The 72089-nt window shown below is 39.8% G+C and overlaps 2 long non-coding RNA genes across 2 annotated transcripts; one reads left to right on the top strand and one right to left on the bottom strand.

The window, feature by feature from the left end:
- The first annotated feature begins 22162 nt into the window (after window positions 1–22162).
- LOC112842591 (uncharacterized) lies at window positions 22163–23751 on the top strand. Its single transcript, XR_003214418.1, has 3 exons — window positions 22163–22228; window positions 22329–22391; window positions 22791–23751. It is a non-coding gene; the product is annotated as an uncharacterized LOC112842591 (long non-coding RNA).
- Window positions 23752–50793: 27042 nt separating this feature from the next.
- Window positions 50794–55541, bottom strand: LOC109195137 (uncharacterized). The gene is made up of 3 exons (XR_002056821.2): window positions 55384–55541; window positions 52417–52520; window positions 50794–51797 (listed from the first exon to the last, which is right to left on the bottom strand). It is a non-coding gene; the product is annotated as an uncharacterized LOC109195137 (long non-coding RNA).
- Window positions 55542–72089: the final 16548 nt, after the last annotated feature.

Genomic DNA, 72089 nt, shown 5'->3' with positions numbered 1-72089 from the left:
AGGGAAGGGACATTTATTCCCTAAGGTGTGTCCTTTCAGCAGTGTTGGTCCCCAGACGTGGTGCATTTTTGCGAGGGTGCTTAAGGTGTGTTGCCTGGGAGGAGGTGCTGCCTTAAAGCCAGTAAACAAAACACGGCAGAAAGCAATGTAATCTTCAGCCTTACACAGAAAGATGTGCCCGGATAGCTGTAGCTATTTTCAGGCCTATAATAATTCCCCTTACTCAGCGGTGGATATATGGTATATAACATCCTCCTGAGCTGCCCTATTATTAGTTTTTAATCTTCTTTTGGGGATTTTTACCTTCTGCTTTTTTTCCTTTCGAAGGTATAGAATAATTTATATGACAAATTAGAACAATCTGTAATAAATTTTGACCTTGAATCAAGCTAGACCAGTACAGAAAATTACTCAGAGGCTCGATGAGGCGTGTGTACCTCGTTAGAGGGCCATCACATATTGCTCCTCCTGTGTTGAATTTCCTGCCTTTCACAACTCACCAAACCATGCTGACAGCCCGCCATGCCGAGGGAGGCCCGAGACGCCAGTGCGCCTCTGCGTCTGATCAAAGGGCTCGTTACAAATTTATTCACGCCCCATGGTCACTTTGTTACCAAGCCAATTATATCACAGCTAAATGTTTAGTCAATCAGAGGGGAGGGAAATGGTGCCCTCAACTCATACGAGTGCCTGGCTTCATTTCACTTCACATCAGCCAGTACCATATCACTGCGGAGGAGCGGTGCAATTGCTAAATCATCTGGTCATAATCTCTACCCAACTTGAATTAAGTGCTGTGAGCATATGGTGCTATTTACGATGACAAATGTAATACCAGTAACAATGAAACTAATTGAAATGTGCGCCCGGGGTGCAAAGTCTCCACAGGTCATTTGCATATTTACTAAAGCAATGCTGATCAGTAGTTGGAGGTCTGACTTTATCAGATAAATCTGTACCAGTAGGGGTGACTGACTTCCAGGTGTTTACTAAAAAAAAAACAACAACAACAACAACAAAAAATGCTCATATTCATGGACTGAATTAAAGATGGTGGTCACTGCAAAGTAGGTCATCAGATAGATCCTGACAGACTTTTGAAGTCCCATAAAACACCCCCCTATGCTACATAGCAGGATTTGTGTGGTTACTATAGAAACTACAATTCAGTTTGGTTAACTCGGAGTGTGTAATTGTGGTTATACCTGGCAGTTGTTCAGATGAAAATGTCATACAGGTGCACAAACACCCTCAGAAGTAGAAAGTATTAGCATAATATTTGCAGGGAAATACACTATTCTAAAATTCAGTGTAGAAATGGCTCAAAGAAATGTAAGAAATGGCTCAAATCTGCAACTTTGTTTCCCCTTTTTTAAGCAGTTGCACAGTAGCTGGTTTATATTTTCTTCCAGTCAAATCTCTTTTTATGAAACTTTCTTCACTTACATGGGGAAATCATATTAATGTGGACTAATCCACCCTGGGTGCCATTGCATGTACACTGTCACAAAGGTACTTGTCTTGCTTGTCTTGTCTTGCTAATATTCAGTGAACTTCTCTCAGAAATGAGTGTTGCTGTTGAATCTTGGGCCGCATATAAATAGCCTTGCTTTTACTAATCTAAAATAACAGCTCATGCTTTAAATAATGTACTAACGGCAGAGTAAAAAGGGGAAAACATTCATTTTCCATATGGGTAACATGCCCGACTCCAAATGGAAATCCTACGGAGGCACTTTTGAATTAAAATGTATTTAACAATAACGCTCCTAGTGTGTTTAAGTCTTTATCATGTGAATTCATTTTAATTTGGACTTTTTATGCACCTGTACTTTGTTTTTAACATGTATAATGTTTTGCTTTAGCATGTATGTACCTGCTAAAGGTGATGGTAGATTGGTGCCGACATTTGGTGAAACTGGTTTTCAGAAGCAACAGGCTTTTCAAATCTCCATACAATTTGCATACCATCAGCATACTACCCCGCCCCCATTTCTGTAAATAAGGAAACAGGTTTACCTACAGGTGAAGCGGAGAGAGTGGTGACAATGCTGTAAGAGAGAAGACTGCATCTCTAAGGACCATGTGATCTGTCAGCTTTAGATAAGGAACTGAGAATGACGAAAAAAAAGAATCTCCAACACCCAAGTCATGTAAGTGATGACATCATCAATGATAAAAGTCATTAAAAAAAGATAATGACATATAAGATAAGGGATACTTACTACTTCCCCTTCATTTACTGTAGTATTTTGATTTTTTGCTACACTGTATTTTATTTTATTGTAATTCTGAGCATTTTGTGGTTTATGGAAACAGAAAACTGTAAATAATGACCAAAAGTCAAAAATAAATAAACAGTAGTTGTTACTGTTAATAGTAGTAGCAGCAGTAATAATACTAGTATTCATTCATGGCCTTGTGTTCCTCCTAAAGCAGCTAGGCTGTCATTTGTTTCTTCTGCATGGACAGAGGGACTTATAAAACAGTTACTAAAGTACAAACTAATTCAGATACAATAAATTTGATGAATCACAGTAATTGTGCAAACATTCATGCATATAATTTATGGACATAATTGTTTACACTGTTAATGAGTCCCAGTGAGCATAAAACTTTGTTTTTCTGTTACCATACTGTCAGTCATACTCTGGCACTACGATCACAGACCAAACTTTAGTACAAAGACACTGGCTAATTAAAGCAGACGCCAGGCTGGGTTATCACTGGACACAGAAAAGGTCAGTCGAACCTGCGTCACAAAATTCAGAATGAGATAAAACGCACAGGCTGATGATGCGTGACAGCATATCAGAAAATGATGAAACTCTGCTTGTCTCCCCCACACTCTGAATACAAGTGACATCTATGGTTTATAGTTTGAAATAATTAGTGTAACTGACATTGCAAATAACAGAGCAGTTTTCTCTGCACTGTGAGGAAAGTATTTCTGTGGTCAGGAGTGGGTCATGCATGAAATGATAATAAAAATAATACAATAATAATGCAAATTAAGAGGATATGGACTGCAATGTCTGCCCCAAAAAAGGAAAACCCAGATGCAATTAAATAAACTTATTTATGAAAGGCCCTGTGATAAATTATATCAGAGCATAATCACAATAAATCTGTTAGTATTTTAATATTAATATTTAATATTTTGTTTAATTTTCTTTAATTGAATTATTAAATGGAAACTAATGAGAAGTCAGCTTTCTGTATTAAATTTATTAATAACCTAAAATATCTTAGTAATCTAAGTAACTTCTAAATAAGTTACTTATGAAATGAGAATCCTGGCACGACAAGCTAGTTACAAGATCTGAAAACACTTGACTTACAATAACTTTTTCCAACATTTTTGTCAAACTTACACTTACATAATTTGATTACCTAGGAGGGAGGGTTAACGCTAACTTATTAATACATATACTATCTGTATAAATTTCTCCTTTGCCAATTACATCTGTTATCTCCCCATCTGTCCCCCATCACCCCAATGGGACCCACATTTGCTGCTCTTTTTTTTTTAAACGTTGTTTGGTAGGAGGAGCTAAAACGACTCTTTTGATGTTAAAAGTTCTAGTGTTAAATTTAGGACTGGGGCCATCACTAATGGGTTAAACCTAAATGACTTGAACACAGCACAGACGCGCCTGCAAAAGCAAATAAATAATTTTTTTAAACTAATTTCATAATGTTTCATATACAGAAATAAAATCTAGCATTGCACGAGAGTCACAGAGTTGAAAATAAAACTGTTTTCCATCCTGAAGTGAAATTAAGGGGAATTTAGAAACCTGAAATCAGGCATGCTTACACCTAATCAGTGCCACATATCCAGTGTTATCCAAGGCCACCATGTGTTGAGCTCTGAGCATCTGGCACATAGTGCACAACACACAGCTGTCTGGCTGGCACCAGAGGAAAAGTCCTGAGCATTGAGTGTACTTTGGAGAGAGCCCAATTCCAGCATCAGATTTCAGAAGTGTGCCATTTGACTGATTACATCAGTGAAGAGGATTAAACTGTGATTTTATAGAATGCTTTTCTCATGGCTTAGCATTTCTGAGTAAGACACATTCATTTCTCTGAGAGCAGAGTTAATAACTTGCAATTTATTTCGAGCCTCAGAACTGTGCTGGTGAATAATGGTTTGAAAGGTTGACGTTGGGAGATTACAAACAGCTCCCACAACTCATCATAGCCGGTGTCCCCGCAAGAACCCCGTATCCCAAATTTTTGGCAGTTTATTTTCTTTTTATTGCCGTTGACAGACGACATTATCTTCCACGTGCAGGGAAGGTTTCATAATGTAGAAGCAGAGTTAAACGATTGATAGGGTGAATCAAACTTTTTTTTTCATGAAAAAGTTAACTTTCTCAAGAAAATGAAGGTTTCTGCACAACACCAATGACACATAGTCACTGCGTGGAAAGCAATATAGCTGTGATATTATCCAGCACCAGATGGAAGGATTACATATGCTGATTGCACCTGCCAAACAGGTCACAGCTGGAGGAAACTAGAAGACAACATTCTAGTGAACAGGAAATAAGCTGACAAAAACTAAGGGGTTCAGTCGATAAAGGTATAAAGAAATTACCTTCATCGATTGAATAAAATAATAGAGTCAACTAATTTCAGTTAAAGTCTTATAAGTTTGTTTATGACCTCCCACTCCCAATTGCATTGTTGTTTACTTAAACAACACACATTGATTTAATAGGTTTTTAACTAAAAAAAATAAAATGTTAAGAGTTGGTGTATGAATTTGTTCTGGAGAACAAAGAAACAATTATCTGTGATATACAACCGGTCGATACAAATACTACACTAATGACATAAAAAAATATTTAAAGCATACTATAATAAGGGCAAAATGTATGAGTGTAGTACAGTAGTATACAATACACAAATGTGAATATGACCACAAAATAAAATTCACAGAAGACACAGTAATGAGCTCACTATCATGGGTTATTAAAGTCTAAGTGACAGCAAGTTTGAAAGGCCACCTCTCCCAGTCACTTAGCTCATGCACCTGTCTTCAGCCTGCCAACATTCAATTACACCGCCAGGGACCAGACATGACAAGTGTTCACACCTGTCGCCACCCAGATCCAAGTATCTATTTTTTTTTTAATGACCACACAGCCAGGCTCATGACATCTTTTTTCTTTTCTTTTTTTTGTTATGAGCAGGGGAAGGTCCCAACATTATGAATGATTTTCATTCACTAGCCTTTCTATAAGATAAAATGATCAGACTGCTTCTGTGACATGTCTGTTCTACTGGGTTATGAGGCACAGACACAGATATAATCATCTATGATTCAGAGTGCGTTTGGGCTGTTACGCAAGCTGTGTTTTGTCCTTGAAGTTCTGTGCTTTTGCACATTCAGTAAAATGCATTGGAAACAAGGCTAAAGTCACAGCTTTAATTTGACAAGGTTTACATCAACACAGAAGAAACTGCTGTCATGTTTGTTAGAAAATGTTCTTAAAAGACCTGATATGCAAACAACAGGAGCTGGCAGGTGGGTGGAAGAAACAAGGAATTTTAATTGCTTGCTGTAACATAACAGAAAGGGCAGGAGAATCCAAAACTCCAACAACATCCAAAAGCAAAGAAATACCAAATACAGAAAGACAACAAGGTAGATTCAGGGACATTTGAAAGCAAAGATGAAACTGAGTAAATACACACCCCAGGAGAAAGGTAGCAAGGCACTGGTCAACTCAATAAGGAAAATAAGTATCTGGGAAACTGGATGAAGGACAGGAGTAAAATAACAGAGCCTCAGGAGGAACAAATCTTCACAATAAAGTATGAAGTAAACTGAAAGATGGACAAAGAGTAAACTGACACAGTTAAACAGAAAGAAAAAAGGAGGAACAAAGAGAAAAAGCCACACACTCTCAAATTCCCATCTTTTGCTAGTGTGTAATCCCCAGTAATCCTAACACAAATGAGGACATGTTGAGGAGACCGATGCAGGCGCAGGGAGGGCATGCAAGCTCAACATAGAAAGGCCCTGGCAGGTCATTGCACCACTACACTACACATGAAATAAATAAAAAAATAAATAAATATGTTATGAGCCATAGGGGTGGTTGGTTATTACACTACTAGCAGGTTCTGACTAAAGACTCGTCCACTAACCTACAAACAAAATTAACAGTAGTAACATTTTTCCACTGGTCACTTTAAATGTCATATTATGTAAGACCAGGGTCACGTCAGTGCAATCTAAAACTTTTATATTTAATGAAGCAATCTTTAAGATGTCATATTTACCAATATATTTATAAAGGCATTAAATGTGTTTGAAGGGTTTGTTACACAAATCAAAATGTAGACAGTTTGTACTGTATAACCTAATATATGCTTCACTGACTGTACCTAAAACTGGAATACTTCATTAATTTTCCTAAACCTTCTCCTCAGCTTCAATATAGAATTTCTATGACAAAATCTAATCATTCCAGCCTTGAATATGGAAATTGACTGTTTTTTCTTTTAGTAATTTCAAGGTTTGGGTGGTAGGTTTGGAGAAAAGAGATGTATTGATAGTTCCACTTTGTCATGGAGAGACATTCTGTGGAACTGTCTGAACTGGAGTCCAGTGATCTGCCGACTAATTGCTCCTTCATTTGTACCCATGGTTGAACTTTCACTATAAATAAGTGCATTAAACTTGATCCCTCGACTTTCATCTTGAAACCACCGGATCTACCTCAGCCATGGCACACTGTTAGCTTGGAGAATTGTTTTCCAAACTTTCTTAGTTGGGTACAGAAATATGCTCTCAACCAGGGGGGTAAAATTCCAATTCGGGGTCTGTGAAACTTTTTTTAAAGGTAACTGTCAATGGCAAGAAAAATTTCAAAGTTGCCTGACAGCAGAAAAGAGTCTCTCCATATGGTGAAGTGTTCATTAAGCCTTCGTGAAAACTTGAGATTGAAATAAAATGAAAATGGCTAAACAAAAACACAAGCACTGTGTTGTTTTCATAGATGCTTTGAAATTCAAAGAGTTTTTTTTTTTATTTATATGTTGAAATTGATGAAATCTGTAGAAATATGAGAGGATTTCACAGATACCACAAAGATATGGATATAGAGGCACTGGTGGATCATCTTATTAAACTATTTGCAGGAGAGCGACAGGAAGGAAGGAAAGAGGCATTGTCACACTACTGCTCCACGTGCAATAGTGTGACAGTGTATAGGGATTGGATAGGGAGACAGGATTGATGGATGAGATTTCTCAGTCTTTATATATAAGTCCATTTGTTAGCAATAACATAATAATTATCACTTACTGAACTAGACTTACTGGATATGAGCGCTTTAAAAAAGATGACTGTGAAATAATAACACAATCAGATCAAATAATCTGCTAAATTTGTTTATAATTAGTGCAGTCTGCTGTGATTTATCAATAAGAGATGTAAATTACAGAAGCTGTCACTTTCATTATCCTGGTGAGATCTCTTCCTCATTCGTGTTTCCAGGACTGCATTCAGCCACAACCAAACCCCTTTTTTAATATCCATCCACCCATCCATCCATATTTACTTGGTACAAGTTACAGTGAAGCAGTCTAAGTAGAGATGCATACACCTTCCTTTCCACGTGACCTCCTTCAGCTCTCCTGGTGGGACACCAAGACATTAAAGAGGTATAGTGGTGCACTGTTCACAGCAAGAAGGCCCCGAGTTCGACTCCACTACCTGGCCGGGGCCTTTCTGTGTGGAGTTTGCATGTTCTCCTAATGTTTGTGTGGGTTCTCTCGGGTATTCTGGCTTCCTCCCACAGTCCAAAGACATGCAGTTAGTGGGTAAAGGTTAATTGATGATTCTAAATTGCCCATAGGTGTGAATGTGAGTGTGAATAGTTGTCTGTCTCTCTGTATTAGCCCTGTGACAGACCCTGCCTCTCTCCCCATGACTGCTGGGATAGGCTCCAGCCCTGCTGCGACCCTTATAAAGATAAGCAGAAGAGAATGGATGGCTATTCTGTATTTATCTGAGAGATCATGTACAAAATGCTGCAGACTCAGAGAAAGAAAACATACATCAGATGCAGTAACCCACTGTTACATCCAATTCGTCACAAATTCAATGACACAGCCTGAAAACACTAAACGTTCCCCTTAAAAATACAAAGAGAATGATATTAATCAAATAAGCATGCAGCATAATAATTATTGTAATTGTGGACTTGTGACAAGAGCTATACAAGGAACAATGTTGAAGAAGAATAAAACAATTTGGTTCTTGTAATGGTGCAACTGCAACATCGGGACAAGATGGATCCCACCCTGGGTATTTTCTTCAGGCGCAGCAACTGTATGGTTTGCCCCTCCACCTTTTTTGATAATGAAAACCATAGTGAGCTACACAATTCTTGTTTGTTAAAACTCACAATTTATGGTAAATGGTAAATGGTAAATGGCCTGTATTTGTATAGCGCTTTACTAGTCCCTAAGGACCCCAAAGCGCTTTACACATCCAGTCATCCACCCATTCACACACACATTCACACACTGGTGATGGCAAGCTACATTGTAGCCACAGCCACCCTGGGGTGCACTGACAGAGGCGAGGCTCTGTCAGTGCGGTCAGTAAATATATAAATGACATTCTACTTTGCCTCCACCTTCTAGTGTTTCATCTTATCTCTCCTCTCTTTTCCTTTTTCCTATAGTAGTTATTAAAAGGATACAGTCCAGATATGCGTGAATGAATAAATAAATCCAAACGTCTATTTCTTTATGTAAACATATAATTGTGTGTGCCTTGGATTAATGTTATTCATTATGATTGATACTGGTAATCAGATGTAAAGATTTGCCTTGAAAATAATGCCCAACAATGCAGAAACCTGCATAGGGCGATACAGAAAAGTGATCGATTCTGAAAGAAAAAAGCCCCGTTTGCTCAATTTCTGTAAATGCCAGCAGCCAATTTTTTCCTTAGCGATCTGAAGTGCAATAAAATAATTTTTACAAACATGTATACAACACGCAGCAACCCCAAGGGCCCGACAATGAAGCCAACACAAAAGTCCCATAAACTGCACTTCTGACTCAGTGGACACTTTAGGCTTAATGGGGACATTATGGTGGCCAAACATATCTTCCATTCTGTCTATGTTTCATATAGATAGCACAGTTAAACACAGATGTTCCAACAAAAGCTAGGATCATGTAATGGTGGAACATGAGCAGTGTAGATTCAGACAGAGGTCTTTATAAAACCCAATAACCTGCACTCTGTGATGGAGATGAATGAAAATGAAAGGTGATACGCGCCGACATTTCAGCAGCACTCACAATCATAGTTTATGGCGCTCTCCATTTCAGCCACGTTTTGGAAGTTTTGTCCTGTTTCTAAAGGGCAGCAATGACATCAAACCCACGGGGAGGCAGCCATTTAGCCATCCTGCGACAGATAGGGGGATTAAAATTTGACAGAAGAACTGATTCGAATGACAGATAAGGGGAGGAACAATAGCGTAATGTGTGCTGTCAAGCAGAGGAAATTTGAAAGGGAATCAGACCCTGGCTGTCAAGAAAGGTTTTCCTTTCTCTTTGAAAGCTGTTTTTTTCTCCAGACATCTGAATGGTTGGATTCTTTTTGAAATCTTAGGTATACTGTCTGTGTGCTTTTTTTTCAGCTCAAGATACAACAGTTTGTCTTTTGTCTTTTTTGTGGCAGTACAAAGTATCAGTACATAAACAGACTTACAAAACAAGAAAACAAAAGAAAGAAGTTTTTTGTTATTTTTCTGTTAATTAACTAATTCATCAAAACCTGAATAAGCTGACCTCCAAACAGGCAGTTGTAGGCGACAGACTTAAAAAGGCAAATTGTATATAATATTTGTATTTAAAGACAAATTAAAGAATGGTGGGAATATATTAAACATTAAACTACAGTCATAATTATGAAATCTGTCCCAGCAGACAAGGATCACGTGTGACAAGATACAGCCCGGGCATACTTCCCTTGCCATGCACACCTATAGACAGTGTAGTGTTACTACACTAGACACAGGTACCGTGTATTGTGTGCAGTTAACTTACCTACTTATTCTTTTTATGTACTAAGATAAATCACCAGACTTTACCATCAAGGCAGAGGTACACTTCAGTTCATCCCTCTGGACCAGTTGGAGTTGACATCAAGGTTACATCACTGCAGCTGCATGCTCATTCTGGTGGCAGAAAAATGAAAAAGAAAGTTAAAACAAACCTGGAACAAAATGTCAGAAGAGAAATGAGACCAACTGTGAGAGGGCTGGGTCTGAAACCCAGCATTTCTTATGTTGTATTGAAATATGTAAAGTTCTAGTGTTATTAGTTTGTCTTAGTTGAGTTTTAGTCTACTTTGTTTCTTCTATGTCTCCTGATTTATGAATCTTTTCCTGTCCTCTATGTTGTCTGTCCTCTGTTTTACTTTCAGTTATGCCAGTGCTTTAAGCTACGTTTGCACTAATCCAGATAAATTTGAAAAAGGCGTTTTCGTCTGAAAATGCTCCGCGTCCCCACTATCATTTTCAGTCGTTTTCATCCACACTGAAAACACTGGACCCGGACGCAGGGTTCATACGTCATCACTTAAAGCCCGAATCACAGAATAGTCACGCCCTGCTACCAGTTTTACTCTGCCCACAATACAGTAAATTTGATTTTATTTATATAGCGCCAAATAACAACTGTTCCCTCATGATGCTTTATATTGTAAGGTAAAGACCCAACAAAACAAGTCATCAGACTTTACAAACATTGCAGTGGTCTAATTGTACTCTAGATTGATTCCAGTTTTAACAAGAATTGCTAAAAATGTGTAAACTTTCAAACTGGTTTTGATGCTTTTTGTTTACATTTTTTTAGAATTATGTAATAACCATTTATAAATATATTAGTATTTCAAAACAAATTAACCCTCTTAACAAATACAACATAAACATGTTTAAGGGAATTGGTGATTTGGTCTTAGTTTAACATCTAGTTCTTTTATATAATCATTGCATATCTAACACACCAACATTGAAAAAAGACAAAAGAAATCGAAGGAACAAAAACCATGTGTGTTTTTAAGCATATTTATTTCATAATTGTAGTTGCATTTGTGTTGCGCATGTGGCTGAGAGCACCTGTGATCATCTCTTGGTATATTTTCCTCCGCTGTGCTTCTCCCTGTCTTTTTCTTTATCCCAAACTAAAAGCAAGTCCTCCGCTCCTCCCTCTGTTTTGCTCCTTGTTACATATGCAATCCATTACAATGTTAAAGACTGTGTTGAAGAAAAGAACTATTGAAAAGCACAATGAAGTTTGTGATACTGTTTACACTGTGGCTGTTTTGGGGCCATCCTTTACATTTGCACTGGGTGTAGGTTGGAAGGTTGGTGGCTCGATCCCTGGCTGCTTCAGTCTGCCTGCCAAATATCCATGGCCAAGATATTGTCAGCTTGTCAGCAATAAATTCAGTCTTACACAAAAAATGAACACTGAAATGTGAAGATATTTGTTTACCTTTATACAATTGTAACAATTTCTAATCTACTTGTGGTTTTTGTCCAAAAAATAGAGAGAAACAAGACATAATTAGACTGTAGAGAAGCAAATGCTGTTGCTATTTAATTTTTTTAACCCACATCTTTATCTTTAGCCTTTCCAACCCAGCCACACCTGGTCCATTTTAACCATCTATAAAACACATAGCTTTTGTTTTTGCCTTTTTGTGCAGCTCAGCAAATCACCCCTCCTGAATGGCCAGCACTGATGATAGGAGTCATGGTGATTAGCTTGAATATTGGGTTGTGCTGGGGAACAGATGGACAGAAATCACCAGCTCAATGTTGTGCAGCCGAACAAATGTGGGCTTTTGGCAGGAGGATCATTGTTGCTCAGTTTTCACGGTCCAGACGTTCACACAGGTTCACCAAGAGAGAAAGCTTTTTTTTTGTTTTTTTCCAGCACGGCAGACATCATTTCTCCTTGGCTAATGAGAAGCAAAGGCCTCACACCGCCTCATCGTCAACCCAAACTCTTTGTTGAGAAATAATCAGAATGATTAATGCTCGAAATGGAACTGCTGAGTTTCGGCTCAGCTGATAACCTTCCCCGGATTCAGCTCAGACCCAATTGTCTCATAATAATACTGTGCAGCATTTTCAATGAAATTGCTTACAATGAGCTGGCTCCTCCATATTATGTGAAAAAAGGGTCATTTACTTGCGTCTCGGAACTAGTGGAGGGCCAGGTGCTCTTAAATCCTCTAGAGATGATAGCCACATTTTCTGTCTTCAGCAACAATCAGGCATCCTCATTCAAACAGTGATATCACTTACCACAAGGCTCTTCTCTTCTTTTAGGCTAAATTAAAGTTTCGTGTCATTGTGGCACTGAAAACTGCATATCAAAAGGAATACTGTATGTATAGATGCCATATGCATTAACAGCCTCTGGTTTAATAACTTGTACAATGCTGTGCAGGTAAAGCTGTAGATGGCTTTGAATTGGTGGAATTAAATAATGTATATTGACTAAAAATGGGAAAAGTTTTAGGTTTTTGTGCTTCATTTAGGTTTAGAGATGCACAACAGTTCTATAACTAAGAAGGTCGTCATTCATTATTTGTGGTTGACCTTGATGGAGTTCCAGCGAGTCCTTCAAAAGTTTTATTTTACTTTTAAAAAGTAAGTTCTCAAAAAGTCTTTCCTTTAAATTTGCTGGATGTATTAAGCCCGTGAGGCTAATACGACTTAATAGTATATTGATGTAACAGTAGATTTGACTAAAAAAAAGTAGTATGATTGCATTAGTATTATTAATTTTTATTATTAGTGGTAGTAGTAGTAATAGCAGTATGTTCCAAAATTGGAATCTGACTTTGAGTATTGAGTATACACAAGATATTTAATGAGATATCTGAAAAATCAGGTTTAAAAACAGAGCGAGTTTTAACACCTGTGATGGAGTCGAAACAACGCGGAAACCTCGCGCAATGTTATTACCCTCATCAGAAGGCGCTTTTCTGCATTGTACATTATAGCTGGAAGATGTGGCTATTAGGCTTGATGTTAATGTTGATACTGATGACAAGTCACCTCCAAGGTGGAATAAAGAAGGCTGTGTTTTTTTGAGGAAAGAGCCATTTAGTGTGCCAAGTGCAGATGGGTTTCTCAGCTAATTGTTACACTACACATGCAGCAACTGAGCAAACAGCACAATTCATTTCCCAGCTCGGTGCGGTGTTCATTGCTCTGTGTATAATGAGCTTTTGATTTATTCTACTGATCAGTGAATTTTTGTAACTTAAATTGGACACATTTAACACTTGAATGTCTATGGCGTTAATGATGTAAATATGCAGTTCTGTAGTTAGGTAATTGATATCTTAAGGAGCGGTTTTACTTTTCTCATTTACTTCTTTGTAAAACTATGACATAGCAGAGCTATTTCTTTGTCTCACAGCAGAAAAACTCACACAGTGACAAAACAAATTGAGACGGAGAAAAACACTTGAGATCTGAAAGAGAACGGGAGAGGCTGAGCATCACTGCTGCTGCTGATTAACTGCTCTTGATTGCAGCGGTTTAATTGTTTCCAACCTAATTCTGAATTGTATTTCATTTTGGCTTTAAATGGATTTACCTTTCTTGCAATCAACTGTGTTTACTGTCCTTGAACTAATGAATGAACATGAATAGCACTGTGTGAATATACGTAAGCTTGTAACTAATGGGGCAGTTCTCAAAGCCTCAGCAGCAATTAGGATACCTAAAGTTTTCTTCACAGGTCAAAATTAATACATTCTTTTGCTTTTAGAATCAATCATGTGCATTTCTAAGTGGTGTGGTGACAACAGTCCAAGGTTAACTGTAAGATTGAGATGACACAAACTTGATCCGTGGCTATCTGTAGTATCAGATCAGTAAAGCCCAAACAGAAGTGAAATTTCGGCTTAACTTAAAACTTGGCAGGGGCAGCAGGGGGACATCCTCAAACTGTCCCCACAGCTATACTGAAGCTTAAAGAGTTCCTCCCATTGGAACAAAGGGGCCGAGTCCAAATCCTGAAAAACAACCCCACACCATAATCCCACTTTCACCAAACTTTACACCTGGCAAAATGCAGGCAGACAAGTACTGTTCTAATGGCAACCTCCAATCCCAGACTCATCCATCAGATTGATATTTAGAGAATTGTGATTCCTCACCCCAGAGAACATATCTCTTTTTTTAAGTTTGAAGGCCTACATCACTTTGTCAATTGCTGTTTTTGATTATCTCAGGTGTAACTGCATAACTACTTATTATCTTATTACTCTTGATGGCAACTTGTGGTATATAAGTGTCACCTCAAAGGTAAAAAAAATAGTCAGTGCAGTCTATATGCTCTACTATATACATACAGCTGTGTGGCGGAGGTGTGGTCCCTGGCTCAGCTGCAGGGGAGGAGTGGTGCAGTGAGCTCAAGGGGGCGGTACCAAGAGGCAAGTGAGCCACAGGTGGTGGCGACTGACTGATGATGGTGTCTCTTTCCGTTTCTCTATATAGTGAAGGCAGAGTCGAGCGGGGAGAGAGAGAGCTGGACTGGAACGAACTGTTTTCCTTGAGCGCACAACTGTCAATAAAAAGCAATAATAGTGAGCACAATCATCGTGTGTGTCGTGTACTTTTACAAGCTGTAATTATTGCCTCTGTGTTTGTAGCTGTAGCTGTTATCAGCTGTACAGCTACATTCCTAATTCTCCAATATAAAGTCCTTGGGGTGGGAGTTGTGTCGTCTTTTTGGTAATTCTGTGGTAAGGAGGGTAGTTCTTCCAAATTTGTAGCTGAAAGTCAATCATAAGGTTAAAGTGTACTATATGCACACTAATTATTATTTTTTTTTGTGCACTTTTGTCAAGGTTGCAAGTGTGGGACTCAATCGCAGGACTCACGCTGGGTAAAAGTCAGAAAGTGGTTTATTTACAAAGGTGACACCAGGTGGAATATATATACATATATACAGTGCAGGGCGGGAAACAGGGGAAGGTCCAAACTCTTCTTCACACAGCCAGTGATTCACAACAGTCCACTCAGACTCACGCTCATCCACTCAGGGTCCATGAGGAAGGCAAACAGGGAAGTCTGTGTACACGAAGAGAAGTTGACGTTAGCAAAGAGCACTGGGAAAACACAAGGAAATCACAAGGCAAGCTGGGTTACACTGACGGAGTTTAGTACAACAATCCGGCGAAGAATCACTCTACTGGGGCCTTAAGTAGCGCCAGACTAATCATCAGCGATGGATGGCAGGTGAGTAGATCTGCACAGATGAGTACTGAGGTGGAGACCAGAGCCAGACTCGGCCCTGGCGGTGAGGAGTGAAGGAAAACAACAACAAAACAACCCAGAAAAAAACCTCGGACCATGACAACTTAAATTTATGAATGCATTAATTAGTAACATCTTTTTTGCTGAGTCTTCAACTAACAGTCTTTACATGAGATTCTTTGATTGAAGCCAGTGAAGATTGATGCAGTGTATTTCATTTGTAAATGTATAAGGTTTAAAAGGGGACGTTAAAAGCTCGTAATCTTGTCGTTAATAAAAGAGAAAGTCTACATGTTTTTGTTTTGCATTTTGTGACTTGCATTTGAAATTCAAACAAACAGAAAATGTCAAGGCATTCCATTTAGCATGAGCCACAGCAGGGAGCGTGCCCCCGGGGCCGCAGTACTTGTTTGTACTCTGAAAGACATTAAAGGATCGTGTCGATATATTATTGAGCTGTTTTCCTCATCTCTTTATTCCAGCAATCATGACACCACTCGCAACTTTCATCTGCTGCCTAAATTTAAAATACTCCCCAGGTTTTACTCTGTGTGTCTTTATTCCAGCCTGATGTCACTCACACTGGAGATTTGAGTGCATGTTATAGATATTACAACGAAAGAAATATTAGCCAACTTCAGGAAAGTTGAAAATTAGGGGTCCCATACTGTGAAAACACACTTTGACAGTGTTTTCTGCTTTTTTAAAACTCTGTCGTTTAAAATTGAAAATGTGAAAAGTTTCTTTCAGCTTCCATTCCTCTACCCCTCACACAGTGTGATGGCTTCCTAGCTTTACAAGCCAGTAACACCTTTATCTAGTTCATGTGTTGAAAGTGGAGAGCACGAAGGAATCAAGCAGGGTAATTTTATTGCTCCTGTTTACCTTCTTATAAAATGTGCTGCAGCCTCAAAAGCTCAGATGGTACCCACTGGTCCTGTGACCCACTGAGACCCAAGTCCTTATATACACTGTAAGGACTGAAAAAATATATTCAGGACCTAAAGTTTTTTGATCAGTGTGATATGTCCATACTATTATATAAAACACCTGAACATCAGTATGTCTCCTTTTTACAGTACCCACACAAAGGAAAACTTTTCCTGTGCTATAACTGGTCAGATGGTGTTATTAGACTTATTTCCTCACAGATTAAATTTTTTAAAATATTCTGATTCTGATAAATTGTCCCAAAATGCTCTTTGTGAAGTTTCCTTGAGTGAATTATGAGAAGACAAATCAAATATCTAATGTCATAGACATCAGACATGTGAAGTGTTGTCCTTGAATATACTAAAAGTATATACACAAATTAAAGGGTGTGAGGCAGTCAAATAGTAAAGCACTGGTTGATGTTTTATTGAATAACGTCACAATTTTAATTCATCATGTAAAAAACACAGAGGACATAAAGATGTCCTGGCTACACAATGCACACATGCAAAAACCTTTAGAAAAAAGCAAAAAAAAAAAAAAAAAAATCCGCAAAAATAGATACATATACAATACATACAAATGCTTACATCACTCAAAGAAACATATTCACTGAAAATAATTTTAATTAGGCTTTTCAATTTAAATCCACATATCCTGAGCTGAAAAACAACCAAATAATAGTTTTGAGTGCCATCTTTCCTGATTTAAACACAATGTGGTTCCATTAATTCTTAAACTTATTCCATGTTTACGTTTACAACTACATCAAACACACTGATGACATGCCGACTGTATCTGTTACTCTGAGGTGTTTTAATATGACACTGGATTAGATGGTGTCATCGTGAGCTCTTTAGGATCTTATATAACTTAGGCTTTTACTCTTGCTAAGTAGGGCAAGTGTGATGAAGAGGCATGTGACAGCACACCGTTACCAACACAGTGACACTCATGAAGGGGCTTCCTAAACAGGAGGCAGATGCTGACGCATGCAACTGCACGAAGGATATACCGGACATCCGTGATGGAAGCGCTCTGCAGTGATCGTGCTTGCCTGCTACAGTATGCACGAGATTGACCTGTAACTTCTCTTCATTACTTTTTAAATAACTTTACTGTGAGGTGGAAGAAGACGCTGCTACTGTAGATGCCGTGCGTAAACAGATCAGACACCAATAAAGCAAACACACCGTGCAGACTGCTGTGACGGCTTTTTGAGAAAAACCCGACTTGAAAGCAAACCACTGCAGATCAGTGAGTCAGGGTGGTGTCCAGGATGTAATGATGATGGCGAGAGAAATAATGAGAACATTCGCTGCACAGCACCACCAGCCACAGAAGCTTTTTTATGGTCATTAAGTGTGTATTTATGAATAATTTATACTTTTCATGTTGCAATGCTTTGAATTTCATTTTTACTTCAAACATAAATTAATCTCTGTGAGATACTGAGAATTTCCTGCTCAAAATGATTTTCAAAGCTGGCTCCCAAGGCCTACAGTATGTGAGAATTTCTGCATTCTTACCTCAGCTTTGATAGTTTATGATAGTTTTTTCATCTAAAATCTATATTTAAATTTCTTTATGCATATTAGTACCAGTAGCACCAGAACAGCAAGAACATCATTTAACTAAAAATAGCATTTTGGGCAGTAGCAGAAGAAGAATCCTGCTTTAGAGCAAGATTATAGCCTACAGCAACAACAAAATAACAATGGACAACTTTTATCTGTGTGAAGCTACTGTAGGATGCAGAGTAGCACTTAGAAAATTTGCTGAAAGACAAAAACATTGTATAGCGTTGGAACCTATCTCCTGTTTATCCATGCAAACGAAGATTCAGGGAATGAAGTCTCCCGTGTCTTGTGCTGGCCTAGATAGGATTACAATCAAAGGGAGAGCAGAGCAGGGAGCCCATCCCCTTTGCTGCAAACAGAATGAGTAAACGTTCCTCCTTTTGCTCCGCTCTCTGAGTTCTTGTCAAGACGGCAAAGTGTTTGCTGCGCCCGCTCTGAAGATCCCAGCCTGGCTTTTGCTTTGTGGATGGTGGTGCCTAATGAAAAGAGAACATGAAGACTGGGACAAAGACGAGCACAAGAAGAAGAAAGAGTAGGAAATGAAGCGAGAGTGGGAAGTGTGTGCGATGCTCCTCAGTTTATTTAATCAGAGCAGAGTGTTCTCAACCGCTGGACAGACTGTAGAGATACTGTAGTGTAATAATAACTCCCTGCTCTGCTCATCTGAAGACAGAAAGAGAGGGAATGCAACGCAGAGTTGACTCATTCATTCATCATCTGTATCAGCCTTCGGATGCACGGTCATCTGTAACTGTCGGCCAGATAAGAGCCACAGAGGTTTGAGCGCAGATGTGATGGGCTGAAACAGGTGCTTGATCTATTGCCACATATGCTGAGCAGTTTGGAGACCTGGGAGCAGGAGGCTTTCCAGAGGGCCTGTTTCAGCTTCAGTCAATGTGCAGGAGAGCATTTGCAGTCTGTCCAAATGCACATCAACAAATTAAAAGACTGATAAGGAAGTAAGTCTGATAATGGAGGTGGTTGTGCAGTTGACAAAAAATATATATACTTTCCTGACTTCCTCAGGCTATACTGCAGTTTCATTGGGTTTCTCAGGGTGTCTGATAGTAATAATTACAATGGGATACTTACAATGTGATGCTGATCCCCTTTGGGAAATTCTGTGTTCACTATATACAGATTGAGGGGGGTGGAGGATTAGCAAGCGCTCGTGGAAACTGTCTTCCTGGAGAAAAATACCAAGCTTGTGCTGTTTTCCGCCTAGGAAGCAGTTTTTACAACATATACTTTGGTTTTAATGTAAGGCCTCTTGCAGTAGATTTTGTGTCCGGCTCTTAGCTAGAAAGCATGTGAGAATAATGCTGAATGAATGGCTGTACAGTGTTAAAACAGGCTTTGGGGCCTTTGAAAGTAGAAACTCTCCTATATATCGTGTGGAATGGTTACATAGGGGATTTGAGAAACAAACAATCTGCACAGTGATCATTTACTTGGAGGCCTTGTTAGGCTGGTGAGGGTGTTGCTGACAGATCTTTGCACCAGTACCACCATAAGCTTGACATTAATGGTTTTCCTGGGTGAGTCAAAAGGTTTTTGCTGTCGATGAAATGATGATGATTTTGAAAAGCTCCTACATGTAAAATCCTGATCTGTAATCTACTCTTGTCTGTACTTTCGCTCCTATTCTCGTATTCTCTATCAATATTCTGAACTGTCTTTTTAGCTCTGTGTACTGAGAACGCTGAGCTAGTTTCACCTTACAGCTACTGTGGTGTGCAAATGAAGTGTCTGGTTTGCTTCAGACATGTCTGAGTTTGTTTGGAGTGTTTATTTTGGAGAGGCTGAAAAAAATTTTTTTTAAAAGGACATTTCAGTGTTCAATCTTCTTGCTCTTAAAGCTGACTTCAAAAGTGGGTCAATCCCCAAAAAATCTCCCTGTACAAATGTCCAGATTCAAAAACATTAACATGTTCCTATTGGTTTTACCACCTATGAAGATTTTGATCTTAGAAGGTTATCTTAACCGTAAGCTATGCTATTTTATAGAATGACAAAAATGACTTTTAAAAAAATGTGAATAGAATTATTATTTTCACTGATTCACTGACTGCCATAACACTGTTGGTGTTAAGGTATCACAAAACTTCTACTACATATGCACAACCTTACCTGGACATATTTGGCTCATCAATTTTTATTCATGTTATGGATAAAGTAAGCAAAGAAAACATTAATTACATCTGTACTATGTCTGTGTAGGTTCTCATTCACCCAGTTCATGCAGTTGCAAGAAAAGCAACTGGACTAATTAAAGTTTCTCGAAGACGTTTCACCTCTCATCCGAGACGCTTCATCAGTTCTAGGACCAAATGGTGGCGAGTTGCAGATTTTAAGCCCCAGTGGGAGTTGTCCCTTAAGAGTGTTGTTGACCCACTACTGACCATGAGCCTCGTCACATGAGCCAAAAAACATGGGGGTTTTGGATGAAACCATGGTGAAACCTTGCGTCACTCCATCGTGTGACCTATTGCAAGATGTGTGTGTGTGGGTTGAGGCGCCTGGGAAGGGATCTCTGTACTAGTAAAGTATATCTTTACTATGATAACAAGTAATGAACCACCCTGTTCCTGCATGTGTGCTCTGGCTTCCTTCCACAGTCCCAAAACATGTATGTTAGGTTAACTGCTGGCTCTAAATTAAGTGTAGGTGTAAATCTGAGTGTGAATGTCACAGTCGACCTCTGTCTATTCGCGGTTCAGTATTCGCTCCAGGGTAGAAACTCTGTGTTGGATAAGTGGAAGAAAACGGAGGGGTGGGTGGACGGAGAAATAATGTATTGTGCCAAAGTGCAACACCAGTTCTGCAGAGCAACACAACGGGTTTGAATGTTTTGGCTATCAGTTACACTCTCCGAGTATACACTGTGTACTCGGCAATTTCATCACACGCACTGAGGCCAAATGTCAAATTCTCTTTAAAACTGACTTGAATTTTGTATGAAGGCTCTTCACTGGTGTGAGAGGATCTCTGAGTATGACCGAACACATTCCAGCAGTTTGCACGTAAAAACTTCACAGTTTCCAAGGTAGCGCATCAAGTAAAGGAGGGAGATGCAGAGTAAAATGTTCTCAACATGACGAGGCAACATTACACACAAGACAATCTTGCCACCTGGACCACCCACCAGATTTGGCTCCCTACTACTTCCACTTCCCGAAAATAAAAATCAAGTCGAAGGATCTGGAGGAGATCCAGCAGTCATAACAGGGGTCTAAGTACAATGAGACATAATGGGAGTTCCACTGAGAAATCTAAAAATAGCAGCCACTCATAAGATTGCTCAAACATGAGATTGGCCAAATTTAAATCTATATACAGAGGATGAATGTTTGGATTGGGGTAAGGACAGCCTGCAATTTTCTCATTACAAGCCAGCGTGGCATCAAAAGAATTTTGAAGCTGTTATTATAATGTACATTATGCTTCTTTAAAGTGGTTACAATTTATGTAAAAGAAAATATCAACACAGCTGGTCAAAGCAGGTGCATAACCACACTCATCTGCCGTGAAGTATTTGCTATTGTTATTTGTCCTGATGGCATGCTTGAGTACAAAAGACCTCAACCTTAAAATTCCTGCGAGACAATGGGCATGGTTAATTTATGCTGGCCAGCCGATAAACAATGAGTATAAAAACAGCAGCTGTTTTGAGACGTTTCATACTGGTTCCTCCCTCGGGGCATGGTTTTATTTGTTCTGTCTGAAATGTGTGTGCCTTAAAATAGTGTGATCTATGGACCCTACGGTGCAATTCCTGCCGGAGTTGATAGCGCGTTTGTGTTTTGTTTACTTTTCATGTGATATACAGTGTCTTGCAGTCTTGCAGGTAAAGATCTCTCAGGGCATTAGCGGACCATTCATCATCAGATGAATTGGGGGGGACTCAGATAACAACTGACTCAAATGGGGAGGAAACGGCCCAGTAATGTAGATAGCCTGTTGTCTGAAGATATGCTAACATGCCAGGCAGTTTAAACTGCCAAAGAAAAAGCATGGAATGATTGCTGCCTCTGCTGCGAAGAAAGTAATTGTATTTGTCCTCACCCAGAGGAAATGGGAGTAAAAATGAGTTCAGTCTAAACCTACAAAAATTGCTATTATCTGTCACCATTTAAACGCAACTGTGACAGCGGAAACTTGGTTTCTCTCTTCTCTCACATCTCCCTGAGGCTTTTTGTTATGAGGAATTGTTTCACTGTGATGGTTCAATTTTGCCACACTGAACCTGATCTCGCTAATCGAACATTGTTTGGAACTTTAGTTCTCATCAAACATCTTCTGGTGAAAAGCGAAGCCACCGCCGCTGGCAGGAAGTGCTACAGATTGATTAGCCCCGACCCTTTTGAAGTGCCTCAGGTATGGATGCAGCAGGCAGACACCTTGTTATAATTGTGATGAAGCAGCTGTCCTTGGCAGAGCTGATTTGGATTACCTCTCTGCTTTGTAACCCTGACAGGCCAAATGAAGAAGCATTCAACTTCTATCCTTGGGCGGCAACCTGGGTTGAGATCTGAAGCAGGTAAACACTAATTAATTACGCCAGATATCGGACAGCTACCCCCTTTAACTGTTTGGGAAGGAGACGGAAGCTTATTTACCTCCACGTCATTAAGTCCAGCAGTCACTTGTGCTTCTCAGCCTTGTCTCTCTTGCTCAGTGTCACGCTGTTCAACAAAGATGCAGATCCCTCGCTTACCATCCTCGCATTTCTGCGTCCTGTCTTTTCCACTCTGTGTTATTTTTTTATTTTTTTGAAACATGCATTAGCGACTCTCCCTCTCACCCTGACTCATCCCCGTTCCCTCGCAAGACTGAGCACTATAAAGTGTGGCAGCGGATCAAGAATTAATGCATTTGCCTTCAGTGAAAGTTGTTCAGAAAAGTATGCTCATTAGGCCTTCCTTTTTACCCTGCACAGAGGCCAGGGGAAGCAGACAGGGCATTGGGAGGAGATTGGCGGGGTCATTATCTACCCTGTTGCTGCACTCTGGACTTCAAAGTGAAGCTTGGTACAGCTGTCACTGGTGCTCTGCACAGCTCGGACATGGTCTTGACAGCAAGGGCAGGCGCTTCTGGCTACAGCGCGGAGGCCAGAGCTGATGCTGGAGGGTTCATTAAAGCAGGAAGCTTCAATCTCTCAGCACCTCTCTGTTTGTATTCTGGTACACCTGTTTCTTTGTCTTTCATACAGCGTCTTCACATCCTGTGTTTTTTCTTTCTTTCTTTTTTTTCTCTTTTGTTTCCGTGACCTACACTAACATCACACATTGCTAGAGCTACTGGAAATAGCCAAGTATTAAAATGTAACCTGGAACATCTTGTTCTCTTTGTCTGTCTTCACCTCCCGTATTCCAGTCAAATCCACTGTAGCTTTCATCTGTCAAAGGTTCTTTCACTTTTTCTTCACCCTGCCCCGTTTTCCCTGCCTCCCTGTGCAATATCGCCCTTTACTGGATATATCTTCGCCTCACTGCTCTTTTTTTTTTTTGTCCTCGTCCCGCATGCTCCTCAGCTCTTCAATGTCTTTCCCTTAATGACGATAAAACAAGGTAAAGTGCAGGTCCCGACACTGTGTGGAACGAGGATTAATCTACAATAAATGACGGGCCGCTTTGTTAACTACATGTGACAGCACAGACATGCATGATTGAGCATACGTTTAGTGAAATTGTGGGTATATATGTGTGCGCGCCCAGGCTGTTGTCTCTAATGCCTGCTCACACTGCTGTTTAAAGACCTTGTAAATTGGTACATTTACTTCCATAATGTAATATTTTCTGGGGAAACATGTTGTTGATGTATTGCTGTGGAGAGCCTTCTGAACTACAACGCCTGAGGATATCAATTAAACTTCTGATAACCTGCATATCTTTTTTGTTTTTAAACACCAGTAAAAGCAGCTATACAATTTTCCCAGTGGGCCTTTCTAGTGCACAGATTGAGTGATATTTCCATTTTGTTGGGGGTTTTTTTTGGCAGGGCGGGAGGTTCTACCCTCTGAGTTTTAATTCATTTATCACGATAACCCTAGCCCGAGATAGGGTTATCATGTTCATCTCTTTTTAAAGAAATAAAATAAAATAAAAAGAAAGGGTTATTTTCTTCTTTCACTGATTATTCAAGACTTGGGAGAACAATTTCATGAAAACAAAACTTACATTTTCTGGTTGCCTTGGGTTTGGGTTTGATCATCATCAACGACGAAGGTTAATGCGATCATACACTAACAAGATGACAAGGGAAGCCATGGGAAATCCAGATATTTGACTAGAGACAAACACAGTGTAAACAGTGCTGCTGTAAATACTGAGTATGATGTTCAGGCTTTTGTGCAGCCCTGTGCTCCAACACCGGTGGCATAACATTAAAAACTGCCAAGTTTATTTTGTACTGAATAATTGTTTCGTAAAGTAGCAAAGCACATATTTAGAGTCTTGAGTAAAAGTCCTCATCCTACATTAGTCATAGGACAAAAGTTATAGCATCAAAGTACCTAAAGTAAAAGTGGCTACTCTGCAGAATCAAATACATTTTGTTATGTTGATAGTTGTGTTGATTCATTACTGTGTATAGTTCTTTATCTAGTATAACACAGCGTTATACATTAGTAGGTTTTTATTCTGGAAATCCACAACTAATGGTTTAAAATAAACAGAATGGAACTCATACAGTGTCATGTAAAGCAGCATGACATCACAGTCCTTAAAGGGTACTTCAATACTTGAGTAAACACAAAGCTGCATTCTACCACTACTCCTATTTCATGGATTTAAACAGAACACGATTTGCATTGTTATGTAGATTTAGTGTTTGTTTTTTTTTACCAGGTTTGCAATAACTTTCGAAGATGCTAATTTAGCAAGCTGTGCACAAAGACTATGATAATGGGTACAAAAGCATGAAATCTGGTAGTAGTGTGTGGTGTACAGTAGGGTGTTTTTCCACTTGCTTTTCTCAAAGGCCTGATGTGGTGAAAGTTAAGGGCAAAAAGGAAGGAGGAGATGCATAATAAGGAGAAGAACAAACTGTGTCAAAACATTACGATGCCTCAGGTGTGTGTATCATGCATCATGATTGCACTGCCCACAGCAGTGTCACTGAGACAGCATTAGGAAGGAGAACAGTGGGATGAAACGGGGCAAAGAAAACAAAAACGTGATTATTTTTGCAACCAATAAATGCAAATTAAGTTCAGATTTTATACAAAAAGAACTCCGACAAGACTCTTGCTTAACAAATCAATGACATCACCAACCAATGTAAGGTTTGTGCCACAGCTGAGCTAATTTATCAGCATTGGTAATTACCAAAAGTATTTTCTGTGTTTCTGCATTAGTTAATCCACTAGTATGCAGACGCTGTTTAATCAAATTGATATCTTTAATGCTTTAAATGCGTTAATGCATTATAGTTGTTTACTTGCATACTACCAGTCAAAAGATTGGACACGCCTTCTCATTTAATGGCTTTTCTTTATTTTTACTGCTTGCTACATTGTAGATTCTCACTCAAGAAATCACATATATGAAACAAGATATGTGGAATTATGTAGCAAGGAAAAAAAATATTAATAACTCTAAATATGTCTTATATTTTAGATTCCTCAAAGTAGCCACCCTTTGCTTTGTTGTCAGCACTTCAAACCCTTGACCTTCTCTCATTGAGCTTCATGATGTAGTCACCTGAAATGGTTTTCACAGGTGTGCCTTGTCAGGGTTCATTTGTTGAATTTCTTGCATTCTTATTGGGTTGGGACCATCAGTTGTGTTGTAGTCATGTTGGTACACAGCTGACAGCCCTATTTGACAACTGTTAGAAGTACTGAAGGCCAGTCAGTCTGGAAAATTACTAAAACTTTAAACTTGTCCCAAAGTGCAGACACAAAAACGATCAAGCGCTACAATGAAACTGGCTCACATGAGGACCACGCTGGGAAAAGAAGACCAACAGTCATATACTTGCTAAGAAACCGCTACCAAGGAAAACCAACAAGCAGAAGAGATTTTGTTGGGCCAAGAAATACAAGGAATGGACATTAATCTGTGCTTTGGTCTGATGAGTCCAAATTTGAGATCTTTGGTTCCACCCACCGTGTCGTTGTGCGACGCAGAAGAGGTGAATAGATGGCCTCTACATGCATGGTTCCCACTGTGAAGCATGGAGGAGGAGGTGTGATGGTGTGGGGGTGCTTTGCTGGTAACACTGATGGGGATTTATTCAAATTTGAAGGCACAATGAACCAATACAGCTACCTGCTGAGACATGCCATCCCATCCGGTTTACGTTTACTTGGACCGTCATTTATTTTTCAACAGGACAGTGACCCCAAACACACCTCCAGGCTTTGTAAGGGCTATTTGACCAATAAGGAGAGTGATGAAGTGATGGAGTGCTGCACCAGATGGTCTGGCCTCCACAGTCACCTGACCTAAACCCATGGGATGAGATAGTTTAGGACAAGATGGACCGGTAAAAGCTCAGCATCTCTGGGAAGTCCTTCAAGACTGTTGGAAAACCATTTCAGGTGACTATCTCATGAAACTATATGTATGTATGTATGTATATATATACAGTTAAGCCCATAATTATTCATACCCCTGGCAAATTTTGACTTAAAGTTACTTTTATTCAACTAGCAAGTTATTTTTTGACTGGAAATGACACAGGTGTCTCACAAAAGATAATAAGATGATGTACAAGACGCATCATTGTGGAAAAAAAATATTTCTCAGCTTTTATTTACATTTGAGCAAAAAGTATCATGGCCAGAATTATTCATACCCTTTACAAACTGTCACAGTCTCTGGGAAAATCCAAAGTTCCATACCATTCCAAATAGTCAAAGCTGTTCTAAAGCATCCTAATTACCCTGATTAATTGGAAATAGCTGTTTTACTCAACTCAACAGGTGAAAAACAGCAGCTCTCTGCAGGTGGTCTGTGGACATTCATGGCTAAGACAAAGGAACTCAGTGAGGACCTGCAGCTGCACATTGTGGCTGCTCACAAGTGAGGAATGGGCTACAAGGCCATATCCAAATGTTTTCAAGTTCCAGTGGCTACAGTGCAAAGTATTATTAAAAAATACAAGATGTTCCGCACTGGGGAAAATCTCAGAGGACGTTGTCGGAAGCCAAAAGTGAAACCTGTGCTGGCCAGGAGAATAGTGAGAGAGGTGAAAAAGAATCCAAGGGATCACCACCAAGGCCATTCTGGTGAATCTGGGCTCTGCTGGTGGCAATGTCTCAAGGCAGACAGTCCAACGGACACTGTTGGGTTCCACGGATGCAGACCAAGGAAAACGCCACTTCTCCAGGCACTTCTAAGGCATGCAAAAGCTCATTTGGCCTTTGCAAATGCTCATCTGGACAAAGAAGAAGATTTCTGGTCTTCAGTGTTATGGTCAGATGAAACAAAAATTGAATTATTTGGTCACAATGATGTTGCCTTCATTTGGCATAAAAAAGGAGAAGCCTTCAACCCAAAGAACACCATCCCCACTGTCAAACATGGTGGTGGGAACCTAATGCTTTGGGGGTGTTTTTTAGCCAATGGACCAGGGAACCTAATCACAGTAAAAAGCACCATGAAAAAAGAGCAATACATGAAGATTCTCAACAACAACATCAGGCAGTCTGCAGAAAAACTTGGCCTTGGGAACCAGTGGACATTTTAGCACGACAATGACCCAAAACATACAGCAAACGTGGTGAAGAAATGGTTAGCAGACAACAACATTAACGTTTTGCAGTGGCCTAGCCAGAGTTCTGACTTGAATCCAATTGAGAATCTGTGGAGGGAGCTAAAGATCAGGGTGATGGCAAGAAGACCCTACAACCTGAAAGATTTGGAGCTCATTGCTAAAGATGAATGGGCAAAAATGCCTGTGGAGACATGCAAAAAGCTGGTCTGCAATTATAGGAAGCGTTTGATTGCTGTAATAGCCAATAAAGGCTTTTCTATTGATTATTTGAGAAGGGTATGAATAATTCTGGACATGATACTTTTTGCTAAAATATAAATAAAACCTGAGAAATATTTTTTTCCACAATGATGCCTCTTGTACGTCATCTTATTATCTTTGGGGAGACACCTGTGTCATTTCTGCTCAAAAAAGAACTTGCTTGTTGAACAAAAGTAACTTTAAGACAAAATTTGGCAGGGGTATGAATAATTATGGGCTTAACTGTATATATATATATATATATATATATATATGGATAGGTGTGTGTGGGAAAAATGTTTTTCTCTGTGAACCTTAGACTATTTTCCTTCTCCTGTGACCTACTTTACAAGTTATCATAGCTCTTCACTGAGAATCTCTTTTTTTTTTCTTGAGTTTTCCTGATGATCAAAGGAAGTAAAATATAGTTTACGCATACATACATCTTGAGGAACATTGAAAGCAGAAAACTGCTTGCATCCCTTTTTTGAGCAAAAGAGGTGGGTGGTGGAGGCTCAAGTCGAAGTGCACCGAGTACTCTGAAATTATCTGAAGGGATAAACCATTGATCTAAACAAAATATGTAAACAATCAAATCAGTATATACACAGACATTTACCTTTACCCAGGGAACCTCCTTTGATTAGGTTATTTTTTTCACAGAGTAAAAGACATGTGGAGATGCCTGTGTTCATATAGTGAAATACAGTAGAAATCCCCTAAAGTTATAGAAGCTGTGATTAGCTGAAAGTATGTGCCTGACAGTATGTATGCAGTAGATGATAGCAGTATATGTGCTTACTTGAGTGCCAGTGGGATGCTGTTGTGTTGCACTTGTAAACAGAGTGACTACAGCCTAATTAGGATCCCCTCAGGTTTATGCTAGTAACCCTGGGCACGACAAGCTGAAGTTTGTGTTCGGGTATCTATCATGGATAGGGTGGGCCTGTGGCCTTAACAATGGTACTATCTGTTATGTTACTGCTATGCTGGGACACAGGTGGCAAGCAGGGACTGGATTTTACATTTCCACAGCTCCAAGACAGCCAGAGCTAGGCATTCACAAAATGACACACACAGAGGAAAGAACGCTAATGGATGCTTACGCGAGGGCAGATTATGCAAATTACTGACACTTCTAGTCATAAAAATGGGGGACAAAATGTAATGTGAGATGACTTGAGCATCTCTTGTCATGGGGGAAGTGTAACAGAGTGTGACATTCTCTTGAGGATTAGACAAAGCCGAAAGACAGAACCATGATCATTAATTAAACTGTGATGCTGTTATAGCTGTGCATCGCATTAGAAGGCTTGCTGGTGCCATCTTGGTCTAAGCCCAGATGCTGTGGATTCAAATCCACTGTCTGCAAACTCACTGATACTGGCTCTCTTCGTTTCTTGAAGTGAAAAAGAACTCTTTTATCTTTGCCAGTTGGGTTTTTGGTTCAGGATTTAAATTTTGGAGGTTAAAGTTAAACTAACTATACTTCTGTGTTCATTGTGTTGTGATTCAGGGATGCAGTTATTTTAGTTAGCGTTGCCTGCCTATCAGCTCAGAGTAGTACGGACATTCTCCCCTGACCTCTGGCATGAACAAAACGTTTATGCTGACTGGATATTTTCTCTTTTCCAGACCGTCCTCTGTATACTGTAGAAACAGTTATATAGGAAAATCCCAGTAAATCACCAGCATCTGAAATACTCAGACCAAACAACAACCAGTTTCAAAGTCAAGTTTTCCATTTTGATGCTTGGTTTGAAGGGGTATTTTTTTTTTTTGAATATGTGCGTAAAATGATTACCCAAATGCAGTGTTCGCTGATTAGATACTATCTGGCAATAGCCAATCAGATCTATTACTTTGTCCAAATATGTAAATATGGTCACCTCTGGATCCAAAAAGAAAAAAAAAAACAAGGCTGATGGTGGACATAACTGTGCCTGATTCACAACTAGCAAGATGATACTTGTCATTACTACTTATCATTATCTGTAATCTAAGAATGTCTCCTTACCACGGTTGGGGTAATTACTCAAAACATGTTACTTGTTACCTTATTTAAAAGTAATGCAGTGGAAATGAGATGACAGTTCTTAATAAAAATATTTTAACTGTAATGTTCTACAGCTTTTCCAAAATGCACATAACCAGGGCCTGTTTTCCTTTCTTTTGTTTTTGTTTTTGCATTTTTGTGAAACTATTTATTGGACTTGAGCAAGTGTCGAGGCTTTCTAACTTCACACATATATAAATTATTGCTAGAATTAAAAAAAATATATTTTGGTGTGTGTCACAAAACTCTTGATGTTGGTTGTTTTTTCTTCTTTGGATGGACTATTGTTAATTTTAATTAAAAGCAAAAATCAAAACTGAAGATTGTGAGTTTCACGGCATTTCTCCAACAAAACAGCTAAACCACACTTCTAATCAGGATGCATTCTCCATGCAACCTCTTGCAAAAAGGTGATACTCAGCAACTAGTCAGGGGCTCATTACTTCAGCCAGAGTGTTTGCGGGCTCACAGTTGAATAATGAGGCTATTATGGAGATATCCTCCAAGAAATGCTAGAGAGGTCTCTGCTCTCAGAGCTGAAGTACACTGCCAAGCCGCTATCTCCTAGCATAAAATAACGTATTGCATTTATATATCAAGATTGCATTGCAGCTAGGGACTTTTTTTAATGGATTTGGCTGGATTTGTTAAGTGTTATATGCAAAATGTGACCATCATTATTTCGAAGAAGATGTAATGAAAAATTGATGCTCTGTGGTTTGGGTGGCTATCGGGGCAGTTTGGTTTTAAACAGGCTCAATCAGGCCGACTCAGAGCCGTTTGTATCCCTCGCTTAGGCAATACCAGTTAATATTTGCACTATCAAGTTGTTTTCCTAAATCCTGCACAGCTACAGATGCAACCAAAGATAGGAGTCTCTCCTCTTGATGCTCAAGTTGAATGTGTTTCTCTCCTCGGTCTCTCCATTCTGATTGCTTTCATTTTCAGGATGGAGCAATGGAATATTAAAGCTGTGGGCCCAGCTTGACTCCCCCGGGAGTTGTGCCTCATTATCTAAGAAGCTGCTTACACTCCACTGCTTAGCTCATTACAGATGGTAGAGCAGAAAGAGAGGGGGAAACAGAAGCAGAGAGCAAAGAGAAAAGGAGAGGGAAGGCAGGCTGCATGTAGCATTTCAAATACTTTACACCCTCGGACCTCAAAGTTTTCGTTTTCTACAGCCTCATTTCCAACACTTTTCACTGACAGTGTTAAAAACAAAGCAAACAAAGAACATGACAACAAAAGATTTGGCGGAAGAGAAAAAATCTCATAACTTACAAACTCCTGTGGTTAATTATTAACACGACTGTGTATAAAAAGAACATCCCAGAGAGGACGGATTCACAATTCTGGTTGAGATGGGCGATAAGTTGCTTCTGCAATGTAAAAATCACAAATGTTAGAGCATTTTTTTCATATTAAATGACACTAAATTCAGAAATGTTTCTCCATTCATGTAATCTATTATTACAAGTGAATACTCTACTATCAAAAGATAAAAATATGCACACTTAAAGCAGAAATGTATAAATGTTCTTCCAATTTTTCAAAATGAAAAAAAGCTCTTGGTTGAAGCGGAAAACTGTTCTGTTATTTTTTGGAAATTATGGACCCCGTGTCATCTGGCCTAAAAAGGAAAGGAACAATCCAGCTTGCCAACTTCCATGATATGGGGTTGCATTAGTGCCCATACCATGGATAACTTGCACAACTACCAAGTGTTAATGCTGTATCTGATGTACAGATATGGAGCAAAATGTTAATTTTTGACTTTCTTATTTGAATTTCTTGTTTGCATTTGAAAGGAATTCTTAATATAATGCCAAAGCATGTTCCGTGCACATTTCTGTAGCAAAAAATTCGATATAATCAGTGTTGGGGAGTAACGGAATACATGTACCGCCATTACGTATTTAAAATACAAAATATGAGTAACTGTATTCCGTTACAGTTACCGTTTAAAAAGGTGGTATTTAGAATACAGTTACTTTGTTGAAATAAATGGATTACACGGCGGTACTATCCTGTTTCATATTGTGGCGGGTCAGGACTGTTTGGGTTTTGTTTGATAGCTACGTTCTGTTGTTCCAGGCGGCAGCATTACGGTTGCCATGGTTACAGGGCGACGCTCTCTCTCTCTCTGCGACTGAAGCTGTGTCCCAAAACGTCGGCTGCATCCTTCGGAGGACCCGGCCTTCGCGGTCTACGTGGGCCGGGTCCTTCGAAGACCGAGAAGGCCGGAAGTGCGAGGCTGTGAAATGGGACGGTCTAGCCTTCAGATTTGCGTCACCGCTGTGTCGGTGGAGTTTAATAAACTCGGCCGTCTGCTCCTTGCTATCTAAAATATAACAGGACACTGGCGTAAATTCTCGACCATCTCACACTTCTGTTTAATCAGTTTTCTTTTTGACGTTTATTCAGCTGTGTGAAAATCCCGGAGGAACCCAGCCGATGGATTAATAAAGTTTTATTTAATCTAATAATCTAATAATTTTGATCTCAGCCAAACCGATTTACTCCCGAACAAATAAAACACCAAAATAAGGCAAACAATTACATTTTTAAGTTATCCGAGTGACTTATATATCATGTTTAACCTGAGTAGCGAAAGAGCGGGGGTCTGAAAACGATGAAGCCGGGAGTCCGCTGCTCTCGCCGGCTCAAGCGACCATTGAACCCCCCGGTTTGCTATCGAGCTGGTGGGTAACAGACGTCTCCGAAAACGTCGGCGCACTTTTGCAAATATGCGATGTCTTGATAAACCAAGCAGATATTTGTAATCTACACAGCCACTTTCTCGCCTGAAAATATGTTAAAAGTTTATTTTGTGACCCAGAAAGATTAATAAGACTAATTTTAAAACTTAGTAGCGGCCGCCATTGTTGGCAGCTGAAATTTGGCTGGGCCGCGCTATGAATTCTGGGATATGGTGGGCCACGAAGGACACACCCAACCCATCCTTCAAATTCGGGGAAGTGAAGGACGCATTTGTCGGCTGCATTTGAAGGAGTCGACGAATTGGGACAGCCTTCGTCGCCGGGCTGTGACGTAATCGGCCTTCAAATGCGGCCTCCGGAGGATGCAGCCGACGTTTTGGGACACAGCTTGTGTGTTTCCTGGGTGAGAGAGCGCCTTTTTGTTGTTGTTGTTGTGCTAAGCTAATAGGCAGAATGCTACAGGCATAGCTCTAAAGAATGTAGCCTCATGGGCAGTGTAGTCCGTGTTGCAGGGAGAATGGACTGCCATACACGTTATGTGTCTGTGAGCAAGAGGAGGGAGAAAAAGGATAGTGGAAAAATACGAGTTGTCATTGAGCAAAAACGAGAGCTGGAAGCATGTAAATATAATAATAACCACCGCAGCCAAGAAGAGTGCCTGACGAGCCCAGTTGTAAGACTTATTAAGACTCAACTGTACACTGTGTTCGTGTTTTCCTCCGAAAACAATAAGTTCTGTTGGAGCAGCCTTTCAACGCCTCTCTCTGTCTCTCGCAAGCAAAGTTGACCCAGACAACAAAGTAAAGCTATTTTTCGGCTACGAGCCCGACACGGAACCTGACGTATTAGCCCGAGGTCCCAAATATAGTGTTAATGAATTGCATATTGTTGCTTCTGTCTTTTGCTGACATCAGAGAGCCAACATCATGTTAAATGATGATAAAGGTGGTCCTCAACTAACTTGTATTATGTAGAAAACTATGTTGAAAGTGTTCCTAATAATGGTGCTGGTTCAGGTAGTTGTGGCCACAATTGAGTCTTTTTCATCTTCCAGTGATAACTTTTATCGCATTAATGCCATGCACAAAGCAAAGTTTGTCACAAACAGTTAAAAGCAACCGAAAAAGCTCCAATAAAAGCTTACCAGTAGGAGAGCTCAAGAACCACTGATAGCATTCTGGCTTAATACTCTGCTTGTAAAACAGTATTTCTATAACAAGTAAGAATGCCTGTGGGTTATTACGAAGCACCCTGACCAATTTAAGTGTTCAACCTATTTAGCTTTGAGACTGAAAAACTCATCTATACTAGGCTCCCCTTTATCTGTCCAGATGGTCTTTATGACACAGCATTTACTTTGTTGGCATATTTTTGAAGTTTAAATAGAAATGTCCTAACTGTTTCTTGTATTCACAGACTGAAAAGCTAAGCTAAGAAAGTTTTGATTTCAGCTGAAACACAGGAGTGAGACTTGTTGAACTTCCTATTTTGTTTACAAGAATAAAAGTAAATAAATCATTTCCTTAGTATATTGATCTAGTTTATCCAGGTCCACAGGGGCAAACCTGCTCTTCTGGGGGGACACTCAGGATTTCCAATCCAGCGAAACGTAATCTCTCCAGTGTGTCCTGGTCTGCCCAAGGGTCTTCTCCTTTTAGGCTATTCCCAAAACACCTTGAATAGGACGTGTCTTAGTCAGATGCCTGAACCAACTGAACTGCCTCCATTTGATGTGCAGGTGTAGCAACTATACTCCAATACCCAAATGACTTCATCCTATCTCCACCCTAGTGATGGGATGTCACTCATCCATCCATTCTTTCTACTGCTTTTTGGGTCACGGGGGCAGCAGCCGATACAGAGAAGCCCACACGTCCCTCTCCTCAGCCAGCTCATCTGGTGAAATACACAGTTGTCCCTTTACCAGCCAAGAGATATCATCTCTCCGGCATGTTATGGATCTATCTCAGTGTCTCCTCCTGGTAGGACATGCTTAGAAAACTTCACCCAGGAGGCATCCTAATTAGATGCCCAGGTCACTTTAACTGTCTTCTTTGAATGTGGAGGAGTAGTGACTGCACTCTAAGTCCCTCCCGAATGACTAAACTTTTTATCCTATGCTTAAGACTGAGTGCAGCCACCCTTTGGGTAATAACCTAAAGAGTGAAGTGGCAAATGACAAATGGCTTTTCTCCAAAGTTCATGACCACATTTGAGGAAAGGGATGAAGATTGACCAGTAAATTGTCAGCTTTGCCTTTAAATTTAGCTCTCTTCTCACCACAACAGACCAGTACAGTACGCTGCACCAACCACACTCCCCTTTCCCCTCACTGGTGAACAAGCTCCAGCCTCAGCTCCATTTTCAAGAATGAAAATAAATGACACAAAAAACCCCCACCTGATGGATAATCAAACCACCCTTCAGCAGTAACTCTTCCTCTAACTGAGACAACACCTTGAAACTTATATGGCATTGTAAAATGCAGTGTAGGCAAACATTTTAACAAAGGAAACTATTTTTCAGCCTTGCAAAGGATTTACTTTAACATATCCTGTCACTCTCCCAAGTGTGACAATAACACCAACAGACACTGTAAAGATTTATATCTGCACATAAATTGATAAGGAGGCTGAAGTTGGCTCAGATCACAGGTTATCAGTGTCAGGGATTAATGTGACCAACAGTAAAACCTCAAATCTGAGGCAAGCCCACGCTGCGATCTCCTTTGTATTTACATTCAATCCTCAACCCCTAGGATCACCTTCCTGATCTCCTGCTACAAGCACTTTACTTCCAATCTGCCAGCAATTTCCTCAAATATAACAAATGCAGAATTAGTTTGACCTGCAGCAGAGAGGGGGGGAGCCCTCACAGTGTATATAAAGAGCGTTCAGAGGAAGAAGCAGGAGGAAACAAGCTTTTAAATGCTTTGTCATGATGCCAATCAAAATGAGACATGCTTTCCCCAATCTAAGAACTGTCAATCTTACCGTGCAAAGCTGCCTGCATGTGGCGACAGTGCACATCGTCTTATTGCAGATTTAGAAGCATTTTCTTTTCCAACCTGGAAAGCCTCAAACGGTTTCTCTCAAAACAAGGAAACAGATCGAAAGGCCTTTCTTGGCTATGTAAAAAGAGACATAATTTTGAACATTTATAGCACTTTAGTAACACCATTTTCCCCCCAGATTTTCAAATTAAACCCTGTGCAAAGAAAAAAAAATCTAGAAGAATAAGGACCGGTGTTACCGTATTAATGTGGTCAGCTGCAAAGCACATCAGTGTATTACATGAAAAAGGCTCAGTGTGGCATGTTTACTGTTACGGCGTCTAGCAATAACAGCATAACTGAATCTTACATCACTGTGCAATTTCTCCCAGCATGTCATTGTGTTATGCTCACACAGATAGATCTACGGTTGTTGAAGAGTGATATTTTTCACACAATAGGAGATCAGTGGGCATAAAAGATAAATGGGAAAGGCAGCTTGAACAATTTAAATATACTGAGAGGGAAGAGGGGGGGAAAAAGGCAATTTGCACTCCCTACTTTGCTATTACCAATGCATAAGGCACGATAACAAGCACTTTCAGCAAAGTCTCGCAATGTTTCAGCGTGGCATTTGGATAATTGGCTGGGGAAATCGTTTGCTGCAATTAACAAATTAAAGGATTTTTAATGCTGCGTTCACTCTCTCATTCCCAGGGAGGGCAGACGCCATCGCACTTTTCTGCCTCTCCAGCAAGTCGGCGTCTAGGTGATTTGGGCGATAACCTTTAAATGCATGATGCTTCGGCTTTATTAATACAACTGTGATGTCACCTTCAAAGATTTCCAATTTTGGGGAAAAAAAAACGAAAAAAACAAAACAAAATCCCTGACCCCAGTTGTGGTGAGGAGGGATGAATGCCAAGCTGCCTGGCTGGAATCTAAATGGCAGATATGTCCCTGACAATGCTGCAATAACATATCGATCAGGTGCAAGGTGCATGAGCTCAATATAAAGTCTGCTGAAATGCCATAGAAAAGGAGGCTACAGGAGAGAATTGAGAAACGGGTAATGTATTCAAATGTCAACCTGGATGCCTTTACAACCTATTGCACCACCGAACATCTCTGCGAGCACATACGGAGAATCTAAATGGACTGGAGATTTAGAGCAGCTCCTTTAATTTCAATATGGAAGATACTTGCTCTATTTCAAAACAGACTAACTATAAAAAAGGGGAAAAAAAAGTCTTGCGCAACTGTGTATGCAAATCATAGCACATTAAGCCCTGCATCTCTTGAAGCTGCATGTGATGCAAACACTCAATTGCCTCAGACTGCTGAGTTTAGTGAGAGGAGAGTGACCGCTCAGGGAGAGCTCAAACAGGTTCATCTGATGAGCTACTTCACGCCGCATTTCAGTCCATTGATGAATTTTATCAGCATGATAAATATCTTCTTGCAGGCACTTTCAGACCAGTCATTATCCCTTTTCCCCCAATATTTGTGAAATTGGAGAACGGGTTATTTTAGCCGTGTCACCAGAGCCTTATTTTATATTCTAGTGTGCTCCAAAATACTTTTGGATGACATGATGTGAAATGGGATTTTTGTGACAACCACACATTAATATTGCAATACAATATTTGTAACAAAAAGTTGCAAATGCATTGTAAACTTATTGTATCTATACAATGTATTGTATTCAATCATTTTTCCTGAAAAACTTTGGTCCCTGGTCTAATCATAAATTCATCAGATCATAAAGCTTTAGACAGTATAGCACAGGCTATATATCTTATGGCTTCAGCTGGACCGGGGATGTCAACAAGCCCTCGGTCCAAATGCATCAGCTGTTGGAAGAAGTTGATTGGTTTTCTAAGGGTCTCAATAACTGACTTGACAGCATGTCACCATTAGCCATTGTTTTGATAGAAACTTAGAGCCTACTTGAATAGATGGATTGTGTGAAAGTGTCTGATGAAAGTAGTGAAGTATTCTTGCCTTAAAAATCGCCATGCTGGTCCAGATACAACAAATGAGCTGTCCAGAATGCCCTTGACAATATGCCATATCCAGTGCTATGTAGTTCATAAGACTAGACTTGGAAAAACAATGTGATTCAAAGAAAAAGCTTACCTTATCTGACTGGTTAGGGCGGGTGTTGGGAGCCTTCAACATCAAAACAATGTGAGAAAAAGAGCAACAAACATGGATGAGGGGGCAAAGAGAGGCAGATGACTATGTAATTAGGACAGGATAAATTAATGCATAAAGTATATTTATTAGTAGGGTTACAGTTAACCCTAGTTTTAACCCATGGCGCAAGCAGCAAGTTACTGACCTCTGGGGTAGGGTTAAAGTTAGGGTTAGGGTTAGCTTAGTTATTAGACCTCAGAATGTTGAGCTCAAGTAACAACAGTAATTGTAAGAAGACAGCAAAAGCACCTGATTTGAGTTAAAAAGTTAAAACATAATTAATTACAACAGCAAATATGTCAAGAAGCTCCATTTTCTAGGTTACGAGTCCACATTTCCAACCTTACTAAAGAAAGCATTTCACCTACATTGGTTCATATGATTGGTAGACTTCACAAATATAGGTTATAATAACAGCTATATTGTTTTTTCTCTTTTGCTGGTTTCTTTGTTTTTTTTTCAGACAACAATCACCTGAAAATTGCTCAAAAACTGTCATAAATGAAATGGGAGTAGCTAATATTTATTACATGTAGTCCTGCAAGTAAGTTTTATGTTATGCGACTCAGCTGATGCAGTTGTATAGCTTTAATAGTGGATTCAATTCTCACTGAAACTGACGCATAATATTAATATCGCAAACACAACACCAACAGAACTAGAAATAACTGAAATTATTAACTGCTGGAGCAAAATATCAACTCATAGCTTCTTTGTAAGAGCATGATACTGACAGGACTTCACTCCATGACCTCATTTGTAGGAATGTAGCATTTCTCTGTTCAGTAGCATAAATAATGTTAATTATTGTTTCTAAAATTTGCTATACTCATTAAGTAGGGGAAAAAATCCTGACAGAACCAATGAGTCTTCCTAGTTTTTTGAATAGCTATATTGACTGCAACAAATTAAAAAAACAATATTTGAGATTATCCATGCTACTGAACAGAGAAGCACTACCTTCTTACAAATAGCTAAGTTGCTATTTACACCAGGGTCAGTGTGTCTTCCTGCGTCAGAGTTCTATTAGGCCACTGTTGTTTTTAGACCGTTTTGTTGGCTCATAGTAATGCTGTCTTTACTTTCTAGAGCTTTCACAAAGCTTGAGTGAACAGTGAACTCTACAGCACAGGAGATCAGACCACAAGAGGTTCAAGGGACGTGTGCGAAGGTTTGAACATAGTTGTCAACAGTGCATTTCACTCTCTGACTCCGCCGAGAAGCACCGGCTTTGTCAATCAGTCACAGTCAACTAATTGCTGGGCTGGCACATTCAAATCACAACTCCTGTGGAGGTTAATGAAAATTGTACCTTTGCTCGACATAACATCCGATCGTGTTAGCTGTGCCGAGCACAGTCCTTAGGCAGTGTCAAGTGGATTTCCCCGGAGAGTTGCTGCCACATTTACACAGCAAGTGCACCTAATCTTACCTGTCATAACTGCACCTGCATTTGCACTACTACAAAAGCAACACCTATGATCTCCAGTAATAATCGAAATTTAAGTGGAGCTAATACTCAAAACTGAAGATTATTAGCTGCAAAAAAAAAAAAATTAAATTAAACAAAGTGGTGTACTACAAAAGATAAAGTGGACGTGACCAAACCCTCCCCGTATACCTGCAACAATGATGATGATTAGTGGGGTTTCAGTAGCATAACACCTACTTGCATGATGAAAAAGACATTGCAATTAACGTATTGTGTTATTCTCAAAAGAAATATATCCCACATGAAACATTCTTCTGATGCTTCTAAATCATGTTGATGCTGCTACACTGGCCTGTTAGCTAAAATTAGAATATTCAGACAACCTGCCAACGACTGTGTTTATCTGCCAGTGGTGTTGGGCCGCAGCCCCTATTTTATGCCCCTTTCTGTCCTTGTCAATATACATGTTGACATCAAATAAACAAAATTATTCTCTGCATAATTCAGCATTCAGTGTGCATCTCATTTCTTAGTACCGTCCAGATGTCTGGTGACATTTATTACGCCCGCACCGCGGATCTAAATTATGGGACAATTTGACGTAGCAAATAGTGGAACTTTTCAAACCTCACCATTAGCATTTGGGCCACCACAGTGGTAGTTTTTGGAACCATAAGTTACAATATTGTGATAAAAAGGTGGAGTCTTGAGTTATCAGGTAGCAAATTTGGCTCACATGCTCCATCCATAAACTGTATCTTTGCAATGCACAGGCACAGAAATAAGCTGTTGGCTGTACAAATAAAACACAAGAATTTTACACCAAAGATGGTAAATGGTAAATGGCCTGTATTTATATAGCGCTTTACTAGTCCCTAAGGACCCCAAAGCGCTTTACATATGCAGACATCCACCCATTCACACACACATTCACACACTGGTGATGGCAAGCTACATAGTAGCCACAGCCACCCTGGGGCGCACTGACAGAGGCGAGGATGAAACAAAACCTTTGAGGACTGTCTCTACACAAAGAGAAAAAAGTAGAACTCGGATAATTCCCCTGAAAATGGTCCAAAAGGCACTAAGATTGAAAGCACTCTAGTAACGCCATTATTGTTTCCAGATTTTAAGTTATTAGAGGGTGACTATGTATACAGGCCAAAACTGTTTTTTATTGAAGTTGTAAATATAGTTTGTGCTTTTTTATTGCTGTTTAATTAGGTATTAGCAAGATGTTTTCTTTCATTTTCCATTTTAGCATTTCCTGTTCACTTAATCTGTACCATAGCCTATATCTTTTGGGGAGTAAAGCCAGAAAAGCCCAAGTCCTTGTCATCATGAAGGGCGATACCCCATCATCATTCTCAGGGTTTTTCCTGGACCATATTATGCCGTTAGGGGGTAACTACATGCAGTGAGTCTGTGTTGCCTTTTCTGACTGAAATCTGTCAATTTTCTTGTAAATGTATTGTTTTCATAAAACAATAATAATCCATCCATTCATTTTCTTCCACTTATCCAATTCAGGGTTGTGGAGGCTGAAGCCTATCCTAGCTAATAATAATTATTACTAATATCTAGTTATAATAAATAAAATTAAATTGATACTAGAAGTTCCTCCATAAAGGAAGAGTCTTGCCCTCTGGACCCCCTTGCAAAGAAAAGCGTAGTCACTAACTTGACAGTAGGGATGGGTATCGAAAACCGGTTCTTGTTGAGAACCGGTTCCCACTGTTTCAATTCCTTGGAATCGTTTGCCATTTTTGCAAACGATTCCCTTATTGATTCCAGTCGCCCCGAATGACGTCACCACGTTGCGGAGCGTCGGAGCGTACCTGGCAGGAAACACGGCGCCTAAGCGGCTCAAACGCTCAAAAGTTTGTTTATACTTTACGAGAACGGATGACAACAGGGCAACTTGCAATACTTGCAAAGTAGATATTTCATTAAGGGAGGAAACACTACGAATATGCAAAAGCATTTGCTCACAAAACACGCGATGAACTTAAATGAATGTCTTTAATTCCGCTCCGGACTCGTGAATCTCAACCCAGCAGCAGCAGCGGTAACGTTTGCACGTCATCTCCCGTTAATGTGGCAGGTAAATAATCAACTAACAGTGCATATTATGTTAGCGCGATCTGCTTTATTACAAAACCTGCCATTACTGTGCATTTAGGTGACCATGATGAGTCAGACAGACAGAGTCTGGCTGGCGCTCGCTGGCAGTTGTCGCTGCAGTCTACCGGTAGCGTCTCTTTTCAGGCCCGAATGTCACCGAGCAGTGACTAGTTTGTGGTCAAAACCTTGCAGCCATTTGCCACAGCAGATGGTAAGTGAATGTGTTTAATTGTAGTCAGGGACATTACTGGATATTCTTGTGTAATTGCTACAGAATAATTTATGTTATACTTTGTTATTGCTACAGAAGAATATTTATTTTATTATTTTACATTTACAATTTTCCCCGGGGACCCTGTGACACCCCATTGAAGAGCCGTAGGCTGTGGATCTCTTAAGATCTCACTGTTGGGTTTGTAAGGCCATGTTACTCCTAAATTTCTATCTTGTTGAAAGAGAAGATATAAAACAGTTCTAAGCTAATCGACCTTAGTGTTCTCCTTTTAAAAAACAAGAATCGATAAGAGAATCGATAAAGAATCGAATCGTTAAACAGAATCGAAAATGGAATCGGAATCGTTAAAATCTTATCAATACCCATCCCTACTTGACAGTAATTCATCTGGAGTGCAAAGATAATTGCACGCCATACCTCGTCTCTGCTGTGTATTTTAGCTTGTTCCTGCAGAGTGGCCATGGAAGAACCTAAAAGCTGTGACACAGTTCTTTTTTGTATTTTTTCTTAAAAGGTAGCTTGTTCTAGTGTCATGCTGTTTGTAAATGGCAAGAATTATGTGTCAAAGTGCTAAAAGTGGACTTTTTGCAAAAGCCAAGCTTTTTTATTTATTTTGTCTCACCAACCATGCCGCTATCGTCTGATGTCACTCCAAAATTCTTTAAAGTCCTGGTGTGTCTGTTCTTTTACGCAGACAAAAAATCTAAAGTAGCATTAGAAACCGATAGCTATTCCTTTGTGTGAACGGGACTTCCTATAAATTGTGCAGTAATTGCGCAAATTTCAGTTTAATGAGGTGAAAGAAGGAATATACAGTGCAGGGTGTCCACACAGTGTAGTGGTGGCCGTTTCTGAGTCATTAAGTGCTGCCGTAATCTTGCCATTACGCTGCTCATTACAGACAGACTGTGGCATAGTCTCCCACAGGGCCGCAGTCACCACTCAATTCCATTAGATACTGCTTCCTGCCTGGGAATCATCCTCGCTCACTACTCCTAATGATGGACCCCTTGCCGATTCAAAGCCCGACTCCTCTGACACTGGTGTTCTGACTGGAAGCAGGCCACCATCACCCTTTGAGGCTGTCTTTCTTTCCAGCACGCTACAAGCAGATTATGGCTGAAGCACAAATGAACACATTCACTTGCTCGGGAGAGGACTTTAACTGGTGACAGCTGACAGCAGCCGACTACACAGGCAAGATCCTCTGTCTTGTTGGCTTTAAGCAGGATATATTTGAGACACGCTCAGCTCAAATGAAATAGATGCAATAACTGCAGATGAATGCAAAGCAAACCTGCAGCCAAAAGATAAAATTCAAACAGACTCATTACCGTTTCATTCTTTTCATGACAACTTTATCCCAACTATTAGCATGATTAGCTGTGCTTTTCCTCTTTCTATTTTGCTCCAAAAATTGATATTCCTGTGTGGCTAATACTCTGTGCTGTATGCACTGCACATCTTCTAGAGAAAAAAAGAGCGAAAGGGAAATGCGGTGCAGTCGACAAGCAAAGAAATAATGTAATAATGACAGAATTTGTGCTGACAAAGATCAGTTGCAAGTTTGCTGTATAGCATTTTTAAGCTAGCTTTGAAGAAACAGTTGGACTTTTATGAAATGTGTTTATTTACGTGCCTGCTTTATAAGACTGACACCTTGCTGGTGTATTTTCATGTAATGTGTGGTCAAAACTATTTCGTTCCAAATCTCTTAGTCTCCCATTTTGCTCCTTCTCTTTGGAAGCTCTTGTTTGCTGCTGCAAACACACAGACTTTAAAGACACATGAAAATGAATTGGAGCCATACACTTGAGTCTTTAAATGTGTGTAACAGACATTATAATTGGAGTTTCCACCACAGACAACAAGTTACCACCCGTTTCATTAAAACCATCCAAGCTGGACAAATAGCAGTGGCAACAAGCCGCGAGACAAGTGTGCAGGGAAAGTGATAAGTGAAAGCCTGAGTTACTACATGCAATTTGCAATTTACTGTCATTTCACACAGCAGTGGCCTTGTGTTTGTTATGCTAGGAACACTGTTTAAAACAATGTACATGTTTAACTTTATTAGGATAAAAGCTTTTAATAACTGTTCTGCCACATCATCAATATGACTTCACACATTGATGGTGACCTGAAGAAAATTTTACGATACATTTGATTTGAATAGAAACCCCCAGAAGTTGGAGATTTTACAACCTAAATGTAAGTCAGCAATATAGTTAGCTTAGTTTAACATGAAGACGCTAACTAAAAACTCACAGAAACACAGCATTTCTTATAAGTACAAAAAAATTCAGCTTATTATAAGAAGCTGAATCTCTGTATTTCTGATTCCTGATTTTCACATTTTGGCCAAATGTTTGTTTTTGCATGTAATAAACTGGCTAGCTCTCTTACGTAAGATGCTGCTTCTGCTTCGCCTGCTCCCACAGCAGGGGGATCAGGCAATCTGTGGGGTTTTGGGGTTGCCACAGCAGATCTTCTGCCTCTATATCATCCTGTCTCTAGCATCCTCTGTCACATCGATCCTCTGCATGTCCTTTTTCACTACACACATAAAGCTTCACTGAGGTCTTCCTCTTCTAAGCCTGCTTGGCAGTTCCATCCTCAAAATCCTTTGTCCAATATATCCTCTTTTCCTCTTTTACACATGTCCAACCATCTCTGCCTTGCCTCTTTAACTTTGTCCCCAAACCTGTCAACTTTAGAGTTCCCTCTGATATACTCACTTCTAATCTTTTCCTTCTTGGTCACTCCAAATGAAAATTTCAAAATCTTTTGCTCTGCCACCCCTAGATCAGTCTCCTGTCTTTTTGTCAATGCCACCATCTCCAAACTGATCCCTGATATAATTCCACTCCCACCTTGAAACCATCTGTCACCCCTACCACACACCTCACTACTGTCTTGTTGTCCTGATTAATGTCCTGCAACTGTGAAGTGTCTAGTTCTTAGACACTTCTGACTCCCCCATGCAGTACCACAGTTTTTCTCCTGGCACCCTATCAAGACACAATGCAACTTATAACCTTCCCAAGATATCTCCATCAACACTCCCGAGGCAAACGTCACATCTGTAATGCTCTTTCTCAACATGCTGGTGCTCACTGATTGTCACCTATCTTCTTAACCTAGCTTCAAAAACTCTTTCCAATAGCTTTACAACTGATCAAATATGTCCCTCTGTAGTAACTACAGCTCTGCACGTCACCCTTGTTCTTGAAAATTGTTACCAGTACACTTTTTCTACATTCCTCAGGCCTCCTTTCACTCTTGTTAAACAGTTAAATCCACTGCCCTCTCTCATAGATGTCTCTATACCTTCCCACATCTGCACCAACTGCCTTTCAACTCTGTATCCTCTTCATAACTGCCCTCACTTCCTCTTCCCTAATCCGCTGCACTTCCTGACTTACTATCTGCCCTCTATCCTTCCTTTGTGTGCTCCCATTTTCTACATTCATCAATTCCTCAAAGTACTCATTCCAATCTTCTCAACACACTCCCTTCACTTATTAGAACATTTCCATCTCTATGCTTAATCATCTTACCGTGCGTTTAAGTTTCACTCACTGGCCTAGGCCATACTTATTAATGTTAACTAACTGGTAAGTGTAACTGTCTTTATGGTCTTAAGTTGTAGTTTAGGCTGTGTGAGACAGCACAGGCTTTTTTTCTTTTTTAAATATTCCCACATAGGCAGCAGGACTTTCTGCTATGACATCACAAACACTGAGTGGCTGAAGAACTCAAGCCCAGTTACATACGGTATATAAAGTGTTTAATGTAACTTTGCAGTAAGAAAAAAACAGACGTGTTTCAGCCCTCAATAAAACACCATCCAGTCCTAATCCTAATACAACATCTAAAAATCTATGATGTCTAATAAAAATGCAATTAAATTCAAAAAAATCTCTTTATCTGATCTGGATGTCAGCAGAAATATGAAGATACATCTCCTAAGATGTGAAACTTTCCCTTTAAAAGCACAAAAAACAAAACCATTATCAGCAGGAAATAATACCGGGACAGTTGGCTGCCGCAGTGATCGAGAATCTAAATACATCCTAAACTAGAACTAACACGAGGCTGAAGATTGCACGGTAAAATTAACACATAGGTAGGCACCTGGCAAATTTACATTGCTCTCTTCATTCAATTTACTCCTGGAATTTGTTTAAATTAGCATCTGATTTACTAATGCTGCAGCCAATTATGCAATCACTGACTGGGGCTGCCCTCATAAGGTACAGATCAGTGGTGGGATTAGTGAGCGATAAGTGAGTTAAAAAGAAAATCAGCCAAAAAAACTAAATAAAAAAGTGCTTCCAAAATTCATATATATGTATTAAATGGCATCACTCACCACAGCCTTTCTTCAATATACCTATGCAAATCTACACCTGCTTTTTAGCATTGGAGAGATGACCCCTGCAGAAGAATCTAGTAAATCCGAGTAAAAAAAAAAAAAATCAGCTCCACTTAATGGTAACTCCTGCTATTATCTGTATGCACTCCGTTAAATGAATATGCATAAAGCTTGGAGGTAAACTGTGCTTCCTGGCTGCTTTCTTGTCACGTCTCAAGGCAGAGAAATGAGATGAAACAGATGCAAAATGTAAATCTGTTCCCCAAACAGTCAGAGAGGAGAAACTTCTAAAAATATCTGGTTCATAATAATCATAACTTTATGCTGTGTGGACCGTGCCCCTGACGCACTCTCACTAATGATCGTGCTTCCATATGAGACGACAGCATTTTGAGATCACTTTTAAAAAAAATTCATAAAATAAATCCGGCTGCAGAAAAACTTCCTTCTTTCAGAGCAAAAACAACTGTCAAAAATATGCTAAAGTCAACCGCATGCTTGCCAAAAACTATATGACTGCTTTTGTTTTGTCTTTCTTTGGGTCTCCTTTTCGTCCTCGGTGCAACTCTGAACATAAGACAGCTGCCGCTCGCTGACAACTATGAACATTTCATCTTCCCGTGATCTCCCAGCGGAGCGAGAGTTCAGTTTGCCTTTCAGAACCCATCTCTGTGTTTAACCTCAGCTGCTTCTCTAGTTTGCTCTCACTGGCATCACCCTGCTGCTCTCTTTTTCCTCTCGCCCAGGTTGGATTCTATAAGAGGTGAGATATTTTGATGAGAGGTGTCTTCGCGGTGACTGGGCTGTTACCGCAGTCTTTTGAGCACTTTCAGGTCTTCAAAAGGACGTATATATAGAGGCTGCGTGGAGGTGGAAGCTTCAAACAAATTAGTCACCTCTGGATTAACTTGAGTGGAGAGAGTATCAAAGTTTGCTGCACAAACATTTCTGCATCATGAATTCCACCTGATCGTTGCTGACAGAAAAGGAAGCCTTAAAGAAGTTAAACCAAAAATGCAGATGCTGTTTGTGGAAAAACTACATACACCCCACGACGCAACAGTTTGAAGAAACTCTCCAAACTATTTAGCATCGGTAACTTCTGATGACTTTTTTTTGCATGACTTCATCACCTTTGTGGAGAATTTTGGCTAACTCTTCTTTACAACATTGCTTCATTTCATTGAAGTTTGCAATCACTCATTTATGCACAACTACCTTAAGGTCCCTCCACAGGACCAGTTTGAGTTCTGGACTTCGCCCGGGCGTTTGCAAAACCTTGAATCTTCTCTTTTTCAGCCATTCTGTTGTAGATTTGCTGCTGCGCTTGGTAACACTGTCCTGCTGCATGAACCAAGATTTGGCCAAGCTTTAGCTATTGGACAGATGGCCTCACATTTGATTTGAGAATATAGGAATTTGGTATATGGAGGAGTTCATGGTCGACTCAATAACTGTCATAAAATAAACCCGAATCATCACCCCTCCACCACCGTGCGTGACAGTTACTACCTACTTTTCTTTTCATTATAAATAACAAACACAATTCAGTAGCAGTGGGCAGGTCAAGTCAAATATTGATCGTAGTATTGATACTAACACAGATATTAGATTGATACCAAGTTTCTTTCGTCTAAGTTCAGCACGTTGTATTCAAAGGAGACATGTCTGTGTAAGCCCCTGCTCTGTGTTGTGTTTAGTTTCCTGTGGTCATCTTGCAGTGAGCGAGTGCATAGCATCCCACAGAAGTTATAGAAGTACTTTACAGTTGTAAATGTAAACACTGCAAACAGTGATCTGTTCTGGAAGGGTGTTTTCTACTGTGGTAACAACATCAATTTATATAATCGTGAAAGAAAAAGACCGTCATCGAAGAAGCAGCAAAAGAAATGAAGATAGGATGAAGTGAATCTCTCAGACTGACCCAGACCCTTCAGCACAAAGACTGGAACAACTGTCACAGTCTTTTCAGAGTGGTAAAGAATCCAGGCAGCTCATATACAGTTGACCCAGGGTACTCGTGGGGGTAGCTGAAATCTGCGAATACTTGAGACCCCCTTTAAAAATGCTTATAACTTCCTATTTTAATAGTTAAAACATCAAATATACATTAAACTATTATCCTAGGACAAAAGAATTAGCTAATATTTTATGCTTGACACAAATCCAGAGCTACATTACTTTCCAAAGAAAAATCCACGAATGGGCAGGGGTTGACTTTAGTATGAAAGTATACTGAGGGTAATGATTCATGGGTGATGTTGGATCTTCAGCATCAGCATCAGCTGTTTTATGGGTTATCATATTTTTTTATTTTAGCAGATTGATTAGTGAACTATATTCCGATATTCAAATAATATATTTAGCACTGAATTGTGTTAAATACACAATTTTTATCAAAATGAAAAAATATACCTCAAACATGAACTATGTATCATGTCTGAATAGACCACGGGTGTCCAACTCCAGTCCCCGAGAGCTACTGTCCTGCAGCTTTTAGATGCATCCCTACTCCAACACAGCTGAATCAAATGATTGGATTACGTCTTCAGCATGCCATCGAGTCTGGCAAAGGCCTGGTAACAAGCCATTCATTTGATTCAGGTGTGTCGGATCAAGGATGCATCTAAAAGCTGCAGGACAGTGGCTCTCGAGGACTGGAGTTGGACACCCCTGGAATAGACTAACCTTTTTGTGTTGACTGTTAGGTCTATTTGATTATTATCTATCACATTTAAACAACAGAATCTGACCTAAGTGCTGTAGAGACAGACAATTTTACATTCCAGGTCTCTAAAAAACCCAATTTCAAAAGAGAAGATAGCTGAAAGGTGTGTTTTATTGTGTTAACTAGTTATTGTGGGAAGTTAAAATCCACAGTGGTTTAGTGATCATAAAGTGTTCAGATGATTCAGGTCCAGTGTGATGTTTCTACCAACACTCTCCTTTTGCATTCGTTTATTCTCTGCACACGAATACTCCCCGAGTGCCTAGTCGCAGGCATCACTGTCACACAGCAATAACAAACACTGTGACAGAATCAGAGTCGGTTCAGCTTCATCAAGACAGTATGTAAACAATATTCAGTCACCTTTCACTTTTTTTTTCCTTCTTTGGTTTCAAAACTTTTCCTAAAGCATCTGTGTTGTGACAACAAGCCTAAAAGTGCACCGGTAACTAAATCGCTTGTTTATCCAATTCGTCAAGGGCTTTGAATGAATGTTACGAGGACACAGTATGGAAGCGTCATGAAAGCAATCACACACTGCCAAGAAAGATGAGCTCCTAATGCGCACTTACAGCCCTGTGTTTCTTATTTATTTAGAGTTACATTTGGAAAAAACACGTCATCAAGTGAAATGCATGGTGCGGGGAACGAAAAACAAAAAAGGAGAAAAAGACTTGGCTCACATCTGACTGAGGGAGGTAACAGACTGGCAGCATCCTTTGGATCCAGAGGCTGCCAGTCCTGGAGAGATGATGGAGATTGGAAGTGGGTCAAAAAGAAAGAAATCATCCTCTTAAGAGACCGAGCTCAATTTAGAATTCTTGAGGAAGCGGAAATATTCCTCTTGATCCAGAAACTGAAAACCTCAGAAAGCGCAGTGAGAGGAATACGGGAGAGAGAGGAGAGTTTCAGCTTCTTAAGTTCCAAGTCGTTGCAGCCATTTACTCCATCATTTCCGTCAGGCTGTCAAGAGCCTGCCTTGTGCTGCTTTTGTTCTCGCAGATTCAAAAAGCATGAAGACCCCTGTGATGCGGTGGAAGGAAGTGCTCGGAGTGGGGGGGGCATTAAGTTTAGAGTAAACGTGAAACAAGCCATTCGATTCTATATTTACACCACTCTGAGCTGCGTTAAGTAGACAACCCACCATTTGGAGTTGTTTCAGATGTTTCATTGCTTCAGATGCTTGTCTCACCAAAAGAAAAAGAAAATGAAAGCAACAGCAGTGCAGAGAGAACAGAATGAGGCTAATAAGGAGAGTGGAACAGAGTGAAGTCTGAAAACTCTGTTGCCTTATCAGCTAAAACGACCACTTTCTGGGCTGGCAGAAATCAACACAGCCAAAGTAAACAAACAAAAAAAAAAAACACAGGGAATTGGAATAATGCCTTGAACATTTTATCTGAGGCTACTGCACGGTGGACCAGCTCACAAGCCTCTCGTCGTCTATAGATGTACGACAGGAACCCCCCAGAAACCTAATCTCCTTTCTAGAGATAAGGCCAACAGTGCTGAGGAGTCAGCCATGTGCACAGCTGTGTCCAAAGCTATTACCAGGGAGCAGGAGCACTCCCTACCCACCAGCAGCAGCTGCTTCCCTTCCCCAATAGATGTTACTTTTCAACAACTGGAGCAAGATGTCCTGATCAAAGTCACTGTGGCAGTGAAAAGAAGAGAAAGAGAGTGAAAAGTGATAACAGAGACGGAGACGAGGCAAATGTTTTTCTTAATTACCAAAGAGTCAAAGTGTAAGACTGATGCTCTGCTCTTAATTATTACCATTTTTTTGTGCTCCATGACAGGCTTTACAAATCTGGAGTTATCCCACATTTAAAAAGAGCAATGTAATTAGCATTGTGTGAGCAAACGCCTTTTTTTTTCCTCCCCCACTTTGATTTAGCCAAACAAGCATTTCAATGAGAAGCGCAAAATTCAAATGCAGGCAATCAGGCAGAAACAAAATGTGCGCTGGGTTTTTTTCATATGGCAACCCAAAGCCAAATTTAATGCCTGTCATTTTCTTCAAAACCAACATTTTACAAATTCACTCTCCTCCTTTGTAGTCCTGACATATGTGGGAGACGGGCTTTTCTGGCCAGGAAGAAAAAGAAAGAAAAAAAGAAAAAGTCTGGCAATCTGTGTTGCTTCCCCGAGGAGTGGAGGAATGACACAGAGCCTAATAAAACACATGAGGCTTAAACCCTCATTTTGTTTTCAGAATGAAATCTGATGTGAGTAAATTAGCCTGGAATACTCACTTGAAAGCTACAGCTTAAGACAACATTAAATTATCGAATGCCAAACATTTATTGGTTTCATACATCCGATTGTGATGCGAGTGATGAAATTCACTGCGTTTTGTAGCATCGGATGGCTTTTTTAAATATCAAGACAGAAAGAGGCACACAAGAGACAGAGCCATCACAGACTGAGACGGCGACTGTTGTGTCAGCGCAGACAGCAGGGACACAGTCCTCAAAACCAGACAAGAGGAATGAGAGAGAGAAAAAATTAGACAGCTCTAACCAAGCGCCAACCACCAACCTCCAGGGCTGAAAAATGAGGGAAACATGTTAAGTGTCAAAAACTGCAGTTCTTCTAATGGCTCTAAAACCGAGTGTATCCCCCACAGAGTGAAATGGTACAATTCCCCGTTTTATAGCATTAGAAAACATATTTACAGCCTGCAAAATGCACCAGTTTTAGGGTGAAGCCCTTGGTTATCAAATCTGACGCATAGGCTTAATCATGTTGATCAAATTTATCAAAATAAGTTAAAAAGCAATTTGCGAGAAGAAAGAACAAACATGCACATCATTGTTTCAGTCTCTAAAACACATAGAGGAAGTCCACCAGATCATCAAACACTTAAAGTAACATTTTCACACACTCACATTTACACCCAGACTGCATGTGTTTAGACTGTGGGAGGAAACAGAAGACACAGAGAGACCATGCAAACTCCACATGTAAAGGCTGCGCCGGTAAAACATTAAAAAAAATATTTTTTTAATTATTTGGTGAAAAATATTTATGGATTTTCTTCTTCATTATCTGCCTGGTTACTCACTCGGTTCCTTCTGCTCTCGTACAATTGCTCTGTCCCCCGATCCGTCTTTGCACTGATAACCAAACACAAACACATTGTATTCACTACAAGATAACATAATAATATTATCTGATTACAATTAGCAGGTTGGGGATCCATATTTGATATCAGTATAACACATTGCTTAGTTATTTGAAATCATCATCAGTGATTATGGGCAAAACAGAAGCTACACATACAACAGAATTGTGTGTAACAGGATTTACAAAGTATAAAAAGACACAAGCTGATTTGTATCAATTTATAACAATATTCAGACTGAATACAGGCTGCTGCTGCTGCTGACAGGTAACATCCTCTTGACTTGCTCTCACCTGGATCTGGAGCTGTACTGTAAACGAACAGTGAAGCCCAGAACAGGAGAAGAAATCTTTAACAAACTGAAACAATAAAGTAGCTCCTTTATTTATTTATTTTTTTGCAACTAGCGATATACCAGCAGTCTAGTGGCTCAGAAAGCTAAAATTAAAAAATAATTTCGAGTGATTTAGCTAACATTTTTGACACTGATCAGAGAATCAATCAAAATAAATCCTAACATCGCCCCAGCATTATCAGAACTGTTTGAACCTTTGTTATATTTCAGTTAAAGTGTTTTAAATCTGCATCACTGATTTGTGTCATGAAATTACCTCTTTGTCTTCTTTCTGCCACAGAAGGGTGATTCCAGCCATGCTGTTGAAGCAGCAGAGCCTGTGTGTCACAGTAACACTGGACAGTTTTCACTCTATCCTGTCTGCAGTGGACGAGTTAGAAAGTATCGCATTAGAAGAAAATGCCATCATCATTACTACTATTACTCTAGTTATTTTTAGGGGTGCAGTGATGAAATATGGGGGTGCTTGAGCAAAAAGGGAGGTGTACCAAAGTTTTCACCCAAAAAGGTTCTAAAGTAAACCATGCTCCTTTGTCACATGACCGTGCCATCCACAAATGCAGGTTAAGGCTCTATCATGCAAAGAAGAAGCCATATGTGAACATAAACCACAAATGCAGTTTCTAATCAGTCTTTTTAGCCATAGCTAGTAAGCGACCTCTCATCAAAATAGGATCACTTCTGGTTCCTGGTGTTTGGCAAAACGCTAAAGTTAAGGCGTCAAAATGTGGATTCAAAAAAGTAGTGGGTTATGTTGAGGTGGCTACATTTGTCCTATTCATTCAGGATATGGATGCAACCATTAAGACAAGTGGAGGTAGGTAGTAGAAGGAAAGGTAATGCAGCCCTTTAAATACCTTACTTATAAGAAAATCTATAGTTTATGCCCCTCTTCTGTAGCTAGCTTGATTCTGAAGAACCACAACTGCAGCTTTATTTAGATCTGCACTGTGAAGGGGTGTATGGAGGGTATAAGTGGGCCATGAGACGTCATTATTTTCAGAGTATCCCCATACATGTCAGCTAGAAGCAATGCCAGGCTATATAACATGAACAATTAACCCATTCAACAGTATTACACATTACACGCTTATCAGATTTAACTGCTCCAAGGTGTCGGAACACCATTCCAAATGGTTCTGGCCAACTCTATCTCGTGAGTTATTCAGCCAAATTTGTACTGCAACAGGAAGAGAATGGTTGTCGCTGTGTTCTTTTTACGTGATCTAAATATTTTGTTTAAAGATATTTGCATTTACGACCCAGTTTTTTGACTTCTGATCTCTGTAATGCATTCAAGGATTTCTGGGGCTGTGATATTTCATCGCACACAGATGAATTGTGGGAAAAGTTTCAGCTAGGTAGACAGTGTGAAATGGCTTTTTATGGGTTTTGTTTTTTTAAACATCACCAAGAGAAAAAGGCACATAAGAGACAGAGTCCTCACACACTGAGACAGCTACTGTTGTTGTGTCAGTACAGACAGCGGGGACACAGTCCTCAAACTCAGACAGCAGGGAAGAGGGAAAAATCAGACAGCCGTAACCATAAAGACAAGTGGAGACAGACAGAAGGAGGACACAGAAGAGAGAGGATGCATGGTTATTTAGCATAATGGCTACTTAAAGAGAGAATATATTTCTTTGAAATGTAGTGGCGAAGACCTGCAAGTTATCAACAGATAAAAAAAACCTCATGATAACTTTGTTACACCTCCCTTTTTTACTTGCAGACACGAGTCTGGATATTTAAGATTGGCTCAGGGTGTTTCAGCGGCACACAAACAAAACCTAAAGAAAACCAATTAGGATGGATTCTGTGATGTGTTGCTGTTTCAAGATATAATTTGGTGTTATGAAAACAAAAGCACACAAAAGCGCACACAAGGTTGTGCTTGGAGCGGGGCCAGACCATAATATCCGGTTTGATTGAACAGCCCGCTAAGTGACTCATCATAACCCAGGCCCACAGATTAACCAGCATCAGAACAGTCTGAGGCCAGGTTCCTCCCTCTGCCAGCAGATGTTTTGCCACAAATCAGGACCCCTGACAGGTTTAGAGGAACACATGTCAGATTCCACTGATGAATAGAGCTGCAAGGAATCTATGGAAGCCATAATTACAGCGTTATTGATTCAGATGAAATCCGTTTGCGGTCGGGAGTGAGTTAAATCTCCTGCCAGGGCAGAGCGGTGCTGTGATTGAGCTCCCGATAGATGGCAGGTACCTCGCCTCATGCGGTAATTTAAAGTACAACAACTCATAAGCGCGCCTGCTTCCATGCAGTATTATGTTCAGCTGCATTGTTCCATGACTGGATTTGTGCTGGAAGACCACAGCAGAGAGTAGATCACTGTGCTACATCTCTGTAAATCTTACCAGATGGCCACGTCAATTCTGAATCAGCACGGAGTGGGGAGTGGGAGAGCTGTGGGGTCTCTCAGTGATGTTTTTTTGTATCATGAGCACAAAAATGCATATTAAACATTGGATTACACCAGCTACTTTTTTTTATCTGCTTATACCTAAACAGAAAACCAAATCAGGATGATAAGTCTCTGTGTCTGTGATGCACAAAATGTAGTGCTGGGGCTATCTTACCCAAATGACAGAAAATATCCCGGCACAAACACCAGACTAGCCTCAGGTCACTTTTCATTCTTCCTTCATCACTCTTCAATATTGCATTGTATCTTACGAGCTGCAGGAACAATACACTTGGATTTGCATACGCTCATAAATATGGCCTTTGCAGCAGGCAAGGGCCAGCATCAGCTGACATTTCCTTCACATCAGTGTGCCTGTGCGAGCAATAACAAGTCCCTGGCAACAGGACTTTATCACACACTGTGACACTTGTGCGGGACAGAGGCATGAAGATCTTTACAGATACAAGCAAAGTGTGTGAGATGAATGTGCCGACGTGGGAGACTCCAATAACGCCACCATAGCTAAAGGGAATTCGAGCAGTGACCCTGTGAGGTTAATATGAAGCGATGGGAGCGCAAGGGCATCATGTAGAGCTCTGTGGATACTGTGCACAATGTGGATATATCAAGCAGAAATAGCAACAGCCACTCAAATATTTTGTAAAAGTTTGAGCCACGTATCATAACTGTGCTGAATTCACAATAGAAATCTGCCTTAGCAGTACATTTGACAGGAAAGCATCAGTGAGACAGCAGCAGTGGTTTGGTTTAAAGCAGGTATAACCACTAGTCACCTTTGATTGCAGGGCTGTTCTTGTGTGAAAGGAGTCACTCAAAATGATGATCTGGTAATTATTAAGCTGACTGTTTGTAGGAGTCACAACCATCAGTCAAAAAATATTTCTGCATGCTGTTATCTTCATTTGGTGATGGAGCTCTTCTCTGCGACCGGTTATCCACCCCTCTGTGTGGATACATGGAAAGCAAGAGGTGGGAAGTGCAGCAGTTAGAGACTAAAAACAGTGAAAAAAAGGCTTGATTTTTGCCCTGCACAAGTGCTTAGCAACCTGTGCAGGGCAAAAAAACCCTCCAGTTTCTTTCATACATATATGTATTTTCACAGTAATAGCTGCGGTCAGTTTACCTAACAATAACCCCACTAACTGCCACTAAAGCCAGCTTTTTGGTTTGCATAACGTCACCAACAAATCATAAAACCGAGGTAAACATTTCTGTCATTCACCCACCAAATTGGCCACTTTGTTGTGCATGTGTCATTTTCGCTAAAAGCACACTTTCGTGTATCACTGGCTTTCACTGACCACAGTAGAAGAGGAAACAGCTTTTATTTAAGTCACCAGACTGATGGGACCAGCAGAAAATAGAATAGAATAGCATAGAATAGAATAGAATAGAATAGAATAGCCCTTTAATGTCACTGGAGATGTACAACGAAAAAAACCCGACAGAAGTGAGTAATCAAGACTCTTTCGTGAACGTCACACCACTAGCGGAGATGAAAAACCTAGCACAAAGAGCAGTAATAGTGCGTTTTTAATCTTCAGGTGGCAGAAACACAGCTCCAAATGCATTCCTTTAAGTAAGGACTCATTTGCCTCCTGGTGAAAATACCCTTTAATCAAAGTTTAATTAACTGGTTAATTGAACATGTCAGCAAATACTTGCTAATGATCAAATGCTGTTTAAAGCCGTTACCTTCATCTGCAACTGCAAACCGAGATACACCTACAGATGTCCACATACAGGTAAACTGAAACCTTTGATCAAAACTTACAGATTGAGATTTTAATTACAATGATTTAAAACCTGATATTTCTTTGAAATGCACCCAAGCGGTCATTACTTATTCACCCAAATGCACCATCAGTGCAAGTACTTCATGCATACACATAAGTAAATGAACACTTAGTAAAAGGCACTCAGTCCTGGAATATGGAAAGTTCATGTATCTGCTCCAAAAAGCATTCATAATGCAACACTAACACCCTCCATTGAAGTAGACAAGCTGTTTTGCACAGTAAAAGTAAAGCAAAAAAAGAATTCCTGCACTGCCTGAGAGCACAGAACTTAAAGGCGTTGACAGCTTGTAACTGTTCTCTTTATGAAATGGCACATTAGGCTCAGGGTCCCAGTGTGACTCTTGGTTTTTAGAAAGGTGCCTTCAGTTCTGAGGGCATCTACCTCTTTGCCTCCCCACACACCCCCTCTCTCGAGCTTCAAAACAGCCTTGCACACATCTCTACTGCTTTTTTCCTCCTCTCCTCTATTCATCTGCTGTTATTCCCACTGTGTTGTCTGACCCTCAGCCTCCAGCATGAGCTCACACTCCCATCATACCTCTTGTCCACTCATCTCAGCTCAGAAAGGGCAGATGAGAGCTGCCAATAATGTCTCACCACCAGACTCAGCTGTGAGAGAGGCTCTTTTAAGCTGATTCCTCTCATCTGGTCAGGTCACTGATTCCTGCCCAAATTAAAATCCAGGATTATGGAGGTGGAGTGGAGTGGATAGATCGCCCGTTGACAGCATCATGCTGATGGGCTCGTCAATAGCTTGGCTTCACGTGGAGACAGCAGAATGAAAAGGTCCAAGGTAACATCCTGTCTGGCAGCAGAGCACTTGTCCACTGTCTGAACTTCATGTTACAAAGAAGCATGACAGAAATGATGGATCTGGATCTTGTATCCTTAATTTAAGCTTATTTAAAGTCACATGAAAAAGAAAGCCTTCACAAGTTCGCAGTCTTCTGAAAAAATAAGCACTCTTACTGCTTCCATAGAAATTAATTAAAGCACTACGTAGCAGCTGCTAGTCAAATGTACCTGATTAACTGAGCAACAGCAACTGTGAGTGTCTCTATAAACACAGACATTTTGGCTCTTCTGGAGCATTCACATGTGTGTTACCACAGTGTTCGTAGGAGCGGACATCCTGGTGAATTCTCAACTAGGTCAGACCATGCAGTGCTCAGAGAAACTGCAAACAAAAAACCCAAATCTTAGACTCTACAGGCCTTAGTTAGCATGTTAAACATTAAAGTTCATGACAGTGCAATTAGGAAAAGACTTATGGCTCAAGTATGGTTCATCTGGAACAATGGCCAGCAGAAATCATCTGGTCTCTAAAAGTTTCAATTAAATTTTATTTATACAGCGGTAATTCACAACAACAGTTGCCTCAAGGTGCTGGTAGACCCTACAATAATACATACAGAGAAAAACCCAATAATCATATGACCCCCTATGAGCAAGCGCTTTGGCAAAAGGGGGAAGGAAAAACTCCCTTTTAAAAGGAAGAACCTCAAAACCAGGCTCAGGGAGGGGCGGCCATCTGCTGCGACCGGTTAGGGAGAGAGAAGGAAGACAGGATAAAAGATATGCACTCATCTCAGCTCAGAAAGGGCAGATGAGAGCTGCCAATAATGTCTCACCACCAGACTCAGCTATGAGAGAGGTTCTTTTAAGCTGATTCCTCTCATCTGGTCAGGTCACTGATTCCTGCCCAAATTAGCTAAAGCTTGGCGAAAAAGGGATCATGCAACAGGACTGCATAAAACTTTCTTTTCCATGTGATTGTAAATGTGTTGCTTAATTGGATAGTTTAAAAAAACCTGATAACTTTCAAAAGTTAAACATTAAATAACCATTTTACCCACTAAACTGGTGAGAAAAGCTGAAATTGAGCAAAATAAATCCTTTTTTTTCTCTTGTGAAAACTGTGTGCTTTTCTGATCTACTGTTCACCCACCTGTGCTATCATTCTGCTGGCATATGCTTTCACCCAGTAAGCACTTTGTAATACAGAGCATAACTACCAAAAAGAGTGAATAAATATGCTGGCAAATGATGTGTTTTTGGCCTCTGCGTATACAGTAAGTGACAGAGCAACTATGAACATGGGTAAGTTACATAAAGGCGAACTGGTACCATCATCCTTTTACATGTAAAAACAATCTAAAGGAAGCTATAAAGCATGTCCATGGCGATAATGATGATGATGATGATGACGATGATGCTGTCACATTGTGTTATCTGGATGGTGACATTTAATATCCTGGAGGCTTTTACTTCAGGCTGAAAATGTTATGTCTGCATAGTGCTGCCTTTGTTTTTAGCCTGAGACTTTTGATGTTTATAATTGGTTTGCTGTTTTATATGTCACACTTTATACACATGGCTGGATCATCAGGTTACAGACCACTGGGAACAAATGTGTGGTGGTCCCTGGACAGCTTGTTTTCATGGTCCGGCTTTTTCTCTTTCTTCAGTAATTAGATATAGAGACTGACTGCATACACACATGTACACAGAATAGATGTAAATGGAGAGAGCTGTACTTTACTGAAAAACATAAAATAGTCACCACAATGATGCTTCACTAATAGCTTTTAAATACATGTAATTTAATGAATAATACACATCCATAGCTTTATAAGGATAATGCTGTGCTTAATGTGCACACACACACACACTTCATTCTCTCGTTCTCTTTCTGTCTCCCTAACGATCTCATCCTTTTCCTCCTTTCCTACCTTGACGGTAGCACTTCTCTCCCTCTAACCACTTAACCACAGCCCCAAGTATTGTAATAACATATGAGAGTCGAAACAATAATTAATGTACAAGCAGAGCTCAGAGAGCTTTTCTCGGGAAAAGCACACTTTTGGGGTGTGTTCGTTTAGAAAAAGAATAAACATATTTTTTTCTTTATCTCAAAATAAATAAAATACAAGTCCCTGGATACTCACTTCTTCGGCTGTGAAGGGCAGCGGGCTTTCCATTGATGATGGCAGTCTGGCTTCTTCAGATCCAACCAGAGCGGCTACTTACCGAGTGGTTCTCGCTCCAACCAGTTTCAGGTTATAAATCCACTGTGACTATGAGAGGCTACTAGAGCTAACCCCCAGGGTTAGCATCCTCTTCCTGAGTACTGTCTTTCCTTTCAATTTTCCTCTGTCATTTGGCAAACCCATGTCTTTTGGTCTTTTCATTATGCTAAAACTGTATCTGCCATAGCCAGTTGAGTTTGCAAGAACCTACTAACCTCAGCAGTTTGGTGAGAAATGTCTAGGCAAAAGTATGGACAGCTGTTTTCTTTCCATGATATTCTTTTGTCACAATAAAAAATTGCATCCATTTTGACAACATATGGTTTCGAGATCTAAGCTTTAAGATGATAAAAATCTATTAGATTTCTTTTTTTTGGTCTGTAAACACGACAGCTTGAAATTTTTGAATGAACTCTGACAAAACATTGCAGGGGTGTAGAGTGGGGTCAGGTTAACGACTGATTAAAATTTGGCTTACATCAACCAAGGTACAAAGGTCAACTCAACGATTTATTGGGTGAAAAGTGACAAAAAGCCTTATAACTTACATGATTCTATGAAACTATGATTTTTAAGTGTGATGTGTATTCTCAGCCTGTAGAAAGTAAATATCACATCTGACCTCTGACCCCTTTCTCAAGGTCAACAGATTGATCAGAAGGTCAAAGTGATGATAATTTTATATAGAGGTATTCAAAACTATGTTTCTAATTGCCATTCTTTGTACTGATCACACATAGGTGTGAAATGATATGTGGGGATTCTAAGTATCAGATAACATTTACCCTTTGACCTCTTCTTCAAGGTCAAATGAGGTCAAACTTTCATAAAATGTATTTTATGATTAAAAATTCTCTTTTAGATTTCACATCTGCCGTTCTTTCAAGTTGTGAGATTTTTAATAAGTAAATTTAAAAAGAATGAAGAAAACAACGTGACACACAAAACTATTCCCCTAAAAGTAAATCCTCCACAGAGTGAGTTGCCTTGGTGGAGGTTTGTGCTTTCAAAGTGCTTCTTGTTTGTGTTAGTATCAGTAGTATGTGGAATCACTAGTGATTGTACTGCTGCCTGTCATGGCCATGGCACTCTTGCAAAAGAGATTTTTAATATGAAGAGTCACATTTTCTTGCCTAATTAGATGTTATATTAAAATAAATAAATGTGCAGAGGGGATGACAATAAAGGCATTGTGTGTGTGGGGGGGAAATGTTCACAGTGATGTGACTAAAAACACTTCAGACCTATCAAAATCCCCAATTTAAGAGTTTTGAAGAGCTTTTTTTAAGGGTTCTTAAGGAGCTGTAGCCACCCCGACTTGATAAATGTTGATAACTAGCCAATCCTGCTAAGGCCTAGGGTGCATTCAGTGATAACATTGTTTCACATTCTGCAACAGTGTGGTGTAAAAAATTAATTATTCCTGCTATGTTCATACATGGAAGCTGCAGTCTGTGATAAGGTGTTATTTTAATGTTGGGCTAATGAAAGTAACAAATCATGTGCTACGGAATCAATATATTATCGCTCAGACTTGGCAGCAGAGCTTCTAAAACTTTAAGAGAGTCATTATTGCCCCCACAAATTATGCTTGCATTATGTTTGTAAGCTGCAAACACATTTTGAAGAAAACTTTATTCTGGTATGATTACATTTTCTGTCAGTATAACCAGCAAACTTTGTTTAATCAAGTATTTTGGCAGACGGACAAGAAAGGATGAACAAAACAGGACTGATATAGGTTTCATTATTGTACATGGAACAAAATGCTGAAAGTCAGCATTGGATGCCTGTCACCTTCAGGCCTTTAGGCAGCACTGTATTTAAAACAGGCACGGTTCTATCGTGGAAGCCACTGCATGGGCTTAAGAGCACACCCAGAAACCATTGTCTATGAACCCAGTTTGCCGTTATATCCACTACTGCAGGTTAAAGCTCTATGATGCATGCAAAAACCCATCTTCTCTGGGCTGCAGCTCATTTAAAATGGATTGAGGTAAAGTGGAAAACTGTTCTTGAGGTGGATACCACATCCTCTGGACTGAAAAGGAAAAAGAGCGTTTGACTTATCAGTTATCAGAGCTCAATTTGAAAGCCTGTCATTTCTAATGGTATTGGAGTATATCAGTGCCTATGGAATTGGGAGCCTGAGAGGTATATATAGGTTTCAGAGCAACATATATTTTTTTCAGGCAAGGCATTGCATATTTCAACAAGACAATGCGAAACCTCTTAATGCATCTATTACAACAGCAGAAGAGTCAGAGTGCCAAACTGGCCCAGGCCTGCCTACAGAACAGACCAACTGAAAACATGACAAAGAAACTCACTGTTGACCAGCTAGAATTGTATTTTGGACAAGAATGGGACAATGTCACTCTCTTAAAAAAAACAGCAAATGGTGTCCTGGGTTTCCAGATGTTCAAAGTGGAGATGCCCCAGCTTTGAAAGATTTTGCTGCCATCAAATTCAAAGTGAGCTATTTTTCTTAAAATGTAACATTTAATAAATTGAAACATTTGACAGATTTTCAATGTTCTGTTGTGTAAAAATCTCTATGGAGAAATGAAATGCAGTACAAAGCTGAAACTTAAAGGAATTGACGGAAGGGCACCACCAGGAGTGGAGACTGCAACTTAATTTGACCCAACACGGGAAACCTCACCCGGCCCGGACACGGAAAGGATTGACAGATTGATAGCTCTTCACTAGGGAGAGAGAGACATTTGAACTGGAGAGTAAATATCAGCCCTATAAAAAGTAATTTACTTAGTTACAGAGCTCGCCATAAAACTTCACAAATGAAATGGAATTTTATGTAACAAAAATCAAGCACAACAAAGCTAAAGTAGTTAAAGTATAGTAGCAGTCAACAGCCTCTTATGAATGCATGTTCTTTGAAATCTAAAACTAGGAGCAGGTTGTTTTGTTGGTAATTTGACAGATCATGTTAGTAGGACCACTGAGGCCTGTCAATATTTTGCATAAGGGCACTTCAATTGAAGCACAGAAGCACTCATGGACATGATTAATTTTCAAAACATATTTGCAATAATCTACCTCATATTTCATTACATGTGAATGATGGAGTCACATTTAAAACTCCAGCACCAAAGAAGTTTATAGTTTAAAAACTTCTTTGGGTGGCTGGTATAAAAAATAAAGCAGTGATTTCTCTAACAGAGATGCCCTACTTTGGGCTTTTTACCTCCTGGTAAAGTGGTGTTTAATATTTTACAGCTATTACAAGTGTAATTTCTTGGAGTACAGAGACTGAAGAGGATTGAAGTGAAGCCTGAGTGAAAGTCAAAGCTGGGAAAGGAAAAACCTTCAAATCACAGAGAACTAGGAGGACAGGAATAGTATGAACTTTGTGAAAGTTCAATTGCAAGATGAACCATAGTTACTCTATCTCATAGTTACCTTCCTAGACTTACCTTTCTTACTTAAAGTTGCCCATTCTAAATGTAATGGTAACCCCACTAACTGCATGTCTTTAGACTGTGGGAGGAAGCCAGAGTACCTGGAATGAAGCCATGCAAACACAAGAAGAACTTGTAAATGCCACACTGAAAGGCCCTGGCTAGGTGTTGGATTAAAAAAACTGGTGTCATTACATTTGTGCTTGAGTGGAGTGGATGATGTTGTGGTTACAAAAAAATCAGTCTTTTTTTATGTTAACTAGGGCTGCACAATCCAATATTTGGACTGGATATTGGTCCACTGGACATGTGGAAAACAGAGCAGGTGTATGTTAAAAAGAACCTGTCGGAACCAGATCAGCTGCATATCAGCTAGACAGAGCGAGGCAGAGTAGCATGGAGGAAGCTAACAGCAAAGTGATAGCAGCTTAGACGTATTTCATTCTAGTTACACCAAATGATTTTCATTGGATATTTTCAGTAGTTTTTAACTGCAAACTGTGGAAGAGTTATCAACAAGTCTGGTGTTAATAGTTGTTTGGTAAGCTGTTACTACACTTATGTTAACATAATATAATGCTGCCAACTCCATTAGTGTTTCTTCCCTTCATCAACCCCTTGTAAACACCTCTCAGCACACGATATGTGTGTGCTAGTGTGAAACTAGCATGACTATAACAGCAGTATGCAGTAAGGTCATGGAGCTGAAATGAGACTGTAGTGTAAAAAAAGGTTAATACTTCTTTAACCCCATTGTCATTTGTTGTTTTCCTAATACCAGTTCAGTCTATTTATTACATGGATATATTTATTTACTACATTTTATATGAGTTGAACCTTATATTGCCTTAAACATAAAGAATGATTCCCAGTCTCCTTCACACTGTAAGCAATAGCTTATTAATTTAACACTGGTATGGGATCAATGCTCTGTATCAGCAGATACCTTAAGCCAAGGTATCTGTATTGGACTGGAACTGGAAAAGGTTAGATGGGCACATACCTGATCTCAAAAAAATCAAACAAGCAGCTAAATCTGCTGAAGTCTGATACAGGCAACTGTATGTGTGTGTGTGTGTGTGTGTGTGTGTGTGTGTACTCAAATAGGCCAGGAAAATTTGGATATAAATATTTGTTAAGCCCATGTTTACTTTCTTCACTGACAGATGAAAGTGGAAAAGACTACATCAGTCAAAGCTCAGCTGTGGAAAGAAAGGCAAAATGAGACAGGATGATGACGTCGAGAAAAATAGACGAAAAGGGATAAAGATGAGAGAGGACGGGCTCAACACAGACAAGGAGTGATCTGATCATATCCGAATTTAAAAGCAAGAATGCATGTTTTTGGTAGTTGTAGTAGATCCCGTAGCTTCAGTTTTAACCACCCAGCATAATCATTGGTCATATGTTTCTAATGAAATAAAGACAGCAACACTTTGATTTGACTAATTCTCTGTCCTATTCCTGAGTTTTGGGGAAAAAACAGTAAACATGCAAGAAAAAAATGCCAAGACTAAAGTTGTAAATACACAAGAACAAAATGTTATCTGAAAGACGATTTTAGGGGAACAAAATTATACTTGTCGAGATCATAATCATAAAATGTAACATATTTTTTTCTCATATTAAATCTATGAGAACAAACATTGCTACATTTGGCAGTGTTGGCTACCCCATCACACGAGTTCATGCCACATGTACATGTTAGTGAGGAGAAGCATGAGATAGATATCACTTCATTCAAATCAGGAGTTTGGTTTTATTCTCCAGCTATGATAATATGGTGATTCTAGGCTGAGAATATTTTTCCTTAGCGCTAAATCTGATTGAAAAGTATAATTTAATTTGGTCATCTACTGTAGGCATAATAAAAGGCAAGCGCTAATTTTTTCCCACCTCACATTTATGAGTTGATAATGTTCAGATTTTTTTATATAAATGAATGGCTTTAATGATGGAAATGGAGTTATTACCCCCTCCTTATTTTACTGTTTTATGTAGAATGGCCCTGATATAACAGAGTAGCAGGAGAGTCGAGTGAGTATCAGAGTAAAGGACAGGCAGTGTTTACAGAAGGAGAGAGAGAGAGAGGACAGCAAGAGGAGGGATGATAGGTTAGAGGTAGAGAGAAGGGAGGAGAGGATGATATAAAAAGGACTCAGGGAAGGCTGAAGGAAACAGCATGGGTGACATAAACTGAAAGTAATCAGCGAAACCAGATAAGCGCTTTTTGCCCTCTAAACTTCTTAAAATCCATCAATCCAGGAAATCTAATTTTTTTGGTGGGCATGCACCTGAACACCCGCTAGCAAGCTCGGCTTTTAAACAGCAGTACTTCTGCGCAGGGCTGTGTGGACGGCTACAAAGTTATGTGGATTTGCATGTTAGCACTCTGAATACAGATAAAAGTAGCTGTAGATAAATATAAATAATTGGTTTTTGCGCACTGTGATCACTTTAGGTGTCTCCACAAGTGCGTCTCTGCTAATTTCAGATGCACTCAGCCTGCTTTTAATGAGTTTGTCCAGCAAACGCATGGAAAAACAGCGGCCACTGCACCAGGACGTGCAATTCCTTTCCACACTGTTTCTATCTTATTGACAGATGGATTTCAAAGGCTCACAGAGAAAGTGAGGGCAGGATAAAGCTTATCTGCCCTAGTCTTCAGCAGCTTGTAAAACAATGCTGGAACAAGTGCAATCTCTGTGGTGATAGATTACAGCCCTGGTGTTAGCTCAGCATTCACGCTAGCCAAGCAAGACAATGAGATTTCTCTCAGGCGTATCACGGGTGCCTCGCACACTAAACATGCACCTTTTAAATCTCTCTCATAACAACCACAGAGACATAGATTGTCTTATTAGGAGGAATTGAAACACCAGATATTGCTTTGAAAGTCATTCTGGTACATTTTCTTACAATTTTGTCCTCATTCCAGCACTCAAATTTGGCTTTGAGAACATCTTCGAGGTCACAACCCTATTTTCTCTAATCTGCAAGAGGAAATCTTTGGAACACAGTATGATTAAAATCATTTTCTCGGGGTCATCTCTGTGCTGGGCTTAAGCAGACAATATTGACCTATCATTTGAGCATGGACATTTGGTAAAACTCCATCTGCTGTGGAATGCACTTTGTGAATCTCTGTGCCAGTTTCCAATAAAATTTTAATGGTGGGACTCAGCTCGATGCCTTGCACCACAGATAATAGTCTCGTTCTGCATGGGAAAAACCTAGTTTTCAATCATTACTTTGCTAAAAGTCAAAGCACGCTCATCTTAAAAAAACTTAAGTCTTGATTTTGCCTTTAAATTCTATTTCACCTGCTATGACTACAGGATGATGATTAATGGAAAGCTTTTTCATTGGCACATTGATCTGGAGCAGCAACAGCAGCTCTGAATCTCATACTAATCCAAACATTATCTCCCGTGCCTCCATTGCTAAGCTACAACTGAATTGCAGCATAGAAATGTGTAAACATACCATACCATAATTGATCTTGAGCGTAGTTAAAGCCTGGATTTCATACATATCAGGTATTCACTTGGGATGGCTGTGGCTCAAGAGGTAGAGGGGGTCATCTACTTTTAATCAAACTAGCCACCAAAGATGATGGTTTGATTCCTGCATCCTCCAGTGTGTATGTTGATGTGTCCTTGGCTTGGATTACTGGCCCACTTACACAGTGCACCTGCAAGGCAACACACAACTACAGCATGTATTACTTTAAACTCATATTAGTTATTTTATCATCTTAAATCACTGCAGTGCTGATATGATTTTTTTAGACTTGTACTCTGGACATGTATGAATTGTAAACTCTAAGTATTACCACAGTAAAGAATGGCTTACTTAATTTTTACCAAACTTTTGTCTGGCATACTTGGGATAAAAATAGCTGATCGAGTCATTAAAGTCTACCTCACAGACACTGCCAGGCAGTTTTGATTCAATGACTTGAGTGACAGGCCGTTCAGGTGTCTCTGTGTTATCTTTGGGTAATTTCTAATTAGCCGGGGATTTTTTGCCTTGGCAGGCACTGTCAGGAAGTGTCAAATTGTCTAAACTGTAAATGTCATGAAAATGTTGAACCTAATCCACAAGCAACCATCTTTTACCTTCACAGGAGATGCCAGAGCCAACTTCCCTCTGTGCCTGTTCTGATAGTGCTTGTCTCAGACCTGCAGTTCTCCTGTTAATTTAGGCTAGTAGCATTAGCTTCCGTGTCCTCCTCAGGAGGCAGGACTGCAGCACTGACACAGCTGTTAAGGGTCTAAACTTGAGTGTAAGGCAATGTCAAACAGTGGAAATTTGTGTTTGTCTTTATAATTGGTTTTAATCTGATTTTAGTATTTATTTGTATGTATAGTACTGATGTTATTCTGATGTTTGTATTGCATGTTTTTAGTTTTTTTTATGTGACAGTGTTTTAATCCACTGTGGACTGGCTGGGCATGAGATGTGACCTGAGGTGGCCTATCAGCTGGTGAAAGGACCTATTTAAAAGGAAGCTGGCTGAGCACTGGAAGAGGCCCCAGATATGAAGAGGAGAAACGCGTAGAAGCCAGCGATTGGAAAGATTGAGTTGCCTGATCATCAGGGGTGTAATATGGCGACCCAGTTCTGACAGCAGGAATGGCAACAGTAGGAGATAACGCGTGTGATCGACAGCAGGGCTGAGGTGCACATCTGCCTGCATTTAAGAGTAGTGTCTCCATTGTTGTTTACCGGGTGCAGCCGTGTTGAGGGTGGGTCGCCATGGCTATCAGCCGGGCCAGCTTCCCGGACCATGGTTCTGGTCAGTATTTGTCTGGTTACAGAGTGATGCCATGACGGAAGACTTTGTGGCAGCGAGTGAGAGGCTCGAATGCGGAGCTCTAGCTGGACTGTGATGGGACGAGTAGGTGGAGGGACAAGGTGAAGATGGGAGGGTTCTCCTTGTCCTTTTGGGAACAGGCTGGCATGGTCCCCGCTCCGAAGAGAATTTGCTCCCCTGTTTTCAACCACAAGGAACATTCGTCCTGGATTTGTAGGACAATGGCATCGTGGGACTGTGGGGGATTTCAGTGCACAAGGAACATTGCATTTTAAAAGTTTTGTTAGAATTGTGTTTATCTATTTCTGGGGAATTTTAGTGCATACATTTTTTAGAATTGATTGTTTTATTCTTGCTTTCTGGCCTGGGAATAAACTTTTCATGATTAGACCTGTAGCATCTTTGTGCCCTGGGTTCCTGATTCGCTTGCTTCCCCCTTGTATTTAAATGAACCTCCCTAGTCTGACATTCTGGTGCACGAGCTTTAGTGTCTACATCTACAACAAGAGCACCTTATCCTCATAGAGTTTCTATGGTTTCTTCAAGAACTGACACCAACACAATCATACAATCATGTTTTTTTTATGATTTACATATGAAATGCAAATTATTTTACCATTATTCTGCATTTTTAAAACAACTTCCTTCTCCTAAAGACAAAACTATTGTAAACATTAAAGGTAAAAAAAAAACAAGGCACCCCACTGACATGTACCCATTATGTCCATGTGGTAATCCATCTATGGCTCTTGTGCAACACACTAATTCCCAGTGCTAGTGAAATATGTGATAAAAACATGACCTGTAGTTTAAAGCAATTTGAATTTTTGAAAAGGTTATAAATTCAAAGCAGTCAGCTGCACCTATATTTTTAGGGAGGAGCAGGTATGCACTGCCCTAAGATGATTCATTCTTTAGTTCCTCTGTCACACAAAGGAAGATATCATGCTCCACATTGCTGACACGCTGACTGCTACACTTTATATTGCATTACTAATTGTTTTTTTTCCAATGCCTCTCTTATATCATCTTTTTTCTGGTGTTTGGGCTGTGACAAGAGCCACCTATTGTTATGAAATGCATGGCAGATTAAACTTTCAGACTGTTGTCATCACAGATGTTATTTTGCGCAACTTCAGAAAACTTTCCTAAAGGTCTGTAATTAAAAAGAAGACTCATTCCTGCAGCTGGATGAACATCTGCACACAGTCTATTGTTTAAAACCCAAAAAATTAAAACAGGTGTTCTTTCCTTCTGTTATTTTAGTTTTAGTGAAAACCAGTTTTGTCATAAATATTAATGACTACTTAGCAATCAACATTATTTTTAGTGGGAAAAAGACTAACTAAACTAATATCTGCTTTTTGACACAATTAGAAGAAAAATTTGATACTATAAAAAACAAAAGAAAACAGCTAGCCGTGCTTTGACCAGTGGTAACAAAACGAGCCTCTTTTCCTCGCATAGTCATAATCTAGATTGTGGTAGGTAGTTTCAGGTCTAACTATTCAGGTCTTGGGTTAAACTATTCTTTGACTCCACGTTTTATTTTGGATAAAACCATGCTAGTTGTTTACATCTTTTGTGCTAAGCTAAGCTAGGTGCTAAATGAATTGTTCTCAGTGCATTTCTGAGAGTGTTATATTTTATAACACTTTTGTTATATTTTATGGCTTTTCAACTTTTCATTTGTGACATTCTTACCTGTTTTTGTTTTATTTAGTTTTTTGGCTCAGTTAGAAAAGAACATTGTTGTTTTCTGCTTTCATTTTTTATGCTAAGCTAAGGTTGGCTCTGCTAGCATAGCACAGTCCAGTTGGGAAAACGTGTTTCAAACTAGGTCTTGAATATAGTGTCTTAAAATTTTAATCTCATACAAGGAAAGAAGCAAGGCGTGACCCAAAAGATTAATTTGTAAATAATTACTAAAGAAAGGGAAATTTTTTTGCAACTGTGTCAAATGAAGCTCTCTTAAGTGATCAGAAAAATAACTAATGGAGGCCTTGAAAACGAGATTAAAAGGAGAACGAGCAGCTTGAATCCTTATTAGCAGGACATTTTATCTAAAAGCCTCTACTGTCCACTGACAAAGAAGACCTCTGGGTTTAAGTAGGCAGATGGTATCAAGATCAATAGGCCTACGCCTTGGCTGTCAAGGGAAAATCCCACTCTGCAGGATGTTTTGGAGAGAAAAAAAAAGCATGATTCATCTACATGTGTTTGGAGAGAGATGTTTTGATCACACTGAACTGTGAATGCATGAAAAAGAATTCATAAATAAAATATCAAAATATCATTTCTTGCATTGCCTTTGAGTGTGTTGTCTCCCTGTGCTTTGAAGGGATGAAATAGAGATTCTGTAGATGAGCACAGTCTGATGACTAAATACTCTATAAGCATATGTAATATGATAATCCAGTGTTAACTGTGTGATAACCTTTGACTTTCTAAAAAGAAAAAAAATGGCATTTTTAGACAAGAATGTGTCTTCAATTGATGGTCTGGGAGTTATCACCGGAAATTATGAAAAACATGATCCACCACAAGGTCACACACCCTCACCCTCCCCTTTAGGCTCAATAATAAAATATGACACAATAACAATTTAGACTTGTGTAAACCTCACTCTTTGCCTTTCCCTTTTATTGGAGTTGATAGGCTGGGTTGTGCCATGTCTAATCACAGGAATTCATTTGGGGGAAAGCCAGGCAGCATTAAACGATCTGAGCTGCCTGAGAGGATCAGATAAATCCCTGTGTTCAATAAACCAAAGCGCCTTTCCTGAACGCAATCATTCTTAACGGGCACACGAGTGCTGATCCTAATCCTGAATATTTGCCGTGCCTAAAGCTAGAAACTCAACCTGGCACACACGGTCCCAATCTGCTTTCAAAAATGACTGTGGTGGTTTGACTTTAAAGGAAATAGGGAAATAATGTGGCATTTTCATTTTAAAGGTTACCTGTCACTATATGTAGAAAAAAATGAAGGATATATGGAATTTGACATTAAAGCTGCATTAATCAATATTCTTAAATAAACAATAGGTGAAGTGACAATGTGTTTACTTGTAGTGATGGGCTCACAGATAACAGCCCACAAAAGCTCTCTGCAGGTCGTGTTTTTGCACAAGCACGTTTATGTTCCCGAGGTCCTAAATTCCCTAGTTCAATATTCTTTTACATAAATGTCCACATTGGCGGGAGTGAGTGGGTGAGGTGCAAGGCTTTAAAATTTACTGGATTCAATCCTCCCTACCCAGCACCACACTGCAAGCAACGTCAGAAACTAGCTGGTGAATGCATTTGGCAGATAAAGAGCCAAAGTAAATTTCAAGCTTGAACTAACCAAATGTGAACAAATAAATCAGTGATTTCAAAAGCATGCTAATGTTTCCCACCTAGATAGACAGCCAGCTTTTTATGATGTTTTAAGTTGATCCAAATGTAAGCTACTAGTAAATCTGTGTAAGAGAGTGCAAGGGCTTATTGAGAACTCAATGGCAGGGATTGCAGGGGCTTGCCGAGAGCCTGGAAAACAGGTGAACCTCAGATGTGGGATGGGGAGGTCATGAAACGTTGTGGACTGCAGGCCCAGAGGCAAGAGAGAGGCTTGGAGGTAGAGCACTCAGAAGGGGAGGCAGAAGGCTAAACAGTCAGGCTGCACTGCTCAGGAAGGTGGCTGTGAGGTAGACCCAGCAGGAGAAACCTTCATAAATTTGACTGATTGTCAGTGATATTGGCAGAACCCTTCTGGAAACCCGAGCCTGATACTGGAAACCCCCAGTCATCAGGCAGGGGAGAAGTGAAGTTGCACAGGTATGTTTCCAAAGCTGTTTGAAAAAATCGTTTAGTCACTAAAGAGTCACTGATGCATTTTAGAGGATATTTCCCTGCAAGTGCCCATTCAAGAACTGTATCTTTTGGTAAAGACTGTTTGATTCTTCTGCCACGGACATCGCTAAGACGTCAGGTTTGACAAAGACAAGGAATTGCACAAAACATATAGAAAACCTGATAAAAACAGCTAAGAAAACAGCATAAAATAGGAAGCACAGAGAAAACAGAATGAGATGGAAGAAAACACAGGAGTCATGGGAAATGGTAAGAGTAGGCATGCTCTGTTCTTTTCTGTAGAGGTTTAAGCACAAGCTAAGGCTGAGGTGCTGATTAAGCTAGTAAATGAGCAACACAATCAAAAAGGAAGGACACCTACCAAGACACAAACTTAATCAACAGAAATTGAAGAAAAACATGCCACTTCATTAGTTATTGATTGAACAAGGATGAAACACCCAAAGCAATACAAAAATACCAATGAAAATAAAACCACCATGGATTATGCAAATTACCTGCACTGCCACAGGAATGGATTCGAAACAGAGGTCACCTCGTGCCCCTCACCTCACAG

Source organism: Oreochromis niloticus, linkage group LG17 (genome assembly GCF_001858045.2).
Source record: "Oreochromis niloticus isolate F11D_XX linkage group LG17, O_niloticus_UMD_NMBU, whole genome shotgun sequence".
NCBI lineage: Eukaryota > Metazoa > Chordata > Actinopteri > Cichliformes > Cichlidae > Oreochromis > Oreochromis niloticus.
Note: the sequence above shows the minus strand (reverse complement) of the source record. Positions and strands in the feature narration are given on the sequence as shown.